General features: G+C 35.3%; 4 protein-coding genes across 4 annotated transcripts in view; 2 read left to right on the forward strand and 2 right to left on the reverse strand.

Moving 5' to 3' along the window:
• LOC123542350 (xylosyltransferase oxt-like) overlaps positions 1–3,721 on the reverse strand; it is a 10,317-nt gene extending 6,596 nt beyond the window's left edge. Inside the window, exon 1 of the mRNA XM_053531285.1 lies at positions 3,706–3,721. Within this exon, the coding sequence (XP_053387260.1) occupies positions 3,706–3,721 (16 nt within the window). The remainder of the gene's footprint in view (positions 1–3,705) is intronic.
• A 33,071-nt stretch (positions 3,722–36,792) lies between these two features.
• On the forward strand, positions 36,793–41,145 carry LOC128551236 (uncharacterized). Its single transcript, XM_053531942.1, has 2 exons — positions 36,793–36,970; positions 37,540–41,145. Exon 2 carries the CDS (start codon positions 37,541–37,543, stop codon positions 39,569–39,571), a length of 2,031 nt encoding a protein of 676 aa, XP_053387917.1. The 5' UTR covers positions 36,793–36,970; position 37,540; the 3' UTR covers positions 39,572–41,145.
• Positions 41,146–45,313: 4,168 nt separating this feature from the next.
• LOC128551207 (uncharacterized) lies at positions 45,314–47,278 on the reverse strand. Its single transcript, XM_053531828.1, has 3 exons — positions 47,089–47,278; positions 46,443–46,763; positions 45,314–46,242 (listed from the first exon to the last, which is right to left on the reverse strand). The coding sequence occupies exons 1-3, from the start codon at positions 47,201–47,203 to the stop codon at positions 45,812–45,814; spliced, it is 867 nt and encodes a 288-aa protein (XP_053387803.1). The 5' UTR covers positions 47,204–47,278; the 3' UTR covers positions 45,314–45,811.
• A 7,100-nt stretch (positions 47,279–54,378) lies between these two features.
• Positions 54,379–58,946, forward strand: LOC123542336 (uncharacterized). Its single transcript, XM_045328143.2, has 2 exons — positions 54,379–54,518; positions 54,993–58,946. Exon 2 carries the CDS (start codon positions 54,994–54,996, stop codon positions 57,055–57,057), a length of 2,064 nt encoding a protein of 687 aa, XP_045184078.2. The 5' UTR covers positions 54,379–54,518; position 54,993; the 3' UTR covers positions 57,058–58,946.
• The last annotated feature ends 2,002 nt before the right edge of the window (positions 58,947–60,948 follow it).

A 60,948-nucleotide genomic window follows, 5' to 3' on the forward strand; every position in this document is an offset into this window, starting at 1 on the left:
TCCCGTTATCCTGTTATACTGCCCCTCCGCTAACAAAAGCTAACCTTTCACCCATGGCTTTGTATATCGATGTTCATGAATACTGATTTGCTTCATTGCACTTAGTCTTTATGCATCGATATATTTAGACATGATATGACATATATATGCAATAAATTATCTTTGATAAATGCATCTATTGTTTCAGGTTAGTAGTGTTATGATGTTCATTCCTAGATCTTTGTTACATAAACCTTGTGCAGCTAGTCTAATTAATATATTCTATAAATAATTAGTCATGAAGAAAGCTTTGTAAATAATCATAAACTATCAATGTATATGTTACTCTATACCATTTACTTGTTTGTATGAATACTGATTTGCTTCATGGCACTTAGTCTTTATGCATCGATATATTTAGACATGATATGACATATATATGCAATAAATTATCTTTGATAAATGCATCTATTGTTTCAGTAAGTTGCAGTTGAGCCATTCCCTAAGCGAACCCATCATCTACCAAACAAATACTTTGATGTAAGGGTATTAGCTAGCCCTTGGCAAAATAGCCCTTCGTCAATGGCGCCCAACATGGGGCAGCATATTTCCAAAATCAACTACTGACCTTGGTCACACAACAGCTGTTAAACACAAGATAGAATTAACGGACCAGAAACCCTTCAAAGAACCTTATAGACGTGTACCTCCAGCACTATTTAGAGAAATCAAAGACATATACAGGAAATGCTAGACGTAGGATCCATTCGTGAATCAAAAAACCCGTGGTCTTCAAATGTGGTCATAGTCAGGAAAAAGGACGGATCCATTCGGTTTTGTATCGATTTTAGGAAGCTTAATTCAATTACCAATTTTAATTCACTTATATTTCCATTTAGCTTTTTACTCTACGACAACATGATTTATTTATACGTAAATTATTATTATTTTTAAAGAGGCGCCTGAATGCATATTCTTTTATTGTATATATAAATCCTGCAATAATGAGATATAACTGTAGTAAAACTTAATTTATTAATAATAAAAAAATACTGTTGTATACCGTCTTATCACTTTGTTTGTTTAGCCCTTATTCAAACGGGCTTTCTAAACTCGTTATTAAGGTGAGAACTGGTTTGCTATAAAGGTGAAACATATCACATGCAATTTATGTACTACACAGTAGCTATACAATAGCTTATAATAATAAACAGAAGCAAGTCTATCAATCGTCCAGTCTTGTATATTGTCTCTTACCACCAACACGCAGACCATAGGCCTCATACCTTGCATACCAGAATCAGTGTATTTTATAATAACAGTTTCAAGATTGTTACAGTTTATTCCTTTGTCTGTTGCTTCCTTTTTATGGTGCCGTAATTATATTTTTCGACTAAATATTTACGTGATTTGATATGATTCATAGATTAGTTTCTTTCTTTGTATTCTATTTCATGCTTGTTTTCTCCTTGTTATCTGTTATTTATTTTGTGTATGCGTTATTGTAAATGTCAGTTATCTAAATAACAGCATAATGGCTATACACTGCTACTAGACTATGTGTTGATTTTTTTTTTCAAGTAAAAATTGTTTAGCAGAAAGGATGATATCACGTTGGGGTTCTGCAATGTTTTGATTGAGCTGTTGGCTATTTATCAATAATACTCATTTTGTGAAATGACTTGTTTGCATATACATCTTTTTATTATCGCTGTTTTTCAAAGGAAACTGCCGTTTAATTAGAGAGCGTTATCCCTGTTTTTGACAGGAAACTGCCGTTTAATAAGAGAGCGAGAATGTGTTCCTGCTTAAAGGTAGGTCTTGACAAACGATGTAACTCATTACAGAGTTGGAGCGGTCTTCTGTGCAAGCCCGAAAGTGATTATCAGTTGTAGCGCACGGCAAAAATATGCATATTTTTGCATGTTCGCACGCATTTAGTGTACAATATGCATAAAATACTGACTAAAGGTTAGGGTAAGTATCACCATGGTTACAAAATATATACATTTTTTAGATATTTTTCGTTCAAAATTAGTTAATCCGGTATATACAGGAGTCTGTAATTTATACCGGCGCTCCAAGTCTGCATTGAGTCACAGTCCTTGACAAATAGCTGACCGTACCATTTATGATGTGTTTTTTTATTTGTTAATGAAACGGTTGATAAGATGAAACCCTATATATTTACACGATCTTAATCATGTAAAGTGTGTTCAGCTGATATATTCGTTAAAATTGATGGTTATCTTAATGACATTTTGAGCTTATTAGGTGGCGATTCTGTCAAGAAGATCCCTGATTCAGCAACGTCACAACTTATGCATTGTCGTAGTCTTAGGCGTGATAAGTTTTGACGATTAAAACCAACTGGTATTGCGTACCTATTTAATTCATTTAGACATTGCCAGTGAGACGGTTGGAATGGATTTAAACTGCAAACATATTAGAAAAACTGTCTTAAATACGTACAAGTAAACTTTAGCACTTTGAAGGTAAAATATAATTTCATACTCGGAAGTTTTCACGTCTTACTTTAATTATAAACAGTCCGTCCAGTAAAGTTGTTAATACTTTCTTATTTGTTTCTCAGAAATCATTTTATCTCAATATATAGACGCCAGCTATGATCTTGGTTTTATTCTCGGTGGGAAATTACGTTCTGAATATATAGTTGTGCATTTATGCTTAAAAAATAATATATCTTATTCAGTGATTCGTCGCTGAATAAAATTATTGTTTGGAGTTCAGATGCAAAGGAATTATATCACGGGGGTACAGCCCGAGTGATATGATATATTGATACGCATCTGAACGACAAGCAATGACTTTATTCAAAAGCAAATGTCTTCATCCAATCTAACACGTTGCTAAGAATTTTAAAGTAAATCTATGACAACATCCATTAACATTTGCCTGTTTCCTGTTTGTTTCTTTTCCGGCGCGCCGCTATGCCATTTGACGCTATGACGTAATAAGTTGTGACGTCAAAAAAAAATTGGTGTTTAACAACACACATTTTTCAGCCTTCTTTGTTTAAAACGTAAATGGACTGGTCGTTAAACAAAAGTCAATAATTTGCCTACAGTTTATAAACAATTGCAACAAAAAATTCATGCAGTTTAAACAAAAGATTATATTTGATATAAAAATGTACATAATAGTACTTCATCATATAAGATGAAATTAGTCGCTACCTAAAAGGCCGAGCTCCCTTGAAAAATCATCAGTGCCCCATACAAAATGTTTCGAGTTATGGATCCGTTTTAGAAAGTTTATGTTCTGTTATTAAAATTAACTACATTAATAATAATCCATCATTTCTGAATGCAATACATGATGAATAATCTTGTTATGTCTTACACTGCATTAAAATTAAATCTCGACATGTGAACAAATATTCTAAACAAAAGAAAGTACGGTAAAGATATACATCTGCACCAAGATGAAGAGAAAAAAAAAACGTATATGAATAATTTTTGCTATTCATATAGAAACATACCGTATCAACAGTTTTAGATAAATTATTATCATCGTTCTGAACCAATCACTAATAATTAATATTTAAAATATAACAGCTTGGCCTGTGATTTTTTTTCAACCTTACAGAATCTCATAAGGTCTGTATTCTAATTAAAGAAATTGTACCCGTTTTCGGGTGAATGTTTGGAAATAAGGTAAATACTTTCTGTTCCAATTCCAAAGTTTATAGAAGTCAGAACTTACGTAATTCTGGGGTCATAGACAATGACTTCTGTAATTTTTTTTAATGTCATTCTTGTAAAAATAAGGGTAGTTGAATGCTATAGGCGATAGCAAATATAGGCTGAGCATCTGAAAGCTGAGACAGAAACTTAGAGTATGGTAATCTACTGAGATAGTAGGAGAGTTACAGCTTATAGACGATTCAGCGTTACTGACGAAGTACAGCCAAAGCATCGGGAATAAACCTTTATGGTAGTTGAATGCTACTTGTTATAGCATATAGGCGCTAAGCATCATAGAGCCAGGGCAATCATATAGAATTTTAACTTCAATTAAGAGAAAAGAGGGCTATGCGATAGGACTCGTATGTTGTTGATTTAAAGACATTGTCTGACGGGAACTACAACAAAAAAGACCTGTCAAGTATAAAGTCTATAAGAGTTTGAGCTTATTATTATTAAATGAAGGTTATTAGTTTGAATCATTTAGTGATTTGCGTGATCCCTGAAATTACTTAGCTCGTTATAGAAATCATTTACGAATTATTGGTACACGAATCATTTAGGCAAGATGGCCATAGGAAAATTCTATATATGAGTTATTTGGTCTCCCCAGTTCTACGTTTTAACAAAGGACATTCTACATAGATTTTCAGCTAGTCTAAGACATAGTCACTTTAGCGATTGGACCCAAATCATTGTTCATGATACTAAAGGCGTAGGCACTTCCCTAGGTCATATACATGTAGTTGTATCCTGAATATTTGGAGGCTCGTCCGGGATCTATTTCCAAGGAGGTAAAGAGACTAGTGGTTATAACGTTTGTGCCCGTATACCAAAGGACAGAGTTATCAAACGATTCCTGAAGTACCTGAGTACAAGTTCCAGCTCAAGATGAACTACGATAAGTGGGTTGAAATAGGTGGACGTATGGGCTTGTCAGGTTGAGCTAAAAGAATTTGTGGATAGGAAAGAGAAGGAGTATACTAAACGTGAAGAACGTATTTTGAGACGAGATAAGTAACGATAACACGAGCTTGGACAGGCTAAGAAAAAAGTTTATCGGAGTTGGAACGTTTGATAAAGGAACGGGCTTTAAAAGAGGAAGAAGGTATTTTCAAAGAGCAGGATCTGGAAATGCTTAAAAAAGCTGACGCGGGAGCTTTAGGAGCTGATAAAGGTGCTGAGCAATTGAGCAGTAAAACATTATGGCCAAGGCTACAGAAGTTTGAAGAAAGTAAGGATGATAAGGATGCATACCTCGAGCTGTTTGAACGATTTGCAAAAAGCCAGGGATGGAAATAAGTGACGTGGGCGGTGAGCCTCAGTTCATTGCTCACAGGAAAAGCCTAGACGTATATACAAGCATGCCTCCAGACCAAGCCAATGACTACCCTGCATTGAAGAAAGTAGTGCTGAAGCATAATCAGTTGACAGAGGAAGGTTTAAGATTGAAGTTCAGTGAATGCAAGCCAGAGCGTGTTGAAACTGTTTTCAGTTCTTGGCAAGGCTGGATACGTATTTAAGTCGATGGACAGAGATGGCAGAAGTTGACAATACGTTTGAAATGCTGAAAGACCTTATGATCAGAGAACAGTTCATCCAAACTTGGTCCACAGACTTTCATTTGTTTTTAAAGGAAAACGTTGCAAAATCAAGAGCTGAGATCACGCAGTTGGCAGAACAATACATTGAAGCACATGGTGGTACTATAACCTCAAACAGGGTTTTGAAAAATAATTCCTCATCCAAAAGGCTACCACAACATCTACGTATGACACCTTCATCTCAACCAATAAAAAGAGAAAGGCGATCTTTTCTAAAGCCTTATGTGACTTATGTAATTATGAGGGCTATATAGCACAGGAGTGCGCAGACCAAAGGATGATAAACTTGTCTTTTTTAGCATGAAGGGGATCCTACGAGGATAGACAGATAGATAAGCATGGCAGACAAGATTCTACACCAAAAGACGGGAGAAAGAAAGATCAGGAACATAAAGAAATACAATATGAAAACAGGAAAGTGTCAGCTTCATGCATTGCCGTGTCATTAGATGCTAAAAGGCAAAAGACAACATAGAAGATGGATGGCTCATGTTAAAAATGGACAATCCGTTTTGGTCATAGCAAGCACCTGTACCATTGATTCAACAACCGGTGAAAGGAACTTGGTGTTGAAGAAAGGATATATAGGTGATAAAGAAGTTCAGGTTTTGAGAGATACAGGCTGTGAGTTTGCAGCTGTTAGAAAAGATTTCGTATCAAAGAATCAAATGTTAAATAAGAAATGTATTATGGTTGCAATTGACGGACGTACAAGGATAGTTACTTCAGCAAAGATACAAGTTGACACACCATATTATACAGAAGTTGAAGCAATAGTGTTGAAAACTTTGATCTGCGACTTAGTTATAGGAAATATCAAAGGGGCTTCTGATAGACCAGACATTAACAGGAGTAGTAGTGACGGGAAACAGTTTCCATCAATAGAAAATACTGTTGCAGCTGTGGTAACGAGAGCACAGGAAAACAGTCATTAAATCCATTGAAGGTTGCCGAAACCTAACAGGACAAACTTGTTATCGAACGTTTATAAAATGCTCAGAAGGATGACAGTACCTAAGGAAAACTGTGGACATATGCCTTGACAAGAAAAAAATGAAGACGAAGACAGGTTGTACGAAGTCAAGAAGGATGTATTGTATAGAACCTAAGAAGAAAAGAAAGGCAGTATTATCAAAGAGATTAAGCCAATTGTAGGTCCAACTCAGTCCAGAAAGAGGATTATGTCTCCTCTCGCTCATGAATCTATAGTTAGAGGACACGTCTCAATAAGAAAGACCGTTGATAGGATACAAACAAGCTTTTACTGACCTTGGTTAACTAGTGATGTCACAAGGGTTTGTATGTTGTGTGATATATTTCAGAAAACGACCCCAAAAGGAACTGTTAGAAAGGTTCCACTGGGATATACACCAATAATGAAGACACCATTTCATCGGGTGGTTGTGGATTTAATAGGACCTATTGCTCCTGTTTCAGAAAAAGGAAATCGATATATTCTTATCGTGGTCGACTATGCCACCAGACACACTGAGGCAGTTGCTTTACCTAGGATTGAGACAGAACGGATAGATGAAGCTTTGCTAGATATATTTTCTAGAGAAGGATTTCCATCCGAAAATATTAGTGACAGAGGAAGTCAGTTTACCTCACAGCTGATGGAAGAAGTTTGTAGACTGATCAGTCTGAAACAAATGTTCACAACTCCGTATAATCCACAGTGTAATGATTTTTTGTGAACGTATGAATGGTAAAGATCTGTCAAGAAAAACCAAACGACTGGAAAAGATATTTGTCGGCAGTGTTGTTTGCATATCGAGAGGTTCCACAGGCCAGTGCCGGATTCTCACCATTTGAACTACTCTATGGTAGGACAGTCAGAGGACCTATGAAAGTACTTTAAGATCTCTGGACTGAAGCTGAACACACAAGAAACAAGAAACACCTATGAATATGTTTTAGAACTTAGAAATCGACTAGAGGAAACTTCTGAGGTAGCTAGGGAAAGTCTGCATGCAGCACATGAAACGTACACACAACATTATGACAAGAGTGCCAGAAACAGAAATTTGAAAGTCTGGGATAAAGTACAGTTACTTTTACCAACTAACAACAGTAAGTAAATTCTCCAGTGGAAAGGACTTTATGAAGTAGTAGATGTGGTCAATTAAATGGACTATAAAGTAAAGTCGGTGACAAAATAGGGCTTTACCATATAAATTTACTCAAAAAAGTATAAGGAAAGACAAGATATTTTTGCCGGAAGTGTTTCAGTGATCGAGGCTGATAAATGTACAAAGAGAGAAGTGGTTGATGACGAAAATTTGCTTCTTGACCTTTCTGAATGGGAGGGTCGGAAACATATAAAGATGTAAAAATCAATCCTCAGTTATCCGAAGACCAAATCAATCAAATAAGATATCAAGACATTTTCACAGAAACTCTACAGATCTCGCAGAACATAAGGTCGAGCTAACTACCACAGTACCTGTTAGAGTCAGACAATACCCCATACCATATACAAAACGAAATGAGGTTAACCAATAGGTTCAACACATGTTGAAGGCTGATATTATCACGCCTGTTACCTCTGCATATATCTCTCCTATCTTTATGGTAAAAAAGAAAGATACTACAAACAGATTTTGTATTGATTTTAGACGATTGAATTATGTAACGAATTTTGATACGCAGCCTTTTGGAAATGATGAAGATATCCGGTCAAAACTTCATGGGGATAAATTCTTCACAAAATTAGACCTCAGCAAAGGTTACTGGTAGATCCTGTCGAGAGGCAATCTAGACACAGCCTTCTCAACATCAGAAAGAAGTTTCCAGTTCTAGGTCTAGCTCTAGGCATTTCCCTGGGTCATATAATTCGTATCCTGACAGCTTTGATGCAATATATGTGAAAGTGGAGAAGAACAATGTGTGTTTTTCCGAAACTCAACGCCTGTTAATTTTGACCCCTTAACTTTTTTTAAAGTTATATCTACTGTAAAGCAGTACATTGGAATCTGACAACAAAACAAAACATTCGCTAAAATTTCACACGAATGATTTTTTGTTACAATATTTGAATAAAAAATTCATAATGAATACAAGAAAAAATAAACTAATGAAAAAGAAAAGAAAAGAAAAACGTCTGGGGCTGAAAGGGATTGAACTTCCGACCTCTCGAGTGCAAAGGCACACACGCTACCGTTGCACTTTAGTAAATCTGTGAAAATTAGATGTATATAAAAACTTCAGTTACGGCAGCGGGGATGAAGATCGTTTCACATTGAAAATTATTTATTAATGCATACGTAGACAATTAATTCGGCGCTAATTTCTTGTCATCCCACACCCGTTTACATTGTGATTCAATGTTCTTAGCAGTAAGCGCGACGCTTTTATAATCCATAAATAGCAAGGGTCTTCTGACCCCGTTAATTACTATTCGCAAAGTCTACTGGAAGAAACCCGAACAGCATCTATTCCAATAAATACCGTAATGTTACGATGTCGGCTTCGCAGAACTCTGCTATTAATCCTAAAATCGATAGAATTTGAACATTAAACTGTATTTTTACATAAGACCTCATTTGACATGATTATTGCAAACTTTTATGCATTTAATGTAAAACAGCATTTATCATAATTTTGAACTCTGATTGTATTTGATATCTATACAGATTTGCTGGATTTAGTTTCATTGCTGAAGAATTGCATTTATGCTGAAATAATCAATAAGCTAATTTGCTACTACTTTAAACTGAAAAAAATATAATATAAAATTCGTAGACCAAATGACTTTTTTAACACTTTAAGAGTGATATCGACATGTATTTACCCTTTCTGAAAGGGACTGGTCTTTCATTTAATTTGGGCAGTACTACTTAAAATTCAAATTACTGACTGAATAGCGAACAGTGCAGACCAAGATGTGCCGGCTGATCTTGGTCTGCACTGGTCGCAGAGGCAGAAGCATTGCCACCAGGAGGCCAATGGTTAATTCAAAATATTTCAAAGAAGTAATGTAATTAAATTGTCAAAAGATAGGTGCTTTCAAGTGTTCAAGAAATTTCATAATGACCATGGTCTAATAAGTCATAACCTTTGATCTTTTACAGGGTCATTATGAAAACACGGTATCATTAACTTTGTTAATTTAGTTTTTGCAGTAAGTCTACTGATACTGACAACCAACCGTAAACCGAATACATTTTACTATTTTAGATGTTGCTCAATGAACAGCAAAAGTATTTAAGTACTCTCAAAAGTAAAACGTCAATAAATGTTCCAGAATTTCATAAATAATGACATCATTTTTCTTAGGACGCAAACAGCGTTCCGAGTACTTTATGTCAGACATCAGAATCCATCCTGTATTCTACGTCCAGCATTATATTGACTCAACGATTAGATAGTTTAGGTCGTTCGGTGAATAACGCAAAAGTTTAGAAATTTTAAACTGTCTCAAATGTTAAATTTTGAAATAAAATGAAAAAAAAAATGAATTCAATGAAACATCGTCCACAAAATCCACACACCACCAATACAAACCGAAAATACTTTAACAATGCTTAAATAAGTTATCTTAATATATTCATTCTTTCAGTCACCCGACGGACTTCTAACAATGTTATACAGTCGACAGTGTACTTGCGACCACCTCTATTAAGCGATTTTTGTATTCAACGACCAGTCAAAATCCCTCCCGAACGTTTTCAGTATATAAATTCATTCCATTAAACGACTATTTTATTTAACGACTAGCGACCACAGTAATATAGTCCCGACAGGTAATAAATTCGACAAAAGTATCTATTAGGTGACCGGGTACCAAACTTCTACCGGACATTTCTTCATCTGTGTAATTAGCGAGTACGTTTTGCATGTGACTGAATGCAATTAACATTTGTACCAGTCAAACTGACAAACAATCTAGCCATAATGTTTACGGTTTGTGGACTTGGAATGTGTTCACGATGTTAAAACAGATTTTGAAACCACATAGGTATGTTCATAATAAATAAAGTTACATTAACAGTTAAAAATAACTTACCTTTTCATCTGACTGAAATTCATTAAGAGACCACTTCTTAGCAGTCCCTTGGGTGGTCTCTTCATACAATGTCGACTGTATATCATTACATGCATTTCTATCACAAAACTAAACATGTTCTCAACGAAAAAAATTGTAAAAAATGCACTTGCCTTGCAGATATTGAAAATAAGGTGTTATACAGATTAGATATCTAAAGAAAGTCCAAGCTTCCATCTTAATATGTTACACTTTTTACCACAAGATTATTTTGCCGCACCGTTAGTCAGTCAAAGATAGAATACACAAGAAATTACGCACTGAAATCATAATAAATGATAACGGAAATCAGAGAATAAGATGACATAATTTTTGTCTGAGTAATAGCAGTGACAATGCAATACAATAACATATGTTTTAGTAATGCAGTTTCAGTTGTATTCACTGCCATAGAAAAACGACAAGTTACCAAAATAAAACGCAAATTCAAATAGATGTTTGCAATATTTTCTCTCTACATTTTATGTACAATGGTCTTAGTCCGCTATAATTGTTCCTAGTAATATTTCCTAAAAATATTGTTATCAAGTATATCCACATCATTTGTCAGTCAGTTTTTAAAAGATTTTGACTAGTTGATCAGTTCATTTATGTTAATAATCATTCTAACACGACCAGCGAATAACCTACATACAGTCTAACCTGTACTAACGGTCACCTCCGATCAGCGGTCACCTCCGTTCAGCGGCCATTTTATGACGCCCCCGACGGATTTTCCTCTATTTTATCACTTTATTCAGCGGCCACCTGCCGTCCGCGGCCAGCGGCCACCGAAATTGCCTCCCGACCGCCGTATTTGACCCCTTTCAGCGGCCATTTTTCTTCCAAAACAATTATTTTTAGGCAATAATCGCCGAAGATACCCGATTTTGAGGAGCACGTGGTTGCTAAGTTTCGCGTGACTTCACCACAAGAACAACAAAATGACATGAGCTTCTCAATTAAAACTGATAACCAAAGGTGTAATCCCCTTTTGTTATGATCAAATGGCCAGTATAATTATCGGCAATTAACGTGTCACCTCGTGTCAAATTTGTTGTTCACAGTTTGACCTCGGTTAAAGATAATACTCGATAACTAATAAGTAGCATAATATTTGTGATTTTTTATACTTTTGTCATCAAAATACTATTAAATTTATATGAAAATGTGTTTGAAAAAAAATATAAACCACTCTATCTTTTACGGAACGTAACGGCAATCTTAGATTTAGCGTAGACAATAAGCGCCGAGAGTAGCTTCCCTTACCAAAATGGCGAAAATTGTAAACAAACTTGTTTTGAAGTTGGAAAATTGTCTGTAACAATTTTTTTAGTAAAAAAACCACGCCGGAGTTTTAGATTGCTAAGAATACCATTCGTATTGCGAAGGCAAATGCACGTCATTGTATCCTGGTAAAATAATAATAGAAAACCCAAAAAGAAATGGGTCTAAAGGCTATAGACTGGTCAGAAGTCTGAAAAATACATATACTGGCTGCACCTCCGATCAGCGGTCACCTGGCTTAAGCGGCCAAATTGTCTGCTTCCCTTGGCTGGCTGCTTAAGACAGGTTAGACTGTACATGTAGAGCAAAATCTATCTCGGGTTATTCTGCAATAAACCGCATGCGTGCAATGACGTCATCTGATCCAGGTGCTTTGCACGGTCGTAAAGAGGAGTTACCATTTTTTTCTAACACTGTTAATACTAATATGTCCTGTTAGAATCGAAATAACAAGTTCCCAAGTGTGATTTATCATAAAATAACCCTAGTTTTTCGTTCTTATGCCTATGGCCTTCGTTTGGTAAACCGGAAGTGATGACGTAACGTCATTTATCCGGAAAACGTGGAATAAATCCTGGATTCGGCGTACGAAATAAAAATCATTTTATAAATTAATAGCAACCTATGAGTAAGTTTATTACAATGGCACTGTTACTGTCTTTCTAAAGTTAAAATATGATATAAAACATCTGACACGTTAAAAATTCAAAATAATGCCTTAAAAATAGCGTGAAAAGTGCGGTTCACTTTAATCATGGTCAGATATTTCAAAATTAAGCACACGGACCTATACATTTTATTATGACACATTATTGACCATACGTTTATTTACAACTGTGGGAAGTTTCATTAAATTCTACATTGTAGAAAAAATTCTATTCGCGAAAATGTTATGAAAGTTATTATTTTCCCATAGACTTCCATTATGAAAAATTGCGTGACGTCTAATTATTTCAAATCAGTCTAGCAAAAAATCAAGCACACGGCCCTATCTTTTTATTTGCTGAATTTTCTAGGTATATTCTGAAGTTTTGAAAAATCAGAGTTTAATCAAATTCTACATTGTATAAAAAAATTCGATCAAAACGTGCGGAACTACCTTAAATTTACCACTGAAAGCGGTCTTTGTTTTTTTAGAATTGATTTCAAGTATGTCTAACTTTCGTAATCGATTGTGAAGTTTTCGAAATAGTTTAACTTTTGAACGTTTTCGCTTGGAATTAAATTATATTTATAAAACTTGCTAGGTGAAATTATAAAGCGATTCATTATAGGCACTGGAAATTTCTGAGATGCTCTTGAGTGTCTCCCACCTAACTTAGAGGCCTGTACTGGTTCTTCCCAGGAAAGATGGCTTCGCGTGTATCGGTGCTAGACGCCGGGCACGTTAATACCCCAGTCACTCATACGGCGCGGATAGCTACGTCTAGCCACGGAGAGAAACGTAGTAATCTGTGTCGATCCGTACCGGAGCCGTACGGATTGGTACGGATTGATACGGTTTACTACTTTAAGGTACGACTCAGGTACGGAGCGATACGGATAACTACGTTTCCATCCGTGACTAGACGTAGCTATCTGCAGTTTTAAGGGGGCTTTTCAGCTTTTGATGATAGAGGAAGACCTCAGGTGCCTCTCTGTGCATTATTTCATCACGAGCGGGTACCTGGGTAGAACCATCGACCTTCCGTAAGTCAGCTGCATGGTTTCCTCACATGAAGAATTCAACGGCCCGAGTGAGGCTCGAACCCACATCGTTGAGAGGCAAGTGATCTGAAGTCATTAATCCGTGCAAGGACTTACAACTGTGTCGGTGCAACGTTAACCCCAACAAAATAAAATAAATAGCGCGGATTGAATTAAAAATACCTGGGTCCAAAATTTCACTCCAAAACTCAGTTTTTTCACACGTGCCAACCTGGATAGAAATTACGCACTTCAAGGGTCTAGCTCATTGTAGTTTCTGTGTGTATTCTTCAAGGTATGTCAGTGCACAGTCATTTTGGTCCGTCCTAGCATGAATACAAGCAGAATATCCTGATCGCAAACATCAGCAGAATTTCATAGTTTTCAAAGTTCACAAATCAAGGTTTTAAGGGTACAGTTCCAGGCCTTGTCGGTAAGTATTTTATCAAATAGGTCAGTGCTTGGTCATCTAAGGCCATCCTAGCATGAATTGCATGCAAGTATCCGATTGAGCAAGATGACATAAGGCGGGGCAACCTTCGTCTCGGAGCCATTACGGCGAATGTCAATGTGAAAGGGCACAAATGACTGCACTTTCACACTATGTTTACTGTACTGTTTCTCACACGTCCAAGATCACATTTCAAAAGGTATTGTATCTTTGTATATGCAGTGCCACAAAATGATGTCTTTCATTTGTCTTTCTATCATTAACAAGCTCCAGGAGAGCTCAAAATCTGTGCGAGTTTAGAAATATTACAGCAAGAATGAACATTTTACCAAATGGAATTAAATACTGAAAGTGGGATAAAGGAAAATGCTCAGTCATGTAAGACCATCCTAGCCTTAACTGCAAGCAAAGATTCCGGAGTCCCAGATTCTTTAAAAATATTTAGTTTGTATTTACATATGTATATAATCATGTGTAATGAATTTAGTTCTTGTGACTATATGCTCACCTGTTTATTGTCACATTTCAAATGGCTTAATATCGTTGTAATTGCCAAAACACCAAATGTTAACCTTCTTTCCTGTTCAAATCACAATGTTCAGGAAACCCGCATCTTGCATAAATATATTCAAACATTGGTGACAATTTACAAAATATAATTGAAGGAGAGAGAGTGCGGAGTTGCTATATCGTGATGTAAGTAAGTTTAAGTGGTTTCAGCAAAATTCCATGTTCTGAGTTCAGGTCCGTATCCGATTTTTATCGGTACATATGTATATAATTATGTCAAAGGAATATCGGTTGTTGACACGACATTTGATGTTCTACAGCGGCCTCGTTGAAGGTCACATTCAGAGGGCTAAGCTGCGTGGTACATAAGGTGAAATGTGCAGAAGATAAATGATAACTTAAAGAGAGAGGGCCCGACGGTGGTGCTTGAAAATAATTTCCTAGTCATTTTGAAGCATCCCAGTGTTCATTGCAAGAAATATATTTATTTAGAACAAATGACCATTTTGACACTAAATTGAGTGTATTGCTGCTCCTTCGCTGAATGTCACATTTCAAAGTTCTAACTGTATTAACCTTACTACAAAAGTAGAAAAAAGTGGAAACTTCACAGGTCGCTCAACACGACAAAAACGAAAATGTTGCAGGCTCGGTTTGACGGTAGTGGAAATGCATGTTACCGTCCACGCCCTCTAGCCCCGGGTTGAACAGAACTCAACATTTGCACATGCTAAAAGTACAAAAAGCAATTTAGAGACATCCGCAGATGTATTCAAACGGCGGTGAACATGGAACCTTCAATTATACACGTGTTGAGGCGTGTAATTCTATGAAGAGCGGCGTTTGGTCCCCAGATAAAATAATGGGTTTGCCCCAAACGAGAAAACAATGAGCAGAACTAAACAAACTGGAATTTAGGAAGGGGATCTGAGGTTATGGAGCCTGCGTATCACAGGAACTGTCAAAAGACAAAATTAAAAAGCAGGCACCATATCCAAGGGGTGATTATACAATACCCAAGGCTATGAAAGCGAGAGTATTGGAACCACCCATGCCGAAATGGTCATGTTGAGAAACTAAACAGTATCAATAACACGACATAAAAGTCGTGCTGAACGATCTGAGAAGATCGAAATATAACAGCCCTGATTGAATGTATAGGGAGACTTTTTACGGCCGCCACACGGCACAGACAACGCTGCTGTGATAATAAAATAGAAAAAAGTGGAAACTTCACAGGTCGCTCAACACAACAAAAACAAAAATGTTGCAGGCTCGGTTCGATTGAGCCTGTTCATGGACGGTAGTGGAAATGCATTTTACCGTCCACGCCCTCTAGCCCCGGGTTGAGCAGAACTAAACATATACACATGTCACTATACCTTTGTTTTAATAACTACCTTTCACAAGAGACAGAATTAGAAGGCCTAAAAGTACCGCGTGCTGGAATAGAAATGTACGACGGAAGATATTTAACCGACAAATATTGAAAGATAAAGTGTTTGGTTTGGGCTAAGTATTGTTATGTCATAAAGTATGTAAGAGCTCGGTTATCTTAGAATTAATTGGCGTTGATTGTAAGAAATATTTCATGTCCGATAATCATTAATACTTAACGTGCTGCTGCTTACCTATTCAATGTGTCATTTCAAAAGTCTTAGTATTAGTGAGAAGGATATTTGGCTACATACAACATGATACCTTTCTATTGTAATTCTGCAAATTATTAATTACCACTTGAATTTCACATTCTAAATGGCTAAATTTAGTTCCAAGGCATTTGTTTTCCTATTAAACATAGAGATGAAAAACTATGCGTTATTACCACCAATTCATTTTTTCTGACGTCACAATTACTACGTCATAGTGGGTGCGTCCTCATGATATAATTACTTCGCATCTAAACTCCAAACAATTATTTATAACGACAAATCCTGTTTGTGATATATTATTTCTTATTTGTAAGGGGTATGAGTAACAAAATTCTTTTTAAACTGTAAAATAATGTTATCATAAGCTGTGCAACATAAACTACAAATTAAAAAAAATCAAAGCTGGAAGTTGAAACAATATCAACATTACAATTTAGTTATCTTCCATGCATTCTACCCATACTGACTAAAAGTATGTGCCTTTTAAAATAACGGAGTGGCCGTGAATAATTACTTTGAAAAAAAATCTGACCAAAGGTTGATCTATTTAAGGTTGAACGGACGGCAGACGCCTTAGATACTAGACTCACCGCCCTATTTGGTATTATCAAGCGCAATCTGTAGTCTATAGATAAGTGTTATAATGGGAAATTGTTCGTCCATAACTAATAAAGCTTGGTGTTATAACAGGCACTAGCAGTTTAATCTTAAGCTTTAAGTCTTGCTATTCAAAATAATGGCAGTGCTTTAATAACTCAAGAGGTTACTGGTAATAGTTCCAATGGTTATATGTATACACGTAAAGCGCTAATTTTGTTATCTTTACCATAGGGATCATCTTGTACTAATCATTTTAGGTCAAAAATGTATCAAAAACGTTATCACTCTTATCTCTAACGAAACCTCAATCTTACTAGTCCATCACCGACACGAGGATATGAGAAAAGATATAAATATCCCCTTGTCATACGCAACGCCAAGCACGTTGACTTGTACAATGTTTGACGTCGTAGGTATGACGAGAGGAAATAGCTAATCGGAAGCTGACGCTCTATATCACTAGAGGCTACTATGTTTTAGCACTTTAATAAAATTGAATATCAATGAAGAGACATATTTTTCAAACAAATTGAGAAACTCACATTAAAACAGTTATGCATAAGCTCAAGTGTTTGAAAAAAGCAGACGATTACGTAGAGTTGTCATTATTGTTTATGATACAAAACTATCTATTGTTTATTAAAATGTATATTCGCATATTTCTTGTTCAAATGAAAGCTGGCAACTTGCGACAAGATATGAATGGAAACACTACTCAATATTTTAGGATTATTGTCAATTATACTTTTAAGATAAAAGATGAACGTACAATCTAAATGCTGGCACTAATTGCAGAATCTTTTCAAGAAAAGGTTTATATATTTTTTCTGTGTTACAAATGCATTAACAATGCACCCATGAAACTTGTCAATTTTTCACCATACAGCATGCCAATATTTGAGGCATGCACTTTGACAAAAACTTCATCACCGATCTTCAGTTGCGTAACAACCGTTACAGAGCCTTGATCGTACTGAAACGCATATGCTTCAGCCAGGACATCGCCATTCTTTATCAATTCTAGAGAGATCCAACTGCCAACTGTCCTGGTATTAAGCATAACAGATAAGGAGAAAATATAGATCCCTGCCGAAGGCGCAATAAATAAGCCTGCCGAGCTGTGATATCCCCCTCCAACGTTAAGATGAACAGAATCGAACACAATTGTCTGACCTTGAGTGAGTTTGGTGACATGGTTTTGTGCATCAATTGTTGCGTGAAACGCAACTGTTTCGGGTGTTTGTCTCGTGAAACTTTTCTTTGGAACTGAAATGCAAATAAATACTTGTAATTCTTGATTTTAGAAATATAGAGATCTTGAGTGTGTGTGGGGTTTTTTTTTCAGCAAAAACATATATAAAATGTACACTCAAACAGAAAAAAATAATTACATAAATTTCCAGCGAACAAATGTACACTCAACTATTATAAAACGCACTTACAATTTAGAGATTTTCTGATTTGTTCCACACCAGATACTTGTGACATATTCGTCTCAGAAACGTCGACTGGTTTTGCTATTGTCTCTATGTTAGCCTTTATAACTGCGTTTGAAGCGGCTTCTGCCGTCTCGATTTGGTTTTCCACGTTCTTGGCACGAGATATGACGTCATTAATGACTTTCTGTTGAACTTAGACAGTCTGCTCCAGTTCTTTGATACGTCTTTGTTGTTGAAAGAGAGTTTTGCCTTGTTGCTCATCATTTATCCGCAGAAGCTTAATAGTTTATTCCTGATTTTGGTTGTGCTTCTTCTGTTGCTCGGCTAAAACGTAAGAAATTTACTTAATGTTATTGTGCGAATTTTTTACATAATTTGATACATCCAATTTCACCGTTACAGTAACAGAATTCCGAATCAGAAGGTGCTATGGGGTATTCGCACATTTTATTACGTTAAACCGAGTCTGTTTTTACTGTCCTTGGTTGAGTTCCTATTATAGATTTTCTCGTTTATCATATCAATTTATATTGATTTGTTTTGCCCGAATTTTGATGAAAGCTTGGCGCTTATTTTAAGCGCTCTAAAATCGTTTCTAGGAAAAACAAAGTTCTAGTGACATCTGAGAAGATACACTGACGTAGTTCAAGAGGGATCTAAAATCAAGACCTTGCGATTGAAAACGCATTATTAGACATTTACGGATTAAGTCTACGTGGACTGTGGACACCTAAGGCGATAGATTTTTCAAGGGGACCGTCTCAACATAGTTTAATTATATTATGCGCGATATGAAAAAGAGTTTATAACGGCAATAGGGTTATTATATCATCACTATGTGGTAGGTGATATATATTTGGATGTGCCTGTTTTAGCTCGACTTTTCGAAGAAAAAGTAGAGCTATTACACTCGCTCCGGCGTCGGCGTCGGCGTCTCCGTTGGTTTAAATATTTTGATAAAGTCAAATATCTGTTACTGTTAAAGCTATTGACTTGAAACTTAAAATACTTATTTACTATCAAAGTCTACGCAAGGAAGAACAATCCCCATAACTCTGATTGAATTTTTACAGAATTATGCCCCTTTTTAATTTAGCATTTTGGTTATAGTTTTTGATAAAGTCAAGTATCTCTGTTACTATCAAAGCTATTGACTAGAAACTTATAATAGTTATTTACTACCGAAGTCTTCACCAGGAGAAATAACCCTAACCCCATAACTCTGATTGAATTTTGATAGAATTATGCCCCTTTTAACTTTTAATTTTTTGTTAAAGTTTGTGATAAAGTCAAATATCTCTGTTACTGTCAAAGCTATTGACTTGAAACTTAAAATAGTTATTTACTATCGAAGTCTACACAAGGAAGAACAATCCTCATAACCCTGATTTGAATTTTTACAAAATTGTGCCCCTTTAAATGAAGAATGTTCTGTTAATTTTTAATATAAAGTCAAATATCTCTGTTACTATCAAAGCTAATGACTTGAAACTTAAAATAATTATTTACTATCGAAGTCTTCACCAGGAAAAACATTCTGCGTTACTCTGATTTGAATTTTGATAGAATTATGTCCCTTTTAAACTTAGAACTTTGGGTTAAAATATTTGATAAAGTGAAATATCTCTGTTACTATCAAAGCTATTGACTTGAAACTTAAAATACTTATTTACTATCGAAGTCTACATAAGGAAAATCAATCCCCATAACTCTGATTTGAATTTTTACAGAATTATGCCCCTTTTTAATCAAGAATTTTCTGTTATTTTTTTTGATCAAGTCAAATATCTTTGTTACTATCAAAGCTATTTACTTGAAACTTATATGACCTTTGACCCCTTAGTGTGACCTTGACCTTGTACCTAGCCATCCAAAACATGCGCTCTGCACGTCGGCTCGATGTAGTGATCATTTGTGTAATGTTTTTTTTTAAATTCCTCATACAGATCAAGAGTTACAGAGCGGACACGAAACAAAGTCATATGACCTTGACCCTTAAGTGTGACCTTGACCTTAAAGCAAGCCACCTGATACTTGCGCTCTGCACGTCCTCTTGTGGATAACATATGTTTCAAGTTTGTTTAAAATTCTCCAAGGAGTGGAGTCGACACGAAATTTTTAAAGGACAGGTGGACAGACAGACAAACAGACAGACAGACAGCCAGATGAACACCTGTGGTATCCTAAAATACGTCCCTTCGGGCGTATAATAATAACAAAGGAATGGAGACGCAAGATATTACGTTTCCTACAGTTTTCACAATGTTTTACTTGCTGATCTACATTTTGATCCCAACTTACACAGTTTAGATTTTTTTCATGTTGGACGACGACGACGATGGAATACGGATACATTGCGATCAGACTAGCTCATCTTTTCAACTTTGTCGCAGATGCGCAACTTATAATATTGAAGAACATTTCAGGAAAGTGTTATGACGCTAGATCAAATACTTTTTGCGATATGTATAACAAAACATTTCTTTGGCGAACAGACGGATGGACAGACAAATCCAAATATTATCCTGTGCAGTGACATATTAAGCCACACCTTACCATCATTATAGGAATGTTTTCCTACCAAACATAAATTGAAATTATCATGTTGAGACGGTCTCCTTGAAAAATCGATCGTCTTAGGTGTTCACAGTCCACGTAGACTTAATCCGTAAATGTCTACTATCACTAGACCACACATCCGCATGTTATTAATAGACATAACTACAAAGGTCTTTTCTAATCCCGGAGTGTAGAATGAAACAAAATACATGCTGAAAAATACAAATATCTATATATAATTCTCAAAATGATATATCTCTAAAGAACAAACCTAGAGTTCACTTATACATAAAAAAGGTTGCTTTGCTTTCCCTTTCAAATGTATGTATGAAATAATGTGAATCTGAATGCATTCCGACAGAGCTAATTAAAGTTACATTTTGAAGAAATTCTCTTATCATCCGAAACAATCTACAGAAAAACCAAAAACAACGATTTTCATAAGTATATGGAGAAAAATATATCAAAATGCTATATATAGAATTAGGACTCTTTTTTTCGATAAACAAAAGATAACAAGATATTCAGGTCAGCAATTTTATTTCCAGTATAAAATAAACAAGCAAATTCGATGAATTGGTATCCCCCGCCGAAAGGGTTTGTGGTCAGGAATGGCAAAAAAATATATCCGGCAAAAAGTTAAGGATGTTACTAAGAAGCAAAAGAAGCAAATAATTTCATTTGTCAAAATCAATTTAACAGAAAATGAATGTTGTTTTTTGGTTGGGGGATGGGGCGGGGGGGGGGCAGCGGGGGTGACTGGGTGAGGGTACAAAACATCGATTATTGTCATTGATCATTGATGTTGATTATAAATATTGAAAGAGGGATGGAAAATTAAAAATGAAAAAAAAAAGAAAAAAATGGGGGGCGGGCGGGCGGTGGGGTGATGACTGGGTGGAGGAGTGAGGTGGGGGAACAGTACAACTTTGCATGTCGATAAATATTCATGGAAGTTTGAAAAAATAATAATAAAAAGGAAAGAATTTTTTTTGGGGGGGGGGAGTGGGGAGGGGTTGGTCGGGGGGGGGGGTGTGACGAAAGCAAGGTGGTGACCAGGTGTGGGTACACAACTTCACATGTTTATAATAAATGTTCACGGAAAAGAATGAAAGAAGTTTTATGAAATTCTACCAATTGGTTGGTTTGTTATGTACAAATCTGTAGATTTTCAAACAATTAAAGGGCAATAACTCTAAGAAAAATTGACCAATTGAAAAAAAAAATGACAGACATCATCAAAGAATGTTGATTTATATTTATTTTAAATTTCATGAAATTCTACCAGCTTGTTACTGAGAAATGGCTGCAGACGTGGATTTTTCATTAAATCAAGGGCAATAACTCTAAGGGAAATTGACCAATCCAAAATAAAACTTGATGGGCATCATTGCAGTATGTTGGTTCATATTTATTTCAAGTTTCATGAAATTCTACCTGCTAGTTACTGAGAAATGGCTGCGGACGAACATTTTTGGGCATTTTTCATTAAATCAAGGGCAATAACTCCCTCCCTTTCCCTTTCATCGGCGTGGGATAATAATAAAAACAAATACACAATATAACCAGTATTGGTGGCATACCCATGTGATATTAGACCTAGCCTATTAAACTATATGAATGCGTGATATACATATAGAAAAGAATGACCTTTTATGGGTGTACTGTACCTTCCGTTTTAAGAATTGGACCATTAGGACGCCCTGTGGAGTTTTGATGTTTTTTCTTCTTATAGGCACTAACATATTATTCAAGAAAGCTAAACATTATCGAATAATTAAATTTAAACTAATTAAAGCGTACCTGTCTTTTCTAAAGCACCGATGCGCGTGACTAATGCTTCGATACTGGTACTGTCTTGAAAACACATGCATGTCTGGATCAGCGTCAAAAGAATACAATGCAAGAGCATCATATTTGCAATACTTCTTGTTTAAATGGCATAGACTTGAAACGAAATCCTTGTCAGAAAACTGGTTTTATAGATAAAACAACTTAACTCACAATTTGGAATAAAGGTGAGCAAGTGCTCCAGTTCATGTTCTAAGTACTGTGACAAATATAAGGGATTATTAATTTTCCCTTACAAATTGCAGGAAATGTAAGGTACGTCTTTTAATGCAGTCGCAGACATCCACTCGAACAACAACTCCTAAAGTAACCAATCCTTAAAGAATGCGATTTTTTACGGTTTTACGACTGTTTGAAAATAAAACGAAGTTGAAATACGTGAATAAGACGCCATTTACAATAATCAGATTTGCGGGGGTTTATAAAGTGTAACGATAAGATGAGTTAAATATATATAAGATATATACATATAACTTCAGTACAAAAACTATAACTATTTTTGGATTACATTTCAAAATATCTCCCTTTTGGTCTTAGTTTTCGTCTGGTGCGAAACATATCCCTAAACGTATTGAAGACATTTAAATAAACCATGAAATATAGATAGAAACCATTGAGTAAAATATAAAGAGCTCTATACATTGATAGAATAATACCACCGTTTTATTTAAATGTTCCCTCTACGGAGCATTACTTCAAAAGCAGTATAGATATTTCAGTGACACTTGGAATATAGATGATTTACAATCAGAGGAAGTGCAGAGTGAAAAGCAAGAACATATCGCAATTATCATTCTATTTTTGTATCTGGAGCTTCAGTATAAAAATACTGAAGAGATTTCAATTGAATTTTGGAGTATAGATATCCATAAAAAAAGAACTGCATATCACAATATTTATCTCGTATGTTGTTTTAGACTTTTCAAATGTTTGCAACTACTTAAGGGAAGCAGAGTGCGAGGATCACAATCCTTTTAGAAAGATCTCTTTTTCACTTTTTTAAGAAACATAAACAAGATTTGTCTGTGGTTAATGTTTGAAAAGAATATCATTAAACGATTTAGTTAATGTAACAAATGAAAGGTAAGAGTAGATTCCCTGGAAGAACTGAGCGTAGAAAAACAGCAAAGTCCGCTCATCGCAAAGTAGGCCAACCACAAATAGAAACGCTAGTAGAAAGACATAGCAGACGAGTTGCTTCAGATATCCATCAAAGTATATTGATTATATGAAAGAAATTTAAAAACGGGGCTGGGGTAAAAAGAGGAGGGTATGTGAGAATGAAAACTGTTAAGTAAAAAAGGGGATATAAAAAGGGGATATAGAAGGGGAAATTGACAGGTAATAATACACCCAACATACAAGACAATATATATAACATATCAGACAAAATGAACAAAAAGCAAGCTGGCTTACGGCAGGTCGGTGCCCCGGGTTGTAGTGGTGGGGTGGGAGGGGGGGGGTCCTCCACCAACAAAGCTTAAAGTTGCCATATGAACTATAATTGTGTCGGTGTGAGGTTATCAGCGCCCAGGGTTTCAAATTTCAGACCGTTGAAATTTGTTGAACTGTTATAAAACACGTTCAATGTTCAAATACAATTTGTTTTGCATTATTCGTGTTGGAAATATGTATCCCATTTATATTTCCTGAATAATATTTGCAAATTTTTACCGTCATATTGAAGAATGGGAGAAGCCGGGCGGTTTAACTGTTAGGGTGCTTCAGTTCATTTCTAACATTTTTTAATATTTTTGTCAGCTAAATCATTAATGTATTAAATAAATCATAATGCTCCTTCGGCCATTCAATCGTCTGACTTGTTTTGTGGATTATATTTTATTCTATTATAAATATTATTCACATGTAATCAGGAACGTTGTTATCTGACAATTGTAAATGATCAAAAGTAGTTTTGTTGATTTTTTCACTAATTTAAAAAAAATATACATGTAAAACAAAAATACCCTTCACTCGCTATGTAACAAGAAATATTTTTTCGCTTTCTGTAAAAGTCAGAATATATTTTTTTACAAAACGTCATTTTTTGTTATTCAAAAACTAATTAGCACGTTAAATAATTATTTTGAAGCCAGAATATATTTTTCAAGCAAGTCCAAAGTCAGATTTTTTAATCCCGCTCCCGCTCCCCCTCCCCCAACCCCAATATCAAATGGGGCGGCCCCTTAACATTGCGGACTTCCAGTCACTCGCCCGTTACAGCTGGGTATGAGTTTGAAACCATCGAATTGGATATAGAATTATGTCATTTGAATCCAGCTGGGTTATGGAACGTCGGTGGTAAAAGGATCAAACGGTATCTATCTTGAGCGTTCGACATCTTATCTTGAGGACATGACATCTGATCTCGATCGCATGACATCTTATATCATGACGTATGGTATATTATCTTGAGCATACAACATTTTATTGCGAGCGTACGACATCTTATCTCGAGCAAACGACTTCTTATCTCGAGGCCATGACATTTTATCAACCATCGTACAATATTTTATCTCGACATATGGCAGTCGCATGACATCTTGTTTCCACTGTATGGCATTTCATCTTGAACGTGCAACTTCTTATCTTGAGCGTTCGACATATCTTATCTCGAAGCCAATACATCTAATCTCGATCGCATGGCATTTCATCTCGATTGTATGACATCTTATCTTGAGCGTACAACATCTTATCTCGAGGCCATGACATCTGATCTCGATCGCATGACATCTTATATCGACTGTATCTTGAGCGTATGACATCATATCTCGAGGGTACGACAACTTATCTTGAAGCTATGACATCTTATCTCAATCGCACGACATCTTACCTCGACCATACGACATTTTATCTCGAGCGTACGACATCTTATTTCTAGCACACGACATCTTTTTTCCACCTTTGGCATCTCATCATGAGCGTTCGATCTTATCTCAAGCGTACGACATATTTTGTCGAGCGTAATCTAAAAAAATAAGTACATGTTCTAAACAGACCACCACACTTTTCCCAATATGTGAAACTGAATGTTGGGATATAAATAGAATGGTTCGTTTAAGTTGGGTTTTACCCAAGTTTTCCGATTCTGTAGATGTTAATGTAAGTTTGTGATTTTTCATAGTTTTTTTTACTTCATCTTATAACATAGTACTGATTGCGCTACACTTTTTCTTTGTTTGATTTTCCACCTTACTTAACTAGTCAAAATAATATTTGAAAAATGGATTAAGAATGTGTTTAAACAACTTGCCTATCTTAAAGAATGTGTAAAGTGTATTCATTTGGAAAAACCGGCGACATATTTAAAAAGTTTTAAACTTGTACTTGTTTTGTAAACTGTTTACTTTTTTATCTTTAGTTTAATCTAAAAAATGATCGATTCATATTGAAAATAGCAAATCCACTAGTTTTAAAATTTCAGTCAATAAACACAAATCGCTATGTACCGATTTCCAACGGACACCCCCTTTAATGATATACAGTCAAAGCAGGAAGCTACAGGAGCTATTCAGTGTGGTTGTAAAAGACGGGTGGCTACAGGTTGAAATTATAACAAAAAGTCAGTGTAGAAAATAGATGACTAGCTGCTTAAGGCAAAGGGCTGCTTTAATACAGTTGATCGCTAAGACAGGTTCAACTGTATAATGTTAAGTGATGATGGTCACTCACTACTCGGAAACTCAACTTTTAGCAATAAGTGTATTATTTATAATATTGTAAGTATGATATACATGTACAAGACGCATACACAGCCTGTGCAATAAATTATTTTGTAAATAAAACACGAATCCGGGTGGGCTATAGTTAGCAGATGACACTCAATGGGGAAGAGAAATATGATATATACAGCCGAGTTGAAATATTTATGAATACCTGTAAACGAAATATTTATTTTTCTAATTTAGAATTTGCCTTAAAAAGAAATTTCTAAATACAGCAATGTACCAGACCAGCAAAGAGATACACTCAACAAAATTCCTAATTGGTCAGTTTATATTGTATTACTATTTTGTTATTAATGCATGTATTCACAAGAAATTTCACATACCGATATTTGAATAGGTACTGCAGCTAATTATTGATTTATTTTTGGCAACTCACAGCCAAAGTAACCGCATGAGGCGTTTTGACTAACATTACATATTTTGCACGTGCAGGGCATGTGCAACAACATGCACGTGTTCGTTTACACTTTTAGCATTACTGACGAACGTCCTACTAGAAAAACACATATCATGGTGAAATTGACACAAAAGCAACGCGATCGAGCTGTCGGAATGTTGCTAGCCGGGACACATTTACAACACGTGTGTAATTATTTTTGCAATTTCAAAGGATTTTGATGTAATTTGTTTGTAGCTGTTACTTTGGTGGTTAATTTCATTTTTAACCTTATTTCCGTTTACAAGAACCTTCAACCGTTGGTTATCTACCATCCGCACTCTTTTGGCAAAATTTAACCCAAGGACAATTCATTGAGGTGACCGATTTTGAGTTTTGTTGTAAAATTCCGACAGCCCGGGCGCGTTGCTCTTGTGTAAATTTCACAGTGATACGTGTTTTTCTAGTAGGACTTTCGCCAGTAATGCCAAAATGTTCACTAACAAGTGCATATTGGTGCGCATGCCCTGCACGTGCAAAATATGCAATATTGGTCAAAACGCCTAATGCGGTTACGCTGACCGTGAGTCGGCCAAAAATAAACCAATAATTAGCTGCAGTACCTATTCAAATGTCGGTATGTGAAATTTCTTGCAAATACATGCATTATTAACAAAATAGTAATACAATATAAACTGACCAATTAGGAATTTTGTTAAGTGTATTATATTGATAGTATTCTTTTATATTTTATCATGTTTTCCAGTTCGTTTTGATTTGGTCGATAAGAAATGAATATTACCGCTAAGCCGTCGGGGAGACTTTAAAGCAGCGGTATTTTTGTCCTTAACAGGGGATACATTGTGTTGCTATAAAATATCAAAAATTAATTTAAATGCCACATTACTTTAATTCATCGGTTTTCGGCAACTTTAGCATACTACTGGGTCAGTTACGCTTGGGCGTGTAAACAGTAAAGCGAAATATTTGCTTTAAGAATTTGTCAATCAACTGTACGTTAGTTTAAAACGAATATTTCTTATTTTTCATTTTGCTAAATAAGCTCGGATATTTTTTAACTTGGGTCAGTCTCAGGATATGATAAGTTTAGCTTAACCGCAAGAGGTAAGAAACATTATTTTCAAAAACTAGTCGAGGTTAAAAATGATACTGTCGAGCCGTTAAAATGACATGAGATGTTGATAGCAATCTGCTCACGTAATATATATTTGTATGGAAAGCCGTCTTTGACATGTTTAAGTTGCATGTTTATGTTCTAGCGTTAATATTTTTGTCAAAAAATGGATTTGTTCGAAATGTGTTCACTTAGCGCTAAATACAAGTAAGGTTTTCGCTGGCCGTATTTTTAAAATGTGATTAACATGTCTTGCTGTTCTTTAGGTCAAATACCATAATTTTCTGGCGGCATAACAAGATTACTGAAGCATGGTGGAGAGATGTATGTATCTAAGCAATCAACTCTCTATGATTTTATTACATTAAGTTTTTTCTTCTGATTTTTAGAATGGCTGAAGGTAATGAATATTTTCTTGAAAACCGGAAAGGTGATCAAAAAGAACTTGAACATATGTGTAAATACGGAAATGACGAAGACAATGAGTTGTTCCATTCGTTAGAGATAAAACATGCGGATGACCTTGGTCTAGAAAATATGAGTGTCCCCGGTGTAAGAAGCACTCCAGAAGAAACGTTACTGAAGAAGGAATCTGGATCAGTTTCTTCTACTGGATATTACGCAGAAAACCAGTGCATATGTACTTGTTGGATGTTTAAAGCAACCCGTCTGAGATATGTTTCCATTACAGCTTCTTTTTTATGTGGGCCTACTTTGCAAATGCGTGGACCTGGGCCTGTTGTTGTTGTTTTTTGTTTTGATTTGTTTTGATTTGTTTCGTTTTGTTTTGTTTTTGTTTTGTTTTTGGTGCTCTGTGCTTCCGAGTTGTGTACCCTTGCCTCTTATTTTTTTTGAAAATGGAACATAAAAATTATCTGTTTGATTACGACTGGACAGATTATATATTGTCCTTAGACTTTGTATTATTTAGTATGTTCTTGTGCATTGCTCTGACTTAGTCAATCCTTGCTGATACCATGAGTTAACCAGGGTTTCAGAATTCTGCGAATTTACTGGTAGCCCATCAGGCTACCAATGTTTTTGTTTGGTAGCCCGGAAATTTTAGTTTATTTGGCAATGACAATGGCTTTTTTGGATTATTTGCTAAGTGCTTCTATAATACAGTTTGCAGTTGGGATGGAGTGGTTAAATCAAAATAGGTTTCATAATTCTAGTCATACGCATATGTTGTTCTAGATCTTGTTCTCTTACATAACAATTATCATCACTCATTTTTACTCATTTTTCTCAACCTTTTTTAAAATTTAGAAGTAAAAAAGATTTAAACTGGGAATTCTTCTCCCTTCAATTACATGACAATCATAAAAAGAAGTCAATCAAGTTTTATAAACTTACAAAAAATTCTTATTAATTGCATTCTATCTTTTAAAATCATTTTCAGTCGACAAATAATTCTGTCTTTTAATAAGTCTATAACACTTTGAGTTTTATAGTTCATGTATTCTTGTGTATGACAGATTTCAAGAATGATAGAGCAGTTCATAAACTGTTTATGAACTGACTAATACTTTTTTTTTCTTTTCATGTCATGAATAGCGTATCCTACTTTTAGGATATATATTTGTCTTGTTTCGTTTCATTTACATGTTTGTTTTTCATTCATGTTTTGTTAAAATGCATATATTTTTTGTTTGTGTTGTAGTTGTACATTTTTGCAATGCATTCTGTAAAGCCTTTTTAACGTGTGAGAGTGCTATATAAATATGGTGTAATACATGTATAATGATAATAATGATGATAAGTGTTAGGATTCCATGTTGATTGACCGGTGCAAGTTGGTGCTGGCTATTCCATTATATATCTGTTTGTATCGTACTATCTTTTTCTGATGATGTAACTATATGTTTGTTTCTAGATTCTAAATGTCTTTGAGAATGTTGAAAACGTTTTTCTTTATTAATTATTACCCAACTGTGACCCAAGTTTTTTGTTAACATCCTTATCTCTAACGAAGCTTCTATCCTAATAGTTCATCACTGTCCTGAGGACAAGTATCCCTTGTAATAAAGGATGCTAAGCACGTCCAATGTTTGTCATCGTCGGTAGGACGAGAGGAAAGTACCCAAAGTGGACGCTCTATATCACTAGAGGCTGATATGGTTTAGTATACCGGAAAGGAAATGCAAATATACGAAGTTTAAATATCAATGCAGAATAAATTTTCAAACATATTGAGTAAATCACATTAAAACACTTATGCTTAAGCTCAGGTATTTAAAGAAAAACAGTCGACGGTCACATACAACTGTCTCAATTCTTTATGATACAAAAATATATATTGTTTATTAACATATACCAATAATTTCAGAAAAAAAGTTTGCAACTGGCGACAAAATATGCTCAACAAAGAAAAAATAGACAAACTAGTCAGGAATTTAGGATCATTGTCAATTATGCGTTTAAAGTACATGATGAAAGTGTATTTAAAGCTGACTATAAATGCAGAGTCTTTTTAACAAAAAAAACTTATATTTCTATGTTACAAATGCATTACCAATGCACCTATGAAACTTGTTAGTTGTGGTTTACGTTGTAGTGTAATTGTTATTATATATTCGTATTTTTCTGGGTTTAACGCCGTTTTTCAATAATATTTCAGTTAACCTAACCAGTGTTCCTGGATTCTGTACCAGTACAAACTTGTTCTCCGCAAGTAAATGCCAACTTCCATATATGAATCAGAGGTGGAGGATTAATTATTTCAGACACAATGTCGTTTATCAAATAGTCACGGAGAACATACGCCCCGCTCGAGGATCGAACTCAAGACCCCGCGATCTGTAGACCAGTGCTCTACCTATGGAGCTAAGCGGGCGGGCGATTTAGGAACGTAGCATTTCCTTTGTATATTCATACTTGTTCTAATTTCCCCTTTAACCCCCCCCCCCCACAAACCCCCTTCCTTCTCCTTACCCCTTTCTCCCTCTGTCACAGTTCAAAGGTCTAACTGTCGTCGCAAATTGTATTTGCCTAACTACAATATTATATCATTCATTTTTATTCCTATTTACCACAAGAGACAGAAAAAAACACGGATAGAATCTTATTGGGGCAGCTGGACTGGAGCTTAATGTTGTCATATTATGATGAAAGTAAGTCCTTGGTCGTGTGGGATCAAATCATCTTTCTTTGCAAGCAAACATTCATCGTTTCAAATTCGAGTATCAAACCGCTACTTTTTATGAATAAATTACATGATTTTGTTTTAAAATGTCCGATCTTTGGTTGTATTCAATGTCAAACTTACAAAGCATTAGTGTTGTTGCATAGTTTATATCTCAAGCTGCAATATCGTAATTTTCTATATTTTTTCTACCAATAAAAAGGCTCAGAAGAACCGCGTGTTGGAATAGAATTGTACAAGGACGGGTGATATTTAACCGAAGAAAATTGACAAATAAAGTGCGGAGGCTTTGATTTGGGCTATCTAAGAACACTCTACACTGATACATGTAGATCTATGTCCGAATTTGGGTCAAAACTGATCTTTGAACGCACATATGGATATCATCATTAATGCTTAGCGTATTGCTGCTCCCCTATTTAATGTGTAATATCCAAAGTCTTAGTACCATTGAAAAGGGTAATTGCCTAGATATATTTCCTTTATATTGTAATTCTTAAAATCACAAGGCCCAGGAGAATCGCATGCGCGTATAGAATTATAAAAGCACGGATTTAATTTAATGACTGGGAGCTCCCAGGAGAGGATTTGATATTGATATTAATTACTACTTGAATGTCATGGCTAAATGGTTCTTAAGCATTTGTTTTAAGAAATGAAATGATTTTTTCGGTGTTCATGCGAAACGACGACACAATAGAATCGGCAAATCCATTTAATTTGCCGATCCTATTTTGTCGTTCTTTTCGCATGACCACCGGAAACAATAGTTTCATTTCTTATATTTACATTATATTCCCTTTCCATATGTAAACAAGATGATATTATAAATTGCACATATTTTACGGCATGTAACATTAAAATCATTTGTTTGGTATAATTTAATACATCCATTTTTACCGTTACAGTAATGGAATTCCGCGTAAGACGGTGCAATGAGGTATTTGCACATTTTATTACCTTTCGTGAGTCTGCTTTTACTGTGCTTGGTTGAGTTACTATTTATAGATTTTCTCGTCTATCATACCAATTTATATTGATTTATTTTAGCCCGAACTTTGATGAAAGCTTGGCGCTTATTTAAATCGCTCTACAATCGTTTCTAGGAAAAATAAGTTCTAAAAGTTCTAGTGACATGTGAAAAGATACACTGACGTAGTTCAAGAGGGATCTGAAATCAAGACCTTGCGATTGAAAACGCATTATTAGCACTAGACCACACATCCGCATATTATTGATAGGCATAACTACAGAGGTCTTTACTAATCCCGGAGCGTAGAATGAAACAAAATATATACTGAAAAATACAAAATATTTATAGATAATTCTTCTCAAAAGGGTATAACTCTAAAAGACAGACCTAGAAGTCAATTATGATTGCCGTTGGAACAATTAGAAAACGTTTCTTTGCCTTTACCGTTATCAAATGCATGTACAAAATAAGATAAGTCTGAAAACATTTCCAGCTTCTGTTTTTCTAGTTAGAGCTAATTAAAGTTATAAACATGTAGAAGTTCAATTATTTTCCGAAACAATTTACAAACAAAATCAAATACAACAATTTTCACAATTATACTGTATGGAGAAAAAATCAAAAGCTCATATAGTCATCATGTCAGCACAGACATACCCATATATAGCTTTGGTGGCTTATTACAGTATATGCGTGATTTTCTCAAAAGGGTATAACTCTAAAAGACAGACCTAGAAGTCAATTATAATTGCCGTTGGAACAATTAGAAAATGTTTCTTTGCCTTTACCGTTATCAAATGCATGTACAAAATAAGATAAGTCTGAAAACATTTCCAGCTTCTGTTTTTCTAGTTAGAGCTAATTAAAGTTATAAACATGTAGAAGTTCAATTATTTTCCGAAACAATTTACAAACAAAATCAAATACAACAATTTTCACAATTATACTGTATGGAGAAAAAATCAAAAGCTCATATAGTCATCATGTCAGCACAGACATACCCATATATAGCTTTGGTGGCTTATTACAGTATATGCGTGATTTTCTCAAAAGGGTATAACTCTAAAAGACAGACCTAGAAGTCAATTATAATTGCCGTTGGAACAATTAGAAAATGTTTCTTTGCCTTTACCGTTATCAAATGCATGTACAAAATAAGGTAAGTCTGAAAACATTTCCAGCTTCTGATTTTCTAGTTAGAGCTAATTATAGTTATAAACATGTAGAAGTTCAATTATCTTCCGAAACAATTTACAAACAAAATCAAATACAACAATTTTCACAATTATACCGTATGGAGAAAAAATCAAAAGCTCATATAGTCATCATGTCAGCAATTTTATTTCCAGTAGGAATATAATTATAAATACACAATATAACCAGTATTGGTGACATACCCATATATAGCTTTGGTGGCTTATTACAGTATAAGCGTGATTTTTAACAATATATACAATATAGAAAATAAGAACTGCCTTAATGTTTTCTATCTAATGTGAATGAAACTGTAACTTTCGGTTCTAAGAATTGGGCCATTAAGATGTCCTTTGGAGTTTTCATTATCTTATTTTTTCTAGATAGTAGCATAATTAGAAGAAAGCGTACAAATGGAAGAATCTGGCACACTTACGTCTTTTAAGATTAGAAATTATCGGATAATTAAAATAATCAAAACGTACCTGGTTTTTCTAAATCATCAATGCGCGTGACTAGTGCTTCGATACTGACTGTGTCATGACAACACAAGGCAGACTGGGTCAGCGTCAAAAGAATACAAAACAAGAGCATCGTCATCGTAACTATTCTTCTTTAGATAATATAGACTTGAAACGAAATTCTTGTCTGAAAACTGGTTTTAAAGATAAGTCAGTTGTACACACGATTTGGAATATAGGTGAACAAGTGCTCCGGTTCATGTTCGAAGTGCTGTGACAACTATATGCGATTTTGAATTTTCGCAAATAAAATTGAAGGAAATGTTACTTGCGTCTTTTAATGCAGCCGCAGGCATCCACTCGAACAACAACTACTTAAAGTAACCGATCATTAAAGAATGCAATTTTTACGGTTTTATGACATACGTGAATAAAAAACCATTTACATTATTCAGATTTGTGGAGGTATATATAGTGTAGAGATGAGTTAAATATAAATATAATACTAAGTATAACTTTTAAAAGTTTTGTGCGGGAACACAGAGTATTCTTGAGACGCATTATAAATTATTCTCTTAAAGTTTGCCGCAACGTCTTTTTCGACGTTTCCCGTATTTTTTTTTTTTTTTTTTTTTTTGTAATGAAGTTACGTCATTGTTCTATTTCAAGATGTAAAGTTCTGCCTGAAGATATGTACAATTGAAAGCGCTTGCAGAGAAAAAAATAAAATTATTGAAAAAAGCTCAGAAGTCTTCTGCTATTACCGTGACAACAGTTGGGGCATGTCTATCCATTCTCCCAATGCAGAACATTCTCCTGCTGTTGTAATACAACCATGAGAACATTTGGGGCAAGGTTATCTATAGTACTTATACAGAAAATGCTCTAGCTGTTGTCACACAACCATGACATAATTGAGGCCTGAATATCTATAGTACTCTACATAGTGCTCCATCTGTTGGATCCAGTCCATGACAACATCCGGAGGATTTTTATCTTTTGTATTGATATAAAGCATGCTCAGGCTGTTGCTACCGGACCATGACAACAACCGCAGCATGTTTATCTGTTGTATTGTACAGACAATGCTCTAGCTGTTTAACACAACCATAACAATAGTTGAATTCTGGGTATCTATAGTACTAATACACACCATGCTCTAGTTAACATTACATAACCATGAGAATAGTTGGGATCTGGTTATCTACAGTACTAATACAGACCATGCTGTAGCTGTTGTTTCCGGACCATCTATAGTACTTATACGAACCATTCTTCAGCTGCTGTAACGCAACCATTTGTTGTATTTGCAACAATTGTTGGTGTCTGTTTATCTATAGTACTAATAAAGACCATGCACTAGCTGTTGTAACAACCATGACAACAGTTGGAACAAGGATAGTTTATACATAATTTAAGGTCGATTGTGAAGGAAGTTCTACAACGTATATTAATCACTCTCGACACCTCATTCCTGATGGAATCCATCGCCACGAGGGTATGAGAGAAGAGGTCAGTTTCCCTTTTAATGCTGAGCGACAAGCTACTGGTACCATTTTTCACGTCCTAGTTACGACGCGGTCAGGGATCGAACCCAAGACATCCCGCACTCGAAGCGGACTCTCTACCACTAGGCTATTATAAGTACTTAAACATCCGGCTATGGGTACAGGACCATGAATACAGTCAGAGCATGTTTATCTATAGTTCTAATACAGAACATGCTTTAACTGTTGTTACACAACCATGACAACAGTTGGAGTATGGTTATCTACAGTACTGATACAGAACATGCTGCAGCTGTTGTAACACAACAGTAACAACAGTTGGGGCATGTTTTTTTAAGTTCTGATACAGACAATGCTTCAGCTGTTGTAACAAAACCATGAAAGCAGTTGGGGCCTGGTTATATTTAGTACAGTTACAGACCATGCTCTAGCTGTTGTTACACACCCATGGCAACAGTTGGGGCCTTGATACCTGTAGTATTGATACAAACCATGCTCTATCTGTCTACCGGTCTATGACAACAGCCGGAGCATGATTATCTATTGTACTTATACAGACTATGCTCTAGCTTTTGTAACACAAGAATGAGAACAGTTGTGGCGTTGTTATCTACAAAACTGATACAGATCATTTTCTAGCTGTTGGTACAGGACTATGACATCAACTGGAGCCTGGTTATCTATAGTACTTGCACAAACATAAAACTTTAGATATTGTTACTGGACCATGACATTAGTTGGTGCCTATCTTTCTGTATTCATGATACAGATCTTGCTCTGACCATGTCAACAGTGAGTACATGGCTAAGGTAATTTCAAAACAGTACCAGTAACCGTGTCGTATAAAGAATTGTGATATATATAATATATATATATAATCTTGAAGCAGCTATTTCTATATATGTTGGCAAACAATTAAACTTATGATACAGCTTGTTTTTGCCTCGTACATTTAGGCTGCTCCAAGAGAGATATGTTACTTGGTGAGACCAGGACTCGCTTAGAAGATGAACTCTTCCGACAGAGCAACCCGGCCCCTTACACATCTTTTCCACTTCAAACATAGAATTCTATTAGAGAACGGCATTCATTTTTGTCGTTATTTATCACAAGGGCAGTGACTGTAAAGAATAAGGCTGCATTTACTCTACAGTGGATATGTTAGCCGGACTGTTAATACATGTATACAAAATATAGTGCTCAAAGAGACTTTGATATAACTTTCTCATTTGATGTCCAGATAATTCGGAGATATGAATGTTAATCAAATAAACATCATAATAAGGTTCATGAAATACAGTCATCTGAAGTGCATGTCTAACAATTTTAACTTAAAGCTATGATGTTTACAAAAGGAAACACTAAGTTACAGGGAATTTTGTTGCATATGTTTTATATTGAAACATTATTTTAAATGTTCTGCTGGGAATTTTTGTTTATTTGTATGTCTGTCTACTTGCTTTACTTGAATTAAATATTTTGAACCATGCCTTAACTTTCTATTTCAAGGTAGATAACTATTTTGAAAAAAATGCATTAAACATTGCACAGTTTCATGTGGTATGTGTAATCACCTAGGTACACTTATATAAGAAAAGTATACGAATCCAAATTGCACTAACCAGTTCGAGTTAAATCAAACTACTACATCGATATTTCATCCCATAAGCTGACATGCAGACGTTTCACCTTGATATTTATTAAGGCCACATAAACGGAAATAAATGTGAAATATCAGGCTAATGACCATTTTGTTAGTTATTACATATTGTTGACAACCTTGCGAAGTCATACTGTTCGGTAGGATACGTCACAGTATGGAACTTAGATAATATATAAATGTATGAATTTCCGATATCTATAAAAAGTAACTAATTGACGCATGCGCACTTTTAATAACCATGCGCCGCCTGTTGTCGTTATCCCTCTCCCGGGTCAGTTACGCTTGGACGTGTAAACAGTTAAGCGAACTATTTGCTTTAAGAATTTGTTAATGAATTGTTAGGCTTAAACGAATATTTCCTATTTTTCATTTTGCTAAAAAATCTAGGATATATTTGATCTGGGGTCAATCTCAGGATGTGATAAGTTTAAGAAAGGTAAGAAACATTATTTTCAAAAACTGGATAAAGTTAAAAACAATACTGTCGGGCTGTTAAAATGACATAAGATTATATGCATGATATGTTTCTTAACAATCTGCTAGGCTTACACACACGAATACGTAATTGTATGGAAAGCTATGTTTATGTTCTAGGAGCGGTAAAGATGGTTCTAGTAATGGATTTGTTCGAAACTTTAACATCCAATCATTTACACTTATTTGTGTTCACTTAAATGCTTAAATTTAAACTTAAATGTGTGCTAAATGCAAGAAAGGTTTTCGCTGGTGGTATTTTTAAAATGTGATTCATCTATGCACTACTTTTCTGAGTTATATTGTATAGATGAAACATACGACTGTCTACTCGTATGATGGCAAATATATAACCCGAGAGTCTATGCGTGGTTATGATCTGTGTCAGCCGAGTCTTACTGTTTATTACGTCAAATACCATAATTTTCTGGCGGCATAACAGGATTACTGAAGTATGGTGGAAAGATGGATGCATCAAACCTGTCAACTCTATGATTTTATTTCATTAGATTTTTTTCTTCTGATTTTCAGAATGGCTGAAGGTAATGAACATTTTCTTGAAAACCGGAAAGAACTCGAACGTATGTGTAAATACGAAAATGACGATAACAATAAGTTGTTGCATTCGTTAGAGAAAAAACATGCGAATGACTTCGGTCCAGAAAGTATATGTGTCCCCGGTGTAAGAATCCCGCCAGAAGAAACGACAATTGAGAAGGAATGTAGATCAGAGTGGCACCCCGTGTCTTCTGGATATAACACAGAAAACCAGTCCTTAGTCGAAAACAGTGCTAGTGGTTCAACAATATTTGGTAGCAGTCGTTCTGTAATTACTGGACAGGAAGTTCAAAACCCAAATGGTTCATGCGCAAATGCATCTGGTAAACAATCTCCCAGCAAACGAATTCATCAGAGTTTTAATTTTAGTTCAGGCGATTACAACTTTGACTTAGATACAGCTTCTGCCTCAACAATGTATAATAGAAAATGTGAAAATGCACATCAGGTATCAACTAATGCGCGGGGTTCACACGCAGCAAACAAACCACCACTAGAGAGAAGTATTTCTTGTACCGATGAATGTCCAATCCACGTGGAAGAAATACTAAAATACATGTGCATGTCTTGTCATAAACCAGCATGCCAAGTTTGTTTGAATATTGAACACCTGAATTGTAGTTCCCGCGAATTTATTCCTTCTTTAGTATTGAAGCCGGAATTCTTTTTCGAAGATAAATGTAAAAAGTTTGAAGAAGAGTTGGACCAGTTACAAAAACGTTTGAAGCTAAACATGGGAAAAGTTTCCTTGAACTCAAAGGCTTGTGAAAGAATGAGGGTCAAAGCTAAATCTGAATTAAAAAAACAACGAGACGAAATCAATAAAAAGTTTGATTGTCTGGAAGAAGATTTTGACACAAAACTCTTGAAAATCGAAAGCAGTGACAAAGCGAAATTGAAAAAACTTAAGACAAGGCAAGTGAAAATGGAACAAGAGTTGCAAGAGCATGTGCAAGATTATCAGCAACGTAAACATCTAGGAAATGCGTCACGTGTATTTACTAAAATAGAAATGTCAAGAAAAATTACTGAGGACATGAAAAATGAGTTGTCAGATATTGAAAAGGAAAATACAATAGAACGATATATCTACAAGCCATCGAAAGATGTTACGGAATTTACTAGGAACCTCTCAGAGTTAGGGAGCGTAGAAAACATCGATTCTAAAACCATAAGAACAATATCAGGTATCAATGCGATCCGAATGAAAACAGAAGGAGACCAACATGCATGTAAAATAAATTGCCTGGTCCTTTTGTCAGAGTGTCATCTGATGGCCGTAGATTATGGTAATTCTTCGCTTAAGATTGTTGACGGCGATAATGACGTAACCAGTATACCTGTAACGCCCGCGCCGTTTGATGTCGCATTGGTGAGAGACCAAGGACGCACGAATGACCAAGATGTAGTAAGTGGACAAATTGTTCTGACGCTGCCAAAAGAAAACAAATTGCGTTTTATGGAGTACACGTTGCCTGATTATTTTACATTCAAACAAGATGTTGAAACTAATGGGCAATGCCGAGGTATTGTCTACAGCAATGATAAGCTGTATGTTACATTTCCTTCCCAACGTAAGATTGAAGTCCTTGATTTGCAAGGCGAGTTGTTGAAAAGAATTACAACAGAAACAGCTGGGCAAATATTGCAACCCCAGTTCATTGCTATGGATAAAGAAGGGTACATGATTTTTAGTTCTGACATGGAAAACCATTCTGTCTTCAGTATGACAACGGAAGGAGATGTTACGGCCATTTTTACCGACCATGACCTTATAGAACCACGTGGTTTGTGTGTCAACCAGACCGGTGCAGTTTTCGTATGCAGTTCTGCTACCCATAAAATTTTTCATTTGTCTGAAGAGTGTGATCTGATATTAACCATGAGTGTAGCAAACGCCGACAATATGGCGCCGTTTCCGTTCAGTATTGCATACTGTGATAAGAAGGATACACTCTATGTCGGACAGTTTACAGACTCTATAAAATCTTACAAACTTATTTAAGGAATAGAATACGGAGACGATTCTAGAACTCTTGAAATAGATACAGAGCTAATGATGAATATGGTCCAAGCCAGCTTTTTAGGACCATTGAATAACAGACGAAAGATATTTTTGATACGTTTGTCATTCGGAAAGATGCATTCTTGTGAGAAAAACAAAGAAACACTGCTTAAAACATAAAGAAACTGAAGAAAATAATATGGCTGTGAAGTGACTAAAACCTAGAGACACCCCCATCCCCCGGTCCCATTTTGCCCCTTACCATTTCCTTCCCCTCTTTCTATATTTAGAATAAATTAATATGTACTTGTTGGATGTTTGAAGTAACCCGTCTGAAATATTTTTTCACTACAGCTTTTTTTGTTTTTGTGGGCCTACTTTGCAAATGCGTGGACCTGGGGCTGTGTTTTTGGTGCTCTGTGCTTCCGAGTTGCTTCCCTTACCTCTTATCTTTTGGAAAATTGAACATATCAATTATCTCTTTGATTACGACTGGACTGGTTACATATTGTCTTTAGACTTTATATATATATAGTATGCTCTTGTGCATTTCTCTGACTTTGTCAATCCTTGCTGATACCATGGGTTAACCTGGGTTTCAGAATTCTGCAAATTTACTGGTAGCCCATCAGGCTACCAATATTTTTTTGGTTTGGTAGCCCGAAAATTTTAGTTTATTTGGCCATGACAATGGCCGTTTTGGATTATTTGCTAAGTGCTTCTATAATACAGTTTGCAGTTGTGATCGAATGCTTAAATCAAAATAGGTTTAATAATTCCAGTCATACGCATATGTTGTTCTAAATCTTGTTCTCTTAAATAACAATTATCATCACTCATTTTTACTAATTTTTCTAATCTTTTTTTTTGAATTTAGAAGATAAAACGATTTAAACTGGGAATTCTTCTCCGTTCAATTATTACAACATGACAATCATAAAAAGAAGTCTATCAAGTTTTATAAACTTACAAAAAAAATCTTATTAATTGCATTTTATCTTTTAAAATCATTTTCAGTCGACAAATAATTCTGTCTTTTAATAAGTTTATAACACTCTAGAGTTTTATAGTTCGTATATACTTGTGTATGAAAGATTTCAAGAAGGATAGAACATTTCATAGACTGACTAATACATTTCTTTTTTCTTTTCATTTCATGTGCAGCGTATCCTACTTTTTGATAATTATATATGTTTGTCTTGTTTTGTTTTATCTACATGTATATGTTTTACATTCATATTTTTGTTATTGTAAAATGCATTTATTTTTTGTTTGTGTTGAATTTATAATTGTATATTTTTTCAATGCCTTTCTGTAAAGCCTTTTTAACGTGTGAGAGTGCTATATGAATATGATGTAATACATGTATAATGATTATAATGATAATAAGTGTTAGGATTCCATGTTGATTGAACGGTGCTTGTTGGTACTGGTTATATATTTGTTTGTACCGTTCCATGTTTTTCTGAAAATGTAACTATATGCTTATTTCTTATTGTCTTTGAGAATGTTGAAAGCTCTTCAAGTGTACTGATGTTAAACATTTCTTAATGAACATGGTTTGTGGAAAAGTTTTCGAAGGCTTTCATTGACTAATGGTAAATATTACTGGGTTTATTATGATGTCACACGGACACGATTATAGGACGTTTTAACTTCTGGAAGACCCTCAGATGCCCCTTTGTGCATTAAGTCAGATAGAAGCGAGGACATTGGTAGAACCACCCAACTTCCATAAGCTGGCTTCCTCATGAAAGAGCTGTACCCACCAAGTGGGGTCTCAGACCAACAGCGGTTAGGGCAAGTGATTCAAAGTCAGAGACTTTGACCACTCTTCAACGGAAGGTCCTGTCCAAATTTTTAATGACGCTGACTTCAAGCTAGGTGTAAAGCACGCTTTGGATGTAGAACTCTTCATGCGAGGAAGCAATCCAACTGTCTTACGGAAGGTCAACGGTTTTTCCCGGGTACCTGAAAAATGCCAGGAGGGGTACCTGGGGTCTTTCCCTACCATCAATGCTGAAGCAGTCACCTTTACGCCCTAAAATGTGCCATGAGGCTTTAAAGACAACAAAAAATACCTACAAAAATCCTAAAAATTTCTATTGATCATTGTTTGTAATGAATTTTGTATTGTTTCTGTGTGTTTTGTTAACTCGACAGAGCCTCGTTACCGCCAAAACAAGTTACGCTCGAACCGGATTTACCACCAATGAAAGATTATTTTATTCTGGCGATTTAACTAAAACTTTGATAAAATGCAAATATCGCAGTAAAACACGGGCAGTGTATGTACATGTTCAACTAAGGATACAAATATCAGCGGAAACTGTCTAAGTATACGAAATGTGCAGATGACGGGAAGCAGGATGTACATTGTCTCGGAAATATGTACTCTAACCTCGCCAGATCTCCTGATATGGATTTTATTAACTGCGCATGCGTAACAAACTAGAATTCACAATCTATGCAAATAGTATTTGGTTGAATGTTCCGGTTGTTTGCAAGTATTTTAAAATGATAAAAGAAAACGCGTTACTATGCAAAGTAAATTAATTAATCCAACCACAATGTTCTAAATACGAAAATATCATGGTAATCTGTGTTGTAATATGTCTTCTTCCATGCAAAACAGAACTTTTCTTTGTCTTCGCTTGTGCTGAAAAAAACTTCTTGCATGCCAATTTGGGATTTCGCGTATTTTTTCAGGTGCTGAAAAAAAGAAAAACTCCGATTTGCGTCTACAACCAATGACAAATTATTATATCCCGGCGATTAAACCAAAACTTTGATAAAATGCAAATACTGTTATGGTTATAATCCTTCAAAACACGGGCAACTGTGTACTGACTTCATTTCGTCAAAGAAACTTCTACTTGTGTGATTGTCGGAATTCTTGCCAGGTCCAATCCGATGTGATCAATACCTTGAAGGAAACTTAAGGCTGACACCTGCAAAGGTGTCCAGTGCGACATATCGGTGCAATGTCTGGTATCATCAAAACACCTATAAACTTAGCATCCTACTGCAAGATAAAACTCTAAGACATATCTGATCAAAAACAAAATTTACCACCTGAAGATAGTCAAACCTTCCCAAAAATGAAAAATATCTAGGTAAATGCCAATGGCATAGACACGCTCCGTTCAAATCTAAACCCTCAAAAGGCATGTGGGCCAGACAAGATCAAGTCCATCAGTCCTAAAACACTTCCAAATGAACTGTCCCAAGTCCTTGGAAATGTCATACCCTCGTCAGACCACAGATGAAATATAGCTCAGAAGTCTGGTCTCCATACAAACAGACCCAAATAGATGGATAGATAAAAGTCGTTTAAATTTCTTTTCATGTTTAGCCCTTGCAGCCATTAAAAGGGACCAAGTACCTCTACTTGAACAAAATTTTGAGAAGACCCAAAAATGACGTGGTTTGATGAAAATCCATCAAGCAGGTGATAAAAATTAAATGAATTTCTGTTTTCAGCTCTGGAGATCCCTCAAATGATCCAAGTGCCTTTATTCAAAAATCCTTGGAGAGGAACATATAATGATGCTTCAGACCAAGTTTGATGAAGATGTCGTTTAAAGGTATTTCTATTATAAGCTCTAGTCGCACTTAAACAAATAGGGATAAAACCTTAGAATGTTGCTACAGAGTATCCAGCGGGTCATTAAAAGAAGTTGTTTAACGGTTTTTTCAAGTTAAGCCATTTTGGCTTCTAAAAGAGACCAACTTTCCCCATTTAAAAGAACTTTAGAAAGGACCTACAAAGCTCCATTACACGGTCCATTTCGCTCAAGGGTTTTTTTCTATTTTTAGCTCTACTGGCGTGTAATAGGGACAAAGTGCCCTCCATTTAAACACAATAATTAAATGACCTTATAATAATGCTACCAATCAGGATTGATGAAAGCCCTTCAAGTTGTTTGAAAGAAGTCATGTCAATGAATTTCTATTTTAGTCGTGAACATTATGCACAAATTATATGATTATGTTCAAGAATGTCCGATTGTTTTGCTGTATTTAATGGCAAACTTCCAAAGCATTAGTGTTGTTGCATAGTGTATATCTCCAGCTACAATATCATAGCTTTCTATAATATTTTTCTGCAAATCAGAAGGCCCAGATGAACCGCGTGCTGGAATTGAAATGTACAAGAACGGATTGTATTTAACCGAATGAAATTGACGGCTCTGGTTTGGGCTTAGTATTGTTATGTCATAATGTAGGTAAGAGCTCGGTTATCTGAATGCACTGGCTTGATTGAAAGAAAAAATACTTGTACGCATTTGGGTCAAAAGCTGATCTTTGAACGCACATATGTAGATAATCATTAATACTTAGCGTACCGCTGTCATCCCATTCAATTTGTCATTCCAAAACTCTTAGTATCAGTGAAAAGGATATGTGTCTACCTACAATATGATACCTTTCTATTGTAAGTCTGTAAATTACAAGGCCCAGGAGATAACATGCGTGTATAGAATTATACAAGCATAGATTTAATTCAATAACTGAGCAGGTAGCTCCCGGTTGAGGGGTTGATATTGATATTAAACAAAGAGATGAAAAACTATGCGTTATTATCTAACAATTCATTTTTCTGACGTCACAAATATTACGACATAGCAATAGACGGCATAGAGGCACGCTGGAAAAGGGATTATCAAACATCTGACACATACTCGTATTTGAACCGCCTCGGTAGCCTAGTGGTAGAGCGTCCGCTTCGAGTGCGGGAGGTCGTGGGTTCGATCCCCGGCCGCGTCATACCAAAGACGTAACAAATGGTACTAGTAGCTTCCTCGCTTGGCGCTCAGCATTAAGAGGGTAGTGCTAGGACTGGTCAGCCCGGTGTCAGTATAATGTGACTGGGTGGGGTATCATGTCACGTGTCTACGGCGTGATATTCCAGTGAGGCAGCACTATAAAGTTGGGTATTGTGCTCACTGCTACAAGTAGACACCGTCTTTTATATGACTGAAAAAAAAAATGTTGAAAAAGACGTTAAACCCAAACTCACACACACACATACTCGTATTTGATGGATATCGTCAATGACATACATAATAATCCTTGATAACGTGTTAGAGTTGAAATAATATATCTCAAAAAGTAATTTTCTCATGAATAAAATCATTGTTTGTCGTTTCGATGCGTATTATCATATCACTCGGGCTGCTCCCTCGCGATATAATTTCTTCGCATATTATCTCCAAACAATGATTTTTTAACGACACACCATGTTTATATTATTTCTTAACTTATTTGTAAAGGTAGGGGTAACAAAATTCATTTTAAACTGTGCAACATAAGCTACAAATAAAAAAAAACAAAGCTAACATCTTATCATTGGAAGTTGCAACACTATCAACATTACAATTTTAGTTCTAGTTATCTTTTATACATTCTACCCCGACTGACTAAAAGTATGTGTCTTTTAAAACAACGGTGGCCATAAATAATAACTTTAAAAACATTCTGACCAAAAGGTGAATTATTTAAGGCTGAGCGGCAGACACCATTTTGGCGTTATAAAGCGCAATTTGTAGTCTATAGAACAGTGTTATAATGGGAAAATTTTCGTCTAATTTATAAAGCTGTGTGTTATAACAGGCACTAGCAGGCAATAGGTTAATCCTAAGATTTAAGCCTTACTATTCAAAGTAATGGCAGTACTTTAATAACCCAAGAGGTTACTTGTAATAGTTTCATTGGCTATATACACGTAAAACGCTCATTACGGTATGTTATCTTTACCCTAGGAATCAGCTTACAAGTAATAATCATTTTAGGTCAAACGTTTACTAGTTATCACTCTTATCTCTAACGAAACCTCAATCTTGCTAGTCCATCACCGACAAGAGGATATGAGAGAAGACATGAAAGATCCCCTTGTAATGCGCAACGCCAAGCACGTTGACATGTTCAATGTTTGACGTCGTAGGTATGAGAAAATCACATTAAAACAATTATGCTTAAGCTCAAGTGTTTGAAAAACGTAGACGGTTACATATTAAGTTGTCTTAATATCTATTGTTTAGTAAAATTTATATATAAATCGCATATTTGTTGTTCAAAAGAAAGATGGAAACTTGCTACAAGATATGAATGGAAACACTACTCAATATTTTAGGATTATTGTAAATTACACATTTAAAATAAATGATGAGCGTACAATCTAAATGTTGACACTAATTCCGGAATCTTTTTAATAAACCTTTTGTTTATTTTTCTATGTTACAAATGCATTAACAATGCACCCATGAAACTTGTCAATGTTTCACCATACAGCATGCCAATATTTGAGGCATGCACTTTGACAAAAACTTCATCACCGATCTTCAGTTGCGTAGCAACCGTTACAGAGCCTTGGTCGTACTGAAACGCATATGCTTCAGCCAGGACAGCGCCATTCTTTATCAATTCTAGAGAGATCCAACTGCCTGTTCCGGTATTAAGCATAACAGATAAGGAGAACATATAGATCCCTGCCGAAGGCGCAATAAATAAGCCTGCCGAGCTGTGATATCCGCCTCCAACGTTGAAATGAACAGAATTGAACACAATTGTTTGACCTTGAGTGAGTTGGGTGACATGGTTTTGTACATCAATTGTTGCGTGAAACGCAACTGTTTCGGGTGTTTGTCTCGTGGAACTTTTTCTTGGAACTGAAATGCTAATAAATACATGTAGTACTTGATTTTAGATACACAGAGATCTTGAGTGTGTGTTGTTGTTTTTTTTTTCAGCGAAAACATATATAAAATGTACACTCCAACAGAAAAAAATAATTACATAAACGCACTATTTTGCGGTGTTTTCTTTTCAGCGAACATATGTACACTCAACTATTTTAAAACGCACTTACAATTTAGAGATTTTCTGATTTGTTCCACTCCAGATATTTGTGACATATTCGTTTCAGAAACGTCGACTGGTTTTGCTACTGTCTCTAGGTTAGCCTTTATAACTGCGTCTGAAGCGGCATCTGCCGTCTCGACTTGGCTTTCCGCGTTCTTGGCACGAGATATGACGTCATTAATGATTTTCTGTTGAACTTTGACAGTCTGCTCCAGTTCTTCGATACGTCTCTGTTGCTGGAAGAGAGTTCTGCCTTGCTGCTCATCATTTATTCGAAGGAGCTTAATAGTTTCTTCCTGACTTTGGATATGATTCTTTTGTCGCTCAGCTAAAATGTAAGAAATTAACTTAACAGATCTACTGTGGCATGAATTTGTTTGGCATGAGTTTTAATAATTACAACTTATATATGTGTAGATCTACTTGTACTTGATAACAGACAGTTCTTGGCACGACATAAAATGTATGAAAAGTATGAAACTGTACCTTCCATTCTAAGAATTGGACCATTTGGACGCCCTGTGGAGTTTTAATTTTTTTTTCTTCTTCAGACACTAGTATATTTAGAAGAAAGCACACAAATGGAAGAATCTGGCAGACTTACGTCTTTAAAAGTTTAAATTTATCGGATAATAAAAAGGAGTATAGCGAACCTGCTTTTTCTAAAGCATCAATGCGCGTGACTAGTGCTTCGATACTGGCGATCTCGTGACAAAATACGGAAGTCTGGATAAGCGTCAAAAGAATACAATATAAGAGCATCGTCATTGTAACACTTCTTTTTTAAATTAGATAGATTTGAAACGAAATCCTTGTCGGAAAACTGGTTTTAAAGATAAGACATTTGTTTACACGATTTGGAATAAAGGTGAACAAGTGCTCCAGTTCATGTTCGACGTACTGTGACAACTATAAGCGATTTTGAATTTTCGCTAACAAATTGCAGGTTGTGACCTGCGCATATATATTTAATGGAACATCAATTCCTAAAAGTAACCAATTCTTAAAGAATGCGATTTTTACGGTTTTACAATTGTTTGCTAATCAAAACGAAGTTAAAATACCAAAATAATACACAATTTACAGTATTCAGATTTGCAGGGATTTGTGTAGTGTAGAGATAAGATGCGTTAAATACATAGGATATATACATATAACTTCAGTACAAAACCTATAACTATTTTTAGATTACATTTTAAAATATCTCCCTTTTGGTCTTAGTTTTCGTCTTGTGCGAAACATATTCCTAAACGTATTGAAGACATTTAAGTAAACCATGAAGTATAAATAGAAACCATTGAGTACAATATAAAGAGCTGTATACATTGATAGAATAATACCACCGTTTCACTTAAATGTTCCCTCTACGGATATTTCAGTGAACTTGGAATATAGATGATTAATAATCAGAGGATGTGCAGAGTGAAAAGCAAGAACATATCGCAATTATCATTCCTTCTTTTGTACTTACTACTTTTCGTCTGGAACTTCAGTATAAAAATACTGAAGAAATTTCAATTGAATTTGGAATACAGATATCCATAAAAAATAACTGCATATCACAATCTCTATCTCGTATGTTGTTTTACACTTTTCAAATTCTTGCTATGCGTTTGCAACTACTGAAGGGAAGCAGAGTGCGAGGATCAAAATCTTTCAAAAGGATCTTTTCTTTCACCTTTTTTACGATACATAAACAAGATTTGTCTGTGGTTATTGCAACAAATGAAAGGTTAGACTAGATTCCTTGGAAGCACTGAGCGCAGAGAAACAGCAAAATCCGCCGATCGTAAAGTAGGCCAACCAAGAACAGTAACATAGCAGACCGGTTGCTTCAAATGTCAATCAACAAATATATGTATATCTAATTAGGGGCCTATATGAAAGAAATTTAAAAACGGGGCTGGAGTAAAAAAAGGAGGGTAGCCTTTGTGAGAATGAAAAACGGTTAGTAAAATAGGGGATATAAGAAAAGAGATATCAAAGGGGAACTTGACAGGTAAGAACACACCCAACATACAAGACTATGTACAAAAGTGGACAAAAAGCAAGCTGGCTTACGATAGGTCGGTGGTTCTACCCAGTTTCCCACTCATGATGAAATAATGCAAGTAGTGACACCAGGGGTCTTCATCCACCATCAAAGCTGGAAAGTTGCCATATGGCCTATAATTGTGTTGGTGTGAGGTTAACCCCCAGCCCCCCACCCCCCAGTTCCTCCCACGCACCCTCACCAAAAAGAAAAACAGACGATATAAAGTTAAATACATAAATAGACTGAATCCGAGGAGGCATCAGAACATCAGTTAACTAAATAACTTAAATGTTTGGAGTCAGACCATCAAGAGCATACTTTTAATGGCCCAACCAGGCCACTTAACCAAAGGAAGTGCAGAGCACATTCATGAACTATTTATCTGTCACAAGTCCTTGAAATATCTATTGGTATAAACTTTTTAGAAATTTTAGAAAAGAAAGCTATATCACACAACGTGTATTACCACGTGACAAAGCCATGTCGAAGACCATCAAGCGGACCTACCCATACTTTTGTAATAATGCTATAATGCTATCAGCTATCAAGGGTTTCAAATTCCAGACCGTTGAAATTTGTTGAACTGTTATAAAACACGTTCAAAGTTCAAAAACATGATTTTCAAATAAAATTTGTTTTGCATTATTCGTGGCGAAACTTTGCATCTGAATGATATTTGTAAAATTTTACCATCATAACTATTAGGATGCTTCTGTTCATTTCTGTCATATGATAAGCGATTTCTTGCTGTTCAAAAGAATTTACCTCTGAAACAGAAGGGGTAGAGTTAGACATCCGGTATATTTTTATTCAAAAACTAATTAGCACGTTAAATAAATACGTTCTGCATTGAGTATTTTGCTTTTATAATTACGCATAAAATAGCTAAATACAAGACTCTTTGATTCAGCAGTTTGTTTCAAATTATAGTTCCTAATTTTGAGCACGGTCATATACTTCTATGTGCAAATGATTAGAAAATCTGCTGTTTATGTACATATTTATAAACTATATGATTTATACCTAAATGCCTAAATGATAAATAAGCTATAAGGGGCACAGACAGCAAAACTGGATGTTGAGGGCTAAATTAGTGGGTACGGGGGAAATGCTCCCCGCAAAATAAGAGTTGTGCATGTAGCTCTGATGCATTTTGATGTAAACTTGGTAATGTTATCTCTCCTTTTGGTAATGAATAAAATAAAATAAAATATATGCATGTGTAAATCATGTGCAGGTCCAGGCCTTTGGACCTTATAAGAAATTCTGCTAATAGTCTCCCTATACACATGTGTATGGCTTATCGTATGTTAATTTCAGCAAAAATGTGTGATAAAGTTCACCTATATTTTTTGATGATTGCTTTTAGGTGAAACTACCTAGACGTAGAAGAATAAATTGGCAGTCTGGTGGGTAAAGAAAGGGTGAAAAAGCAAAGGTTATTTTAAAACCACGAGACAGCGGACATACAAAGCTACTGATACCAGGTTTGCGAGCGTAGCTAGCAGATAAAAAAACATATTTAAAACGCTCTAATGTCTGAATTGCAGGCTTTCCAAAATATATGTATATGTTTGCCATTTTTAGGCTGGTCCGTTGAATGCGACCTTGAATCAGATAGTGTATACACAGACTGTAAGGGTTTTTTCAAAGTTGGGAGGACAGGATGGGGGAGCTTGCAGGAGGGAAAACCCCATCCTGCAAAAGTTTGGTATTTTAAACACTAAATCAGCATTCTGCTGAGTTTTGAGAGAAAGAAATTTCTGTCAATAGGTGTTTGGGTTATTTTTACCAGAAGAAAAGTTTGTTTTTTAACGGATTTTTTATTATTAAGAGTTAAAAATTATAAATATTTTTATTTCATTGACTTTGTCTATCTGTTTGAGAACTGGTTTGATGGGGGTCCCGGAAAAAATTTAAATATGTGTATTACAAATCCTGAATTCTTTAATGAAATCAGCACTGAAAATATGGCGATAGCTTAAGTTATATTATGTCCAATTATCTTTGAAAAAAAAAAAGATATTTTGAGTAGGAATTTGTATTAGGGTGCTAGGCCATTGTAGGATGTGGTGTTACTGATGTTTGTTTCAAAGTCAAATTCGAAAAAACTTTTTGGCTGAAATTATCAGTATTTTCGTATCTATAAGAAAGAAACATATATACACTCAAAAGATCTCCCTTCTTAATTCTTATGTATATATTACTGTTCATATATTGAAATAATGCAGCAAAAACTACACTATCCAGCTTCAATATTTTCAGTAAATTTTGCAGTCTTAAACAGGGTTTAAAATTTAAATATTGATGGAAATGCTATTCTTCTTTAGTAATAAAGAAAGCGTGCGTGTGTTGTAGTGACACACACACACACACACACACACACACACATAGATATAAAATCTGAAAGTTATTCTACAGTAAAGAACATGGCTTTCAAACTAATGGAAATATTTTTTTGTTTTTGAATCTGACCCGGAGCAGGATTTCTTTCTCTCAGTGATTGGGAGGCAGAAATATTTTTCATTATGTTGAAGCCAGAATCTATTTTTTCAAGCAAATTCAGATTTTGGTCGTCCCCTTAATATTGCCGACTTCCAGTCACCCGCCCTTTACATGATGTGAGTTCGAAACCATCGCTTCGGCCAATGGGTGTAGAATTATGTCTTTTGAATAAGCCATCAAGCTTGGTTATTGAACGCCGGAGGTAAAAGAATTAAACGGCATCTTATCTTGAGCATTAGACATCTTATCTTAAGGACATGACATCTGATCTCGATCGAACGTCATCTTATTTCGACCGCATGCCATATTAACTTGAGCATACAACATGTTATTGCAAGAATACGACATCTTATCTTGGGGTTATGACATTTTATCACCATCGCACGATATTTTAGCTCGACTTATGGCATCTTATCTTGTACGTACGAAATCTTCTCGAGGCAATGACGTATGATCTCAACCGCATGACATCTTGTCTCCACCGTATGATATTTCATTTTGGCGGTCGACATCTTATCTTGAGCGTTCGATATATCTTATCTCGAGGCCATTACATCTGATCTCGTTCGCATGCCATCTTATATTGACTGTATCTTAAACGTATGACATCACATCTCGAGGGTACGACATCTTATTTTGAAGCTATGACATCTTATCTCAATCGCACGACAACTTACCTCGGCCATACGACATTTTATCTCAAGCGTACGACATCTTATTCTAGCACACGCCTGTGGCATATTATCTTGAGCGTACGATATCTTATTTTGAGCGTACGACATCTTGTCTCGAGTGGACGACATCTTATTTCTAGCATACGACATCTTATTTCGAAATGTGGCATATTATCTTGAGCCTACGACATATTTTTTCGAGTGTCATCTAAAAAAGTAAGTCCATGTCCTAAACATGCCACCATACTTTTCCCAACTGATGTGAAACTGAACGTAGGGATATAAATAAAATGGTTCGTTTAAGTTGGGTTTTTCGAATGTTTTCAGTTTCTATAGATGTTTTAGTACTGATTACGCTACAACATTTTTTCTTTGTTTGATTTTCCACCTTTCTTAACTAGTTACAAAAATATTTGAAAAATGGATTAAGAATGTGTTTTAACAACTTGCTGATCTTAAAAATGTGTAAAGTGTACCGGCGGCGTATTTATAAGGTTATAATAGTACTTGTTTTGTAAACTGTCTACGCCCGCTTAGCTCAGTAGGGAGAGTATTGGCCCACGGATCGCGGGGTCGCGAGTTCGATCCTCGGGCGGGCGTGTGTTCTTCGTGACGATTAGATAAAAGACATTGTGTCTGAAATCCTTCGTCCTCCATCTCTGATAATTCATGTGGGGAAGTTGGCAGTTACTTGCAGAGAACAGGTTTGTACTGGTACAGAATCCAGGAATACTGGTTAGGTTAACTGCCCGCCGTTACATAACTGAAATACTGTTGAAAAACAGCGTTAAACCCAAAACAAACAAACTTTTGTACATTTAGTTTAATCTAAAAATGACCGATTCACTTTAGATTATAGCAAATTCCCTAGTTTTAACATTTTAATCAATAGATACGATTAATTGGTGTACCAATTTCCAACGGAAACCCCTTTTAATATACAGGCAAACCTGTTTAAAGCATGCAGCCAAAGGGGCGATTCAGTGTGGCTGGTAAAGAAAGGTGGCGGAAACTCAATTTTAAACAATACAGCAAAACCTGTGTTAAAGACCACCTTTGAACAGAGACCACCTGGCTCTAAAGGTCATATGTGTTGTTTCCCATTTTAACATTTACAGTGTATTTTAACCTGTGAATTAAGACCACCTCCCAATAAATACCACATTTTAGCTCTCCCCAGGGTGGTCTTTAAAGACAGGTTTGACTGTATATGTATTACATACAAAAGCCTGTGAAATCAATTATTTTGTAAATAAAAGACGAGTCCGGTGTACAATAGTTAGCAGACGACACTCAATGGGGAAGAGAAATATTAGATACACAACCGAGTTAAAATATTTATAAATACCTGTATACGAAATATTTAGTTTTCTAATTTAGAATTTGCCTTAAAAAAGAAATTTCTAAATACAACAAAGTACTAGACTAGCATAAAGATATTATATTGATGGTATTCCTTTATATTTTAGGATACATCATTTTTATGGTTATTTGGTCGATGAGGAATAAATATTACCGAATCGGTTGTCACTCTAAGCCGTTTGTTTATATTCTTCAATTCATTTGTCGTCCAGTTCCAAAAGGTCGGTCGCATGCTCGCTCGCCATTGAAGAACGAAATGAAATTTGTGAAAGGAACCTTTAAAAGCATAGACCGCTCCCAGCCAACATAAAAGCAGACTCGGTATGAACGAATCTTTTCATGAGAGGTAAAGCAATATGCAACATCCTGCACGCCTTAGCGAAATTCTATTATACTACAATTGGATGTACTCCCAAAGAACCAGAAAATTTAACACCAGCGAGTCCAAGTACGAGGAGACTTTAAAGCAACGGCATTTTCTCAGTATCACTGTGTCCTTAACAGGGGATACATTGTATTGCTATAAAGTGTCAAACATTAATTTAAATGCCACATTACTTTAATTCATCGGTTTTCGGCAACCTTAAGTAGCAAATATTAACTATCAGCAGCAACATTTTACTTTAATAGCATAAATGTATGGAATAATATTCCTGAAGTCATTAAACCCTTTAAAAGGTATAATAAATTTAAAGTTGAGGTAAAACAATATTGCCTGGGATTGTATAGTTCAATAATAAGCAAACTACATGTTTTTAGCCTTAGAGATTTTATTATAATGTTTTATAGTATTATCAATGCAGTCCTAACTCATTGTTTCACTTTGTATACTTTCTAAATGTGCCGTCATTCTTGACCTTGTCCTTTGACCAGTTTTGTTGTATGTTGTATTGTTTTAATTTATTTTATTTTTATTATTTTTTGGTTTTTTTTTATTTATTTTTTTTTCTTTTTATTTATTTATTTTTTTTTTTAATTTATTTATTTTTTTTTTTTTTTTTTTTTTTTTTGGCTTTTTTTTTGTTGTTGCTTTTTTTGTTTTGTTTTGTTATTTTGTTCTTTTTTGCCCAAGGACCCCATTAGAATTAAGTCTTATGACTTTATGGGCTATCCTTTGCATAACAATTCATTGAAAACTTAGTATAAATCTGTCAAAAAATGTAATAGGACTGGATTGATGTATCTGTGATAATTTGATTGTGATAATTTTAACTTAACTTGTTCGAAAGTGCAATTTTTGACCAGTGTCAGTAATTTATTGTGATGTTTTAGATGTTAATATGATATTGTGATATTGTTATGCAGCAATAAAATCTAATCTAATCGAATCTAATCTAACTGGGTCAGTTACGCGGTAAAGCGAAATATTTGCTTTAACAATTTGTCAATGAACTGTACGTTAGTTTAAAACGAATATTTCTTATTTTTCATTTTGCTAAATAAGCTCGGATATTTTTTTAACTTGGGTCAGTTTCAGGATATAATAAGTTTAGCTTAACCGCAAGAGGTAAGAAACATTATTTTAAAAAACTAGTCGAGGTTAAAAATGATACTGTCGAGCTGTTAAAATGACATGAGATGTTGATAGCAATCTGCGCAGGTATTATATATTTGTATAGATGCCGTCTTTGACGTGTTTTAGTTGCATGTTTTATGTTTTAGGGGCGTTAATATTTTGGTCAAATAATGGATTTGTTCGAAATGTGTTCACTTAGCGCTAAATACAAGTAAGGTTTTCGCTGGCGGTATTTTTAAAATGTGATTAACATTCAATTATGAATACTTTTTTGAGTTATATTGTATAGAAGAAGCTTACGACTATCTATGGTGGCAAGTACATTTTAATACCCGAGAGTCTGTACGTCAAATACTATAATTTTCTGGCGGCATAACAGGATTACTGAAGCATGGTGGACAGATGTCTGTATCTAAGCAATCAACTCTATGATTTCATTACTTTAAGATTTTTTCTGACTTTCAGAATGGATGAAGGTAATGAACATTTTCTTGAAAAGCGGAAAGGTGATCCAGAAGAACTAGAACATGTATGTAAATACGAAAATGACGATGACAATGAGCTGTTCTATTCGTTAGAGATAAAACATGCGGATGACTTTGGTCCTGGAAATATGAGTTTCCCCGCTGTAAGAAGCCCTCCAGAAGAAACATCAATAAAGAAGGAATCTGGATCAGAGCGCACAGTTTCTTCTACAGGATGTAACGCAGAAAACCAGTGCATAGATGAAAACAGTACATGTGCTTCATCAACATTTGATGGCAGTCGTTCTGTAATGACTGAACATAAAGTTCAAAACCCAAAGGGTTCATACGCAAATGCATCTGATGAACAATCTCCCAGCAAACGAATTCATCAGTGTTTTAATTTTAGTTCAGACGATTACAGCCCGGAAGATTCTTATTTTGTTGACTTAGATACAGCATCTACCACAACGATTTATAATAGAAAAGGTGAAAATGCACATCAGGTATTACCTGACGCAAGGAGTTCACGCGCAGCAAACGAAACATCACTAGAGAGAAGCACTTCCTGTATTGACGAATGTCCAATCCACGTGGGAGAAATACTAAAATACATGTGCATGTCTTGTCATAAACCAGCCTGCCAAGTTTGTTTGAATATTGAACACCAGTATTGTTGTTTCCGCGAATTTATTCCTTCTTTAGTATCAAAGCCGGAATTCTTTTTCAAAGATAAATGTAAAAAGTTTGAAGAAGAGTTGGACCAATTACAAAAGCGTTTGAAGTTAAGCATTGGAAAAGTCTCCTTGAACTCAAAGGCTTGTGAAAGAATGAGGGTCAAAGCTAAATCTGATTTCAAAAAACAACGAGACGAAATTACTAAAAAGTTTGATTGTCTGGAACAAGAATTTGACACAAAACTCCTGAAAATCGAAAGCAGTGACAACGAAAAATTTCAAAAACTCATGTCAAGGCAAGTAAAAATTGAACAAGTGTTGCAAGAGCATTCGGAAGACTATTACCAACGTAAAAATGCGGGAAATGCGTCACGTATATTTACTAAAATAGAAATGTCAAGAAAAATTACTGAGGACATGAAAAATGAATTGTCAGATATTGAAAGGGAAAATATAATAAAACGATATATCTACAAGCCATCGAAAGATATTACGGAATTTACTAAGAACATGTTAAAGTTAGGGAGCGTAGAAAACGTCGATTCTAAAACCAAAAGACCAATATCAGGTATTAATGCAATCCGAGTGAAAACAGAAGGAGACCAACATACATGTAAAATCAGTGGCTTGGTTCTTTTGTCAGAGAGCCATCTGTTGGCAGTAGATTATGGCAATTCTTCGCTTAAGATTGTTGACGGCCATTATGTAGTTACCAGTAAACCTATGACGCCAGCGCCATTTGACGTCACACTGGTGAGCGACCAAGAACGCACGCATGACCAAGATAGAGTAAGTGCACACATTGTTCTCACGCTGCCAACAGAAAAGAAATTGCGCTTTATGGAGTATACGTTGCCTGATTCTTTCACATTCAAACAAGATGTTGAAACTAATGGACAATGCCGAGGTATTACCTGCAGCAATGATAAACTGTATGTTACATTTCCTTCGAAAGGCAAGATAGAAATCCTTGATTTGCAAGGCGAGCTGTTGAAAAGAATCACAACCGAAACAGCTGGGCAGATGTTTCAACCCCAGTTCATTACTATGGATAAAGAAGGATACACGATTTTTATTTCTGACAAGGAAAAACATTCTGTCTTCAGTATGACAACGGAAGGAGATGTTAAGGCCATTTTTACCGACCATGACCTTATAGAACCACGTGGTTTGTGTGTCAACAAGACCGGTGCAGTTTTCGTATGCAGTTTTGCTAGCCATAAAATTTATTATTTATCCGAAGAGTGTGATCTGATATCAACCATGTGTGTAGCAGACGACGGCAATATGGCGCCGTATCCGTTCAGTATTGCATACTGTGATAAGAGGGATACACTCTATGTTGGACAGTTTACAAAAGACTGTATAAAATCTTACAAACTTGTGTAAGGAATAGAATACGGAGACGATACTAGAACCCTTGGTTTAAACAATATTTTATTAATCACAATTCATTTACAACATGTATATATATATCAAAAAAGCATACAGGATTGAGTAGGAAGCTGAAAGCTTATTTGAAACTCTCTCCTTACTACTAGAACCCTTGATATAGATACAGAGCTAATGATGAATATGGCCCAAGCCAGCTTTTTAGGACCATTGAATGATGTATTTTTGTGAGAAAAACGAAGAAACATAAAGAAACTGAAGAAAATAATATGGCTGTGAAGTGACTGAAACCTGGAGATCCCCCGCCCAACCCGGATCTATTTTGCCCTATACCATTTCCTTCCCCTCCTTCTATATTTAACATAAATTAATATGTACTTGTTGGATGTTTGAAGCAACCCGTCTAAAATATTTTTCCATTACAGCTTCTTTTTGATGTGGGCCTATTATGCAAATGCGTGGACCTGGGGCTGTGTTTTTTTTTTTTTTTTTTTTTTTTTTTTTTTTGGTGCTCTGTACTTCCGAGTTGTCTTCCCTTATCTCTTACTTTTTGGAAAATGGAACATAAAAATTATCTCTTTGATTACGACTGGACAGATTATATATTGTCCTTAGACTTTGTATTATTTATGTTCTTGTGCATTGCTCTGACACATAGTCAATCTTTGCTGATACCATGGGTTAACCAGGGTTTCAGAATTCTGCAAATTTACTGGTAGCCCATCAGGCTACCAATATTTTAGTTTGGTAGCCCGGAAATTTTAGTTAATTTGGCAATGACAATGGCCTTTTTGGACTATTTGCTAAGTGCTTCTATAATACAGTTTGCAGTTGGGATGGAGTGGTTAAATCAAAATAGGTTTCGTAATTCTAGTCATACGCATTTGTTGTTCTAGATCTTGTTTTCTTAAATAACAATTATCATCACTCATTTTTACTAATTTTTCTCATCCTTTTTTAAAATTTAGAAGTAAAAAAGATTTAAACTGGGAATTCTTCTCCCTTCAATTACATGACAATCATAAAAAGAAGTCAATCAAGTTTTATAAACTTAGAAAAAATTCTTATTAATTGCATTTTATCTTTTAAAATCATTTTCAGTCGACAAATAATTCTGTCTTTTAATAAGTCTATAACACTTTGAGTTTTATAGTTCGTCTATTCTTGTGTATGACAGATTTCAAGAAGGATAGAACAGTTCATAAACTGACTAATACATTTTTTTCTTTTCATGTCATGAATAGCGTATCCTACTTTTAGCATATATATTTGTCTTGTTTCGTTTCATTTACATGTATGTTTTACATTCATGTTTTGTTAAAATGCATATATTTTTTGTTTGTGTTGAATTTGTACATTTTTGCAATGCATTCTGTAAAGCCTGTTTAACTTGTGAGAGTGCTATATAAATATAGTGTAATACATGTATAATGAAAATAATGATAATAAGTGTTAGGATTCCATGTTGATTGACCGGTGCAAGTTGGTGCTTGCTATTCCATTATATATTTGTTTGTATCGTACCATGTTTTTTTTCTGATGATGTAACTCTATGCTTATTTCTAATTGTCTTTAAGAATGTTGAAAACTTTTTTCTTAATCAATTATTACCCAATTGAGACCCAAGTATTTTTATATTTTTGTTAACATCCTTATCTCTAACGAAGCTTCTATCCAGATAGTTCATCACTGTCTTGAGGACAAGTATCCCTTGTAATAAGGGATGCTAAGCACGTCAAAATGTTTGGAATCGTCGGCAGGACGAGAGGAAAGTACCCAAAGTGGACGCTCTATATCACTAGAGGCTGATATGGTTTAGTATATCGGAAAGGAAATGCAAATATACGAAGTTTAAATATCAATTCAGAAATAAAATTTCAAACATATTGAGTAAATCACATTAAAACTCTTATGCTTAAGCTCGGGTATTTAAAGAAAAACAGCAGACGGTCACATACAGCTGTCTTTATGATACAAAAACATATCTTGTTTAGTAGCATATACCAATAATTTCAGAAAAAAGTTTGCAACTGGCGACAAAATATGCTCAACAAAAAAAAATAGGCAAACTAGTCAGGATTTTAGGATCATTGTCAATTATGCGTTTAAAGTACGTGATGAAAGTGTATTTAAAGCTGACACTAAATGCAGAGTCTTTTTAATAAACAACTTATATTTTCTATGTTACAAACGCATTACCATGCACCTATGAAACTTGTAAGTTGTGGTTTACGTTGTAGTGTAACTGTTATTATGGAACATTCGTTTTTTTCTGGGTTTAACGCCGTTTTTCAACAATATTTCAGTTAACCTAACCAGTGTTCCTGGATTCTGTACCAGTACAAACTTGTTCTCCGCAAGTAACTGCCAACTTCCCCATATGAATCAGATGGAGGATTAAGTATTTCAGACACAATGTCGTTTATCAAATAGTCGCGGAGAACATACGCCCCGCTCGAGGATCGAACTCAAGACCCCGCGATCTGTAGACCAGTGCTCTACCTATTGAGCTCAGTAAGCGGGCGGGCGATTAAGGAACGTAGCATTTCCTTTGTATATTCATACTTGTTCTAATTTCCCCTTTAACCACCCCCCTAAACCCCCTTCCTTCTCCTTACCCCTTTCTCCCTCTGTCACAGTTCAAAGGTCTAACTGTCGTTGCAGATTGTATTTGCCTAACTACAATATTATATCATTCATTTTTATTCCTACTTACCACAAGAGACAGAAAAAAAACACAGATAGAATCTTATTGGGACAGATGGACTGGAGCTTAATGTTGTCATATTATGATGAAAGTAAATCCTTGGTCGTGTGGGATCAAATCACCGTTCTTTGCAAGCAAAAATTCAACGTTTCAAATTCGAGTATCAAACCGCTACTTTTTATGAATAAATTACATGATTTTGTTGAAAAATGTCCGATCTTTGGCTGTATTCAAGTCAAACTTACAAAGCATTAGTGTTGTTTCATAGTTTATATCACAAGCTGCAATATTGTAACCTTCTAAAAAAAAGTTCTACCAATAAGAAGGCTTAGAAGAACCGCGTGTTGGAATAGAATTGTACAAGGACGGATGATATTTAACCGAAGAAAATTGACAAATAAAGTGCGAAGGCTTTGGTTTGGGCTATCTAAGAACAGTCTACACTAATACATGTAGATCTATGTCCGAATTTGGGTCAAAACTGATCTTTGAACGCACATATGGATATAATCATTAATGCTTAGCGTATTGCTGCTCCCCTATTTAATGTGTAATTTCCAAAGTCTTAGTATCATTGAAAAGGGTAATTGCCTAGATATAATACCTTTATATTGTAATTCTTAAAATCACAAGGCCCAGGAGAATCGCATGCGCGTATAGAATTATAAAAGCACGGATTTAATTTAATAACTGGGAGCTCCCAGGAGAGGGTTTGATATTGATATTAATTACCACTTAAATGTCATGGCTAAATTTGGTTCCTAAGCATTTGTTTTAAGAAATGAAATGATTTTTTCGGTGTTCATGCGAAACGACGACAGAATAGGATCGGCAAATCCATGAATCGCGCTAGCGATTCGTGTTTAATTTGCTGATCCTATTTTGTCGTTCTTTTCGCATGACCACCGAAAACAATAGTTTCATTTCTTATATTTACATTATATTTCCTTTCCATCTGTAAACAAGATGATATTATAAATTGCACATATTTTACGGCATGTAACATTAAAATCAGATTCCCGGCCATTCTGTGCACCAATGTTTGAGGAATGCACCTTGACAAAAATTTCATCACCGATCTTCAGTTGCATAGCAACCGATACAGAACGTTGATCGAACTGAAACGCATATGCCTCAGTTGTTCTTGGTCAATTCTAGAGAGATCCAGCTGCCTGTTCCGG

This window comes from Mercenaria mercenaria, chromosome 19 (genome assembly GCF_021730395.1).
Source record: "Mercenaria mercenaria strain notata chromosome 19, MADL_Memer_1, whole genome shotgun sequence".
NCBI lineage: Eukaryota > Metazoa > Mollusca > Bivalvia > Venerida > Veneridae > Mercenaria > Mercenaria mercenaria.

Coding starts and splice junctions, on each gene's coding strand:
- LOC128551236 (XM_053531942.1), top strand. CDS start 37,541: ATGGCTGAAGGTAATGAACATTTTCTTGAAAACCGGAAAGAACTCGAA.
- LOC128551207 (XM_053531828.1), bottom strand. CDS start 47,203: ATGACGATGCTCTTATATTGTATTCTTTTGACGCTTATCCAGACTTCC. Junction 46,764..47,088: donor TGATGCTTTAGAAAAAGCAG/GTTCGCTATACT, acceptor CTTACATTTTAG/CTGAGCGACAAAAGAATCAT. Junction 46,243..46,442: donor AATCAGAAAATCTCTAAATT/GTAAGTGCGTTT, acceptor TTAGCATTTCAG/TTCCAAGAAAAAGTTCCACG.
- LOC123542336 (XM_045328143.2), top strand. CDS start 54,994: ATGGATGAAGGTAATGAACATTTTCTTGAAAAGCGGAAAGGTGATCCA.